Source organism: Rhyacophila brunnea, unplaced genomic scaffold (genome assembly GCF_057557595.1).
Source record: "Rhyacophila brunnea isolate RB1 unplaced genomic scaffold, BYU_Rbru_1.0 scaffold_8, whole genome shotgun sequence".
In the NCBI taxonomy this organism is placed as follows: domain Eukaryota; kingdom Metazoa; phylum Arthropoda; class Insecta; order Trichoptera; family Rhyacophilidae; genus Rhyacophila; species Rhyacophila brunnea.
In genome coordinates this window covers 5886836-5958924 of record NW_028233350.1, presented here as the reverse complement: position 1 = coordinate 5958924, position 72089 = coordinate 5886836, and the positions used below count along the sequence as shown (strand labels likewise).

The window sequence follows — 72089 nt, the reverse complement described above, 5'->3', positions numbered from 1 at the left end:
TAGATTTTGGCAATCGTGGCAGACGATCGGGCCAGACGCAATCTGCCAATGTAATTTGAGCATAATACTCTTGGTCATATGAATCGCTATATTTATCAAAATTGCTGATATTATATCTACCTATTCTTCATATCGTCATTATCATCATCAACCCGGATTAATCCACTGTTGGATGAAAGTTATCCCAACTTGATTCTACTCTTTTTGGTCATAAAAATTGGTCCATTTTTCAAAATTTGTGATTTTATATACCTACTCATTTATATCGTCATTATCATTATCAACCTGTGTCAATCCACTGCTGGATGAAGGCCTCTCTAAGCTGACCTTTAGGTCTTACATATTCATATTCTTATCAGAATTGTTCTATTCCTCTCAGATATGTGCATTGCTTCATTCAACATTTCTTTCGATATAAATGTCCCGCACCGGGAAACTATATTATTTAAGGCTAAAATTTTAATTCAAAATTTGATTGTTTTAATATTATTCTATGGCTGCAAGCACTTATTATTAATTATAGACAATGAAACAAAACAATGTTTAAATTTATTTTGTACACTGCTAACCTTCTTCGATTATCTAAATGGGACCCGTGGGCGATTAATATTTACGTTATATTAGATCGCTTTTTATGATAATCATAATGTATTATATTTCTTTATATTTGAACGATTGAGATGTATAATTGATCATATTTAAATGCACGTGATTTAACAAAACATTATACACATATTTATCAAAATATCAGTGGTAGCAATCTGCGATTGCCAGCTGTTTTGCTAGGACTAGCAGCCTGAGCTGGTATCAGACGATATTCTGAAGGCTAGACTCCAGATTAAACTACGCATATGACATCAAATTTATAGTGGCAGTGACGACTTGCAAATCATAAAACGATAAATCAGCGAAATGTCAAACTGTCTGAGGTGCATGAAAATCCATCCCAAAGGGAAAACTATAATTACACAATTTTATTAAAATCCAACACCATGTCATTATGACGAAAAGCTGTCTACAAGACCTAGCGAGAATGACTGACTAGTCAGCTGGCTCAGCTAGTATTAAATAAATTTCAAATATTTGTGAAGTTTATACCTATTTATATCTCTATATATATAAAAATCTCGTGTCACGGTGTTTGTGGTTGAACTCCTCCGAAATGGCTCGACCAATTTTTATGATTTTTTTATGTATGTTTGTTAGGTATGAGAATAAGTCAATAAGTATTTCATACCGCTAGGTGATTAGGGTATCTCTATCCAGAAAATTTTTCTTTTATTTTTTCGACAATTTTTTTTATTATTTGGCATAAAAAAATACCTATAACCCCAAATTTTCACCCTCCTACCCTTACCCTCCCATTTTTTAATCGCGATTTTATTATTTTTGTATGAACAAATTTAACCGTCGTTCGTATTTCAAACAGAACGAAATTATTTATGTTGTTGAATGACAGATAGTTCTACGTCCGAGAAGAATTCAAGTGAAGCGTCGCGTCATTTTGAAATCGCATGCAAAATAGTAGAGCAGAAAGAACAGACGAACAAATCCAACAAGATAACAAAAATTTGCGTGTAAGCATGCCGCAATTGCGTGCATCTCAATCACAAGAGGCACGAGCTGAACGAAATCAACAACGACAATTGGAATGGAGCCAAGCGCGCCGGTTCGTAGTTAACACACGCAGAGCAAATGACCGACAACGCCAACAAGTACATCGAACATTTACATCCGCTTCGTTCCTTCGTCTCGCATTCGAGTACGAGCCAGATATTGAATATTCCGCTCATCCGAAAGTGCTGATTTGTGCTATGGACAAAGAATGTCCCCATTGTCATGCGCTCAAATTCAAACATGAGTTAGCCGGGATGTGTTGCGCATCAGGAAAAGTGCAACTACCAGAAATTGAGATACCACCAGAACCATTGAACGGCTTGCTCATCGGCACGGTTCCAGATTCAAACCTGTTCCTGAAGTCCATTCGCACATTCAATTCATGCTTCCAAATGACTTCGTTCGGAGCAACAGAAATAGTTCACAATACTGCGGCAAATGGTCAACAATTCCATTCTACGTTCAAAATCAAAGGCCACGTATACCACAAAGTAGGCTCATTGCTGCCAATGCCAAACGAACCACATAATTTTTTACAAATCTACTTCATGGGCGGTGAGGACATCAATCATGAGGATGCACGTTGCGGCTACAATAGCCTCAATTCGCCTAATGCCAGGCGCATCGTCGGCGAACTGGACGCCATGTTGAATGAGCACAATGAATTATTGGAATTCTTCAAAGCACACATACACGAATTGCAAAGTGACAATCACGCTATTGTCATCAATCCTGATAAAACACCAGCTGGAGAGCACGTGTGTCGATTCAATGCGCCAGTTGTTGACGACATTGCTGGAATCATGGTTGGCGACCGCACATCGACGCGAGAAATAGTGATTCGAAGAAGAAACAATAATCTGGAGTTCATCGCTGACACACACCGTTCATACGACGCTCTCCAATATCCGCTAATTTTCTGGAAGGGACAAGACGGATATTGCATAAACATTAAACAACGAGATCCTGTCACAGGTAATTCATTCATTATGAACATCATTACTCATTTTGAATTGAGAAAATGAATGGTTGATGTTTTTTTGTTTTTATCGGCGGTCATCGTCTACAGCGTTCTATTTCTCTTTCTGTCATAGATCCCATCCCCACACACTTACGATACATTCGTTATTTTTTATTTAACAACCAAAATATTCACTAGAAATAATTTATATGGCAGAACAACGTTTGCCGGGTCAGCTAGTAATTTTATAAAATTATTATAACTAAAACGTTTCTCAAGATTTCAAAAAAGGAACATCAATCCTAATGTTAGCATTACATTTTTTTTCGTATGAAGGCATCTAATCGATAATAGTTTTTTTTTATTTAATTCCTCGATATAGGTATTTAGGTAATTAATGCTTGATATATTATTAAGTACGTAACATTCCAATACAATTGAATTTCGTTTAATAAATACAATATAAATAACTTATGATATCTGTACATCCACAGACCCAGTGTATCGTGTGTAAGCCCTTACACATTTGCGTTTATTAGATAGAATGCCTTATTTCCTATTTACATATTTGAAAAAAGGTAAGGCCACTTTTTGTGGGCCAGCGTTTGCGGTGCTTCTAAAATGTGTTTATACGTGACATAATAGAACTTGAAATTCTTAAAAAATTTCGAAAATCCATAGATACCAAGCGGTTGAAAAATCTTAAGGTTCAAATAGACTATATGACGATTGGGCACATATATGCTAAGAGCGTTTTAGTGTCTATGATCAAATCTATGCCCTTCCGACATTTATACATACATATTGTATGACAGATATGACATCGTATTTACACTCTGTGATACCCTGTGACACAGGACGCCAACATAAGAAACGGGTTTTTCTATGTCACGCTATGACAATTCCTATATGTCTATAGTAACATTTATGACAGTTCACCTACGTATCCTTAATTCATATTTATGGGCATTGATATAATAATAGTTTGTACCTATGTAAGCAACTGCAACCATTCACGTGTCGTTTAACGAATTAATTATTATCGATTATACCTAACATAATATTATATTGCACATTATTCCGCCATTTTCTAATATTTTAAAGCGTTTTCACATCGAAAAGCTTTTTATTTTACAGTATAAAATAACTTAGAATAAAAGAACGAAAGGGACCATCGCATAAGCGATCAGCGTTGTTTTTTAAGTTTTTGAAATAATAATTTCGAATCTTTCTCGTATACAATTATTTATTCTCAATATCAAAATGAATTCATTTGATTTACTATTTTCCGTTTTAGTCTCATTAAATTGAAATAATAATTTCTTACATACTGCATTCTGCAACTTAGAAGAGATATTTATTGAGCTACGTATTTTTTTCGACTTATGAAAAATGAGAACTCTGCCATGCTGTGCAGTGTTGACCTGTACGAACCTGATAAATATCTTAGAAATAGAGAGCATCAGTTGTTTATTCTCCCAAGGTGCAGAACCAACCTACCACTGGTAATGCCAATTGGGAGGGCGATAACTTTATTCAACCAAATTGCTTCGGGTGTTGATATATTCCACTTGCGAGTGGGTGAGTTTAGGTGGACGCTATTTTATAAATTCCTAAAATAGGGTCTCCTCAACAAACTCGGTGTACTTCTTTGAAGTTCTATAGATGTATAATTGTATTGTCAGTATTGTCACTGCTTTTGAATTGAAATTAAATTAACTTATTTCGTTAAATTATCCAATATATAATTATATATTAGCTTAGTTTCTTGATAAGACCTACTACAGACTACAATACTTATAGATATAATATCAAGAATTGTTATCAATAATAATATTATGTATGCAGAATAAAATTTGTTTAAATATTTCAAAATCCTTAAACAGCGTAATATAACATATATTATTATTTAAACTGCTTATCAGATATTTTTCACACATTCTTACTCTTATCATACAGTAAATTTGATAATGATTGATTTATGTTATAAATATGATACAAATTATATTATTAATTGAAGAGCTTAAAATTAGTTATTTACGAAGTCCAAAACCTTTGAAAAGAATATTAAATTTATTTGCAGCTATTAATGTATTATGTTAAAATTCATATTTATATGGCGATATTACATATTACAAATCGTATTAATAGGCATTTCCATGTAGGTATCAAATTATAGCTAACTTTGTAGATCAATGACCGCGACAATAATCTTGTTATATCTGTTCTCACTTAGTTAGTTAATAGCCTAATTATCACATAATTATAAGTTGATAATATAATAATCAGTGCATCATGATTGATAAAAAGAGAATTATTCGATTGTAAGTTTTCGACCGAAGCACATCGCTCTATGCTGTGATTCACGTGATTGTAACAATTGTACACATGTACTTATGCAATTTAAATAAACTCACGCCCTTCATAATCACGACAACGACTTCTCATCTCTCCTCGTCACAACTCCATTGGCCCTCACATCGACGACCCCCTACATTTATATACTTAACCAAAATCAATTATAATTAACTTTCTCTTTTCAAATAAAACGAAAAAAGCCAAACCACAGACAACTGGTATGGAAAAATTCTATAAGGTACGTACATTATCTAAAAAATATCTTTTCCAATACGTCCAACATTCTAAGTGAGGTTTAAAGTATTTTAATTTGTATAATATTCACCATATCGAAAAAATAAATGTGTGTGTTGTCGAATGTTTTCACACAAAAAAACACTGTTTTCTCCGTATTGATATTGCAGAGGTATGTTAAAAATATTTATACAAGAGTCGATTGTTAGCCGTACATTCAACCCTTTTCAGTAGACATATTAGGTACATCATGATTCACCCATGTCAAATTGAACCGATGTTTACATGATAGAACTTCATCAAATTTAATAGTGAATTAAAATATACGTTGATTTTACAGTTTTTCGAACTATAGAATAAATATGAATTGTATTTCTACCGATCAGGCTCGTCTACAATACGATTCAAGTCAGAATCTTCCGTAGGCAAGTCTAACACTCTGTAGATTTGTATTTAGAATTTCTTTGTGATATTCAGATACTTGATATTTCACATAATACAAAAAAAAATGAATTAAAAAAGATATTAATTGGAATGTGATATGACCACCTCCTTGCGGCTCCTGAGTCCTCGGGGGTCTCGTACTTTCCTTGGCCGCGGTACAGTGCCCCAAGATTCTTGAGGGTGGTCCTGACGGTGGGGCTGTTTACTTTGGCCTCCTTGTGTCATCCGCCGTACTAACCGTAGGGGGCGTTCTCTTTCTGAAGATGCTTGTTTTCTTTTCGCTCCTCCGCCACTTACCATATCGGCTTGTTGTCACCTATCGCATCAATGTTATATATTGTATCAAGTATGGCTACATGCTACAGGTATATATTTTCGATACAACAGCTTACGGTGCAATGTGATATGTTTAGATTTTTTTTTAAAAAAAGAAGAAGATAAATCATCAAGTTCAACTCGGTTATATCACTTTCCTGGAAGCATTCCAAGACCTCAGACCAAGAGGCATACTTATAAGTATATAGTATATGTGTATTTTGAAGTATACCTAATATAGATCACATATCAACTCTTTTAAGAGCAGTGCATCTGTCTTAACACCCGAGCCAAAAGTTAGTTTTAGGTAAGATAAAATTCTGCAGTCATTGATAAATAACCATTTTTACTTCAATAAAAAGTTCTACTATATTGTAAGATTAAGATTTTTAATCTTAGTTGCATCAAAATTTGGCTCCCTATTTTATATATATATATATATTTTTAATATGTTTAACTTGTTAACGAGGGCCCTACTCTGGCGAACACTTAGATCACTGGTAAATCAACCCTTTCAAAGCAGAGTATAACATTATTATACACAGGGCTGTCGCGTCCATATAGGCGAAATAGGCAACCGCCTAGGGCCCGTTGTCTGTCCGTTGGAATTATGTATCATAAGTAGTGATCGGATTCGGAATCTGGTGGCGTTCCATGACCAGCTTCTGGTATACAAATGATACAAACGGTACAAACGATAAAAATCCCGGGTTTTGTCACAACTCACAATCATCACTGTGTATTGCTATTTCATGCTATTTGTGTATTCTATTTCATTAAAAATGTCATACCGCCTAATATGTACATAAACACTATTTAAAAAAAAGTTAAATTAATCATTTACATTTACATGTACCTACCTATGTCTCATTTTATTATTAAAAACAAAAAAATAAAATTTTACACTTTTTATTTCATATTCTTATTCAGTACTCAGTTTAGAAGAAATTCACAAACAAAATATTCTAACTACAGTCTTAGCTTAATACACTTACAGGTAATTATATATTGCTTTAATTTATTCATGATAATAATAAAACTATCAATGTGTTTTCACTTCTGTGTATCCTTTTTCGATGCGATTTCATTGCTGATTGTGATTAAATCTCTTATTTAGTTCCAATTCTGGGATTTATCGCACCATAATTTGGTTCCTTTTGAGCACCACTGTTTCCATGGTTGATTTCGTGATCGTGATGATGATGGTGGTGATGATTTCCAGGATCCGTCAATTTTCCATCAGCTCCTCCATTGTAGTGACGGCCGCCGTGGTGATATTCATATGTATGTTTGATTCCTGGATAATAATGTTCACCAGGTTTCATCCACGGCTCACGGATCTCTCTCTTCATTATTGAACCATCCTTGTGAAGACGGACAGATTCTAATTCACCAAATGGATTTCCACATGAGAGTGTCAGCACCTGAATAACTAAAAATAATGACAAAACTAAAACTCGCCACGTATCCATTATTAACGTTAAGTTTCTTATTTTCCTTTTTACGTGCAGCTAAATGTGATTCCGAGAAATTATTCAGCGACAATACTAAACTGTCTATATTTATATAAATTACTTTATCTGTGGGTTCACCTCCAGAACCGCATCTAGTAACGGGTTTATGATTAAAAGGGTTCAGAAAAAGATACTTCTTTTCTTGAGACTGTATGAATATAATATGTCAGTGGCGAAGGGTAGGTAGGCTGTAGTAGATAACTTTTAAAAAGTCCTAAAATAGTACCTACTTGAATTTTATTAAAAGACAACAGGTAGGTACTAAAATAATTAATACTATAATAAAAGTAATACAAAAACAGCGATTCGAAGTCGGGCTAGAAAATTATGTTTAGACCACGAGACTGTTTCAATAACAGTCCAGTGCGCCGAACACTGTTTTTTTCAGAGCGTTGGAGTGGAGCTCGGAGCAGGAGCACGGAGCAGGAGCACAGAGCAGGAGCACAGAGCAGTGGAGCAAAGGGGTTTTACCCGGAGCAGGAGCGGAGCCGGTGCACCGAAAATTTGTAGTGCTCCACGCTCCGGATATTTTTTTATTGTTGTTAAATTTTCGTCCTAAAATCCAATGAAAATATTAAATTTGACACTTTGCAACACTTGAATTATTTGAAATGCGGCATAAATAATCTCACTTTTTTGACAGAAGAGGTAAATAATGAAAGACGATTTGCTGCCGATTTGATAATGAAAATAACAAAAATTTTGTTATTAGGTCCCGGAGCGGAGCAACTCAAAAAGGGTCCACCCCAACCCTCTGGTTTTTTTACATTTATAATATGTAGGTATTTATATTTTAAGAAAACTTCACACCAGTGTCTGCCAAGCTGTGTGCCGCAAGAAGTTTCAGGTGTGCCGCGAAGAAAGAAGTTTCCAAATTGCTCATGTTAAGTAATGCTTTTACATTTAAATTTTCTTCAATTTTAAATAAATAAATTCAACATCTACATATTTAAATAAATATTTGTCACTTCACTTTCACTGTGTAAAAATATAGATTCTTATTTTAAGTGTTTGCTGCTTCATACTGAAGTACTTTGGCTCTCAAAAGGAAAAGTACTATCACGATTAAAGTACTATCGCAAAGAGGCGAGCGGCAATAATTTCTTTCTTCGATGAGAATATGGGTTATGATTTTCTTCGCGAGGCCAATTTTATTAGTGGCTGGAAGTAATATTTCTTAATGATCTTTTTGAGAAATTAAACAATTTAAATTTAAGCCTGCAAGGGGCAAACGAAAATATTATTACAATTACAGTAAAATTAAAATCTTTCGCTGACAAGATAGACCTGTGGACCAGAAAAGTTAAAAACTCGCAGCTTCATTGCTTCCCAGGTGCAGAGGGTCTAGGACGATTTGGCACCGGAAAACTGGACGCCACGGAATTCGAAAATAAATAGACGTTAGGTACTTATAAGAACTTAAAAAAAATTCAATATTATTATTTATACTTCAATGATTATATTATGATTTAATAGTTGGTAAGAATGTAAACAATGATTTAATCGTGCATATGTTTAAGTTCCAACGAAAAAAGAGTTTTTTATTTTATATAAAGCCTTAGGCATGGTAATTCTCAATCCGCAATAAAGAATGCATTATGTTAAGAGTAAAATGAATTCAAACTACTGTAGATAGAAACTGATTAAAATACCTCGTCTACACGTGTCTACGACAGTGCGGCGTCCAATTGTCCGGAGGCCAGTCGTCCCATTCCCGGTGTAGACACTTCTTTAAACAAGCTTCAAACTCCTTTCTGCATCATTTTCCAAGTATTATCCATCACTTGATTATCAAATAATGTACCAGTGGGTCATAAAATCACTTTCGCAAGATTCGACGGTACACACCTGACAATAACAGAGGAGGAAATTTTATTAGATCTAAAAAATGACCCTGTGCACAAAGCCTCATTATCTGAGCTAGATCAATATCCTCGATTGGCTACAATAGCAAATCCCATTCACCAGTGTGCCGTGAAGTGATAAAGTTTGGCAGACACTGCTTTAGATAAAGCGAAAACATGTATTAACTTATCAATATCTTCTGAGTATTTTTATCGCCTTATCAATATTGAAATTACACATAAATAACATGAATATACTCAACAATAGAATTCTTATGTAATTTATATATAAGATTATATATTCTCCAACTCACGACTATGTATAACAGATGACGGCCTTCTACATAATATGTAGAAAGCCGTGACAGACTGTTCTAATTGTTTTCGTAAAAACTTTTTGTTTCATGTTTTTATTACCTACTCCGATGTTTTCAGTATCATCGAACATTTATCTTGTTGCACGTTTGTTCTTAAAATATATGAGATTATCCATAAAATCTTTTAGAAATTGTATGCATCCTTCTCTTTCAATATTTATGGTTTTGGCTTAATATTTTCTATTTTTCGGACCCTACTTCTACGCACACTCATGATACTGGTGAAACAGCCTTTCATGTAAAAATAATAGTTATAGATATATTTAACAAAATTAGTTTCTCAACTAGTCTTTGAAATCTCTTGAAAAAACAAACTTTACTTTGGAATGAATCTCAATTTTCTCCAAAAGACTTATTGACTCGTTTGATATGCACAATATGCGTCACCGTATATTATTATGTATGTTCTGTTATAACTTTTTTTCGGGTGTTTGTTACAAATAATAGTCAAGGTGTTTTTTTTTCTTCAATTTTATGACAGCTACCAAATTCACCGTACCAATACTCTGGAACTAAAAGGTATTCAAAATCTTAGCTCTACGAGTGTAAAAATAAAATAGGTTCTTATTATACATTTCACATAACAATTGAAGGATACACAATATGTAAGAGTCAGGTAATAATAAACGCAAGTTTTATTTTCTACATGGGCGAAGATCTACAATAATGCAAATTTGACACTGATCGCCCAAAGGATACTTATCAAAACGTAATAATAAAACAAGGTTATCACTTTTATGTTTGTTTAAACCCAGAGAAACAGTTAAATTATTTTTTTCATATGAATCAAAAATAAAATAAAAATTGTAATTTTAAGATTAATTATGAGAAAGTTTACCCATTTTATTCATTATATTATGCTCTTCTTCATTTGAGATGGAGCCTATACATATGAAAGAAAAACAAAAAGAAACGCAATTACTACTCTATTACATATCTTATACAAATTGAGCAAAGTGTTCGAGTAATTTGGAAATTTTTTACGTAGACACAGGGCATTTATGACAAACTAAAATTTGCTACACCGGTGTTCTATTTTATAGTGAATCTGTCATATGGGTGATTTCATCGGAGATGTGGAATCTGCAAACATACTTTATTTTTAGCTGCAAACATAAATAAATTATAAAACTAAATAAAAATATGAAATAATGTTCTTCTTCGGCCATTTCCGCACCTTAGTTGGAGCATATGGAAACCACGAGGCGCCTAAAAGAATACTTGTCGCTCGCCAGTTTTCTTGCGTCGTTCCATGTCAAACCAGCATCCCGTATTTAGCGGCCTTCCAGGACACCGGAATCCGGTTGACTGAAGAACAGCCAAGCACGGTTGAAATTATTTACGGGCATCCACAGCAAGTGACCGACCCAGGTCCAACGTCGATTCTTTACTCTCAGCGTGATGAGAGGCTGCTTGGTGAGCTCTCTTATCTCCTCGTTGCTTTTGAAGTCATACCACCGTACACCCAGTATCCGTCGCAAACATCTGTTTTCGAAGCTCAGTATATGGTTTCTCTGAGCCTTCATAAGGTGCCATGATTCGCTAACAGAATTAGAATTAGAAGCTATTCGAAAACAGCATCGTCAGAATGCAAGTGTCGAATAGGCGGCATTAAGATTTGACCGAGTACAATCGTGAGTCCCAGACGCTCCGCATTGAGTTGAATGTTGCTTCAGCCATTCCCATTCGGATAGCGAGCTCTCTCTGCAAAATGCCATCTCCCGTGATGTGTACCCCAGGTATCTGAAGCTGTCAACGCTCTCGATGCTTTTCCCCTCGCTAATCAGAGGGACATCTGGATCGGGACTGGTGCTGTTGCATAAAACGTTGGTTTTCTTCGCGTTGATTTTCAAACCAACGGGATACGAGTTGTCATGCAACCTGTCGATAGTCTCTTGAATGCCCTCGATTGACTTGTCGAATATCACAGCGTCATCGGCGTATTCCAGGTCGCATAGCTTCACCGTGGGGGTAACAGAATATATGCATCGATCAGGTGGTATCGACTTCCGTAGTATGAAGTTAAGTTCATACCTAAACCTTTATATACCTACATAGTAACTTCAAGTGAAAATACTAAAAATGATCACGTAATACTAAAATACTAAAAATGAACGATGAATTTGTTCGTTTTAAGCATTACTCGTTATATCGTTATATAACATTTTTCGCGCCATAGAACATAAAAAATCTGAAAACCATCGTAAAATCCCCGAAACAAGCATGGCATTCACAAACTACAAAATAAATTGTTCATCGTAGTGAAGTTCTGAGCCGCCGGCGCTGGTAGGTACATACTGACTTCACAAAGCTTGGATTTTTTACATGAAATTTCAACCATATGCGTCGATACTTTTTCAATGTTGTCGGCGAAAACCCCAATTAGGTACTTAGACACTTAACTAAAGTCATAAACGTAATCCGATCCCGGTGGCATCGGTCTAGTTAATAATATTCTTTCAGCCTTTTCTTAGTTTAAAACAATACATTTTTAAAGTGTGTTTTAAGATAAATAAAAATATCTTGAAATATTTATGAAAATATATCTACTGAAAATATTTCAGTAGGTTGATGGATAAATAATATGTAAAGTAACCTTCTTATAATAATTCATAATATTATTCTCTATTTGCTAGGTCATATATTTATAATAATACTTGTTTATTTGGTTGAAATTAAAAAAAAATTAGTGAATAAATCAATCCAAGGACCACTAATGCATTCACTGATTTAAAACGACAAAGCAAAGGCATTCATAAAAAAATTGGAGCTTAGGAAATCAAAATGACCAAAAAAATGTTCGCCACTTTTAAATATTTCTACGTCAGATATATTGAAGCAAACAAAAATCTACTTACTGAGTTCTTGGTTAGTTTGCTAATGCACTTTTCACATCATTATCTTATTAATAGCAAAAAAAAGTTTGTGGTTGAAAAATCCTCACCCGGGGGGTCCGCTTCGGGATGTGGGGTCCATGATAGAATCCATTTGTCAATGAACGAAGATGAATTTGGATTGACTACTGTTGAAATTGATTGTGCTAATAAAGAAGCACATTCGTCAAACGTGAATGTATGCGTCGCTAGATTTCAAAATCAGCCATGTCCATAATAGATGCATAGGAGAAAAACAGTTTTTGTTTTCTCAAATACACAGTCACAAGGGTGAAAGTTTATATTATTTCGAGTATAGAATATTTAAAATTAATAAATTCCACATTTTGATAATGCAGAAATGTTAGAAAGAAGTAGTTCTTCAGCAATTCACAAAAAGGTCAAAAATACCTAAGGGTGACTTAGCTGATTTTGAAATCTAGCGACACAAGTAATAAAACCATGTTTATTTTTTTTCATTTTTGTATTCGGAAGTAGGTACCTACATTGTTTATTTAAAAAGGTGTCTGTATTATTTAATGAAATAAAGGGGGGGGAAGGCGCCTATATTAGATTTTTTTTAAAGGGTGGCAGGGAGGGAGGGTAGTAACATAAATTTTGGAAACCACTGACTTAACATTTGAATGTTGTCTAAAAAAACAAGACGTTAATTACCCTTCATGGATATTTTGTCTAAAAAGAAACAAGACGTTAATTACTTACCCCACGTTTAATTTTTTGACAATGCAGAAAATTATTGGTCACTCAACGCGTAGGTACAATATTTTGCCGAAATACTATAATTTTGAAGGCTCTGTACTATAATTCCACTTTCAAAATATGGCAACACTGGCTGACAAATGACAGCGAGCGGTGTGGAGAACCAGTAAAAAGACCCAACTACAGGCATCGTGTCAAATCAACCAAAAATTATAATATGTAAGTATATAAAAAAATAATATTAATGATGAATTTTCTCAATTTATATACGATTTTCGTCTAGCCACAATATGTCGACATAAAAATTATAAAACATGTAACCGATTTGGAAAAGGTTAGGGCAAAAGTAATTGCTAAAAATCTTCGTTTTATAAATTAACTAAGTAGGTAGATACCTATTCATGAAGCATTATTTATAGATTGAAAACAAATGAATACGATAATTAAATTTATGTGTGCTTATGGACGACGAGCTAGGATTTAGCAGGTTGGATCTTCATGACCGTATCTTTCAACGAACGAAACAAATCAAACTAAACCATAGACAATATACGTACAAATTGTATGAGTAGAAAGAAAACCGGAAATGGTTTTAGATTTGACGTTTGGTTCAGTGTATCATTGAAAATCAAACCGTTCTCGGACCATCAGTGGGTCTATTCTATGCTTATCGACCGCTAAAGTGATAAAGTGAAAAATATTATCAAACTTAGGGTAGGTTTGTATCAAAATATTAGCACTTATTGTAACAATTACACGAAGCCGGTTTTTATTGTTGCAATAAGTGCTATATTTTAACAGCACCTATCTTGCTGCTGTTAAAATATCGCACTTATTGCAACAATAAAAACCGGCTTCGTGTAATTGTTACAATAAGTGCTAATATTTTAATACAAACCTACCCTAAGTTTGATACTATTTATCAATTTAGTGTTCGATAAGTATAGAATAGACCCACTGAAATGGTTTGACATGAAACGTCAAACCTATTCGGACGATCCATAGACTAATGACGATCTGTCAAAGTGATGATATGCATTATTCAGCATTTAAATATCGTGAGATGTTCATATTATTATTTTAGACATTTACACCATAGGAGTTCACTTGAATTATGTATATTATAGATTAATAATCAATACCTATTATTCATAACTAACCATACGCGAACAAGAAGCCGCTTTTGGTCTTGTTATCCCAAAATCTAGCCATATTTTCTATGCAAAGAGTTCGATTTAATATCATTACGTACTTATAATTTTATTTTATTATTATCATGTCAGACCAAGAATTTATTTTTATTTTATTTAATTAAGTACGTATTTATTTAGGTATATTTTGTAACGGAGATTCTAAAGTACAAACTGACTTAATAAATCAACCCGGAATGATCTGGTTCTATATTATTAGGTAGGTACCTAACGAATTTTATCAATTTAATAATAATAATTTATGTTCGATTCTCGTCTAACTCATAATATCATACTATCGACATGAATACAATCTAACAAGTGGGCAATTATGAAAAGCTTTAGGCAAAAGTAATTTATGTATTTATATATTAGTAACTAAATGGCTACCCATTCAGGAAGCATTATTTATATTTTGTACATTTAAAATAAATGAATACGACAGTTTGTTAATTTTGTTTTATTGTAGACGACGATATGTTAGAATTTCATAACAAGTCGACGTTTCAATAAATGTTTTTCTGTTTTAGAAACTATGTTATTGAATTAATTTTAAGTACTGGCAACACTAATTGGTCGTCAGAAAACCGTTTCCGTGGACATTTACCAAACGGTCACAAATCAACGGTCTCATTTCGTTTGTTTGATTCAGGTTGAATGATACAGACTTACAGTTGCTATTTTAGACAATTAAATTATTGAATTAATTATACATACTGGCAATACTAATACGTTGTTGAAAATCGCGTTCTCGGCTCTCGCTATGCTAAATTTCTGTCAGACCAATCGAATCTGACAAGTATCTTATCTATGAATCTGACCGATCGTTTGTTTTATTTGGTTGATTTGGTTCAGTTTGGCTTGAAATGCTGGAAAAAAGCTGTTATCTATGCATGCAATAATATGTAAGTAATTTGACTCTCGAACACGTAGGTAGAAACTGTTAAAATTTATTGAAATCACCATGAATCCTAAAATAAAATGTAAAGCATTGTTCTTATCTTATCGAATTTTATTTTTTCGTTATCTTCTATCATCCATTAAAGATATAATCTCATCTGTAATCCATTTTTGCTTCTTAGCTGTTCTTTAACATTCTAATTGAGAACACATTTTTTATCCTGTCCCACTTGTGTGTTATGTCTAAGGATGCTATGACTAGTTATTATTTTGTTGTATTTCTGTATTCAGACATTTAGTGCATTTTTCACTTGTTTGATTCAGTTGAATGTTTCAACGTTGGGTTGTGCGTGGTTCCCTTAGTAACCTTATTAATCTAATTTCAACTATAGCTACAACAGTATTGTAGATGAGATGTTGGTTTCTAATGATAAGTTTTAGTATAATATGGTACACTATTTTTGTGACGATCACGAATTAATAGTATAGTCAATTTGATTTCTTACAATGATTTTGCTATAATATTGTGGGGATTTCCATGTGTACAATCACATTGCTAGAAGTTTGAATAATTTGTAATAATAACTTAGAGCCATACCTACTCTGTTTATTTTAGAATTGTAGTAGTTAGTCTTTCTCCTCGAACATTTTTTTTGTCCTAGACCAAATTATACTAGATATTTCATCACTTATTTGCATTGAAATTTTGTATAATCAAGGTATCTTCATTATCTTTCGTCGATTTTAGAATTAGATTTATATTTTCATCAAATTCTTCAATACAGCCTTCATTTTTATCGGTAGTTGTATCGTACACCTGTTTTATATTATCGTTACCAATTCACGATGTCACAGCATTACTCTGCCAGAGTAGGGAACAAACTATTGACCGATCTGTTGATTTTACCGGTGACTGATATCCACACTATTTTGAAGGTGGCTATTATCATTTCCCGAGTAATATAAGGTAATATTGTCAGTTTTCATTCTGCCATTTCCTTTCCACTTTTCTTAGCTGATACCAAGGATATCTAATTTTAACATCATTCATTTCCAAAACGACGTTGTGCAATTTTTTACTTACATTAATTGCGCAGTCCAGGTCGCAATCTATATAGTCGGCCCGGGGATTTTTAGCACCCTCTGGCCATTTAAGGCCTACCGGAGACTGAGAGCCATGCAATTTGATTTTTCTGTCATGATTTCTAGGGATATAGTTAATGTGGTAGCTTTCCATTGCTTTCTACATCACAGTTTCAAAGCCATTAAAGTCGTTGCGACTATGTCTTCAGTGATTTAAATGTAAGCTATAATCTAGTAGTAAGACGTCTATCATCTCCATCTCACACATTGCTGCTGCCCAATACCAGGGATATTTATTGACTTCCCGCTTAAGATCCGCTGTGTTTTGCGATACCAGGGTTACCTTTAGAAAGATGTGGTTCTGGCACCACACACAGACAATCTCGTTAAGGGAAAGGCTAGTGATTTATTCTAAATTTATATTATGCGTCCACTTGACCTATTTTATGCAGACAGTGAGGACCAGTGTCTGGTTTACTCAGAGCAAAGATACTACGTCTACAGTGTCAAGTGCCACTTAACGTAATAATTAATAAACATATTTTTTCCCTTGTAATAAAAAATGGGTGATTTGAGAACATAATCTCATTAATTTTAGAAAGTTAAAAGGTATCTATATAAACTTTGCAATGACATTGATTTTGAAATCCATTTACTCAATCCGGTCACTGATACACATTCAATCCTCAGCACATTAATTTTAGGTACATATTTGAGTGATGGGATTTCCATTTTGACAAGATAACTGCAATCAATTTATTTCACCCTGTCAAGTCCCATTAAATAATAAAATACCTAAGGAGTACGTTTCCTCCAGTAGGTATTTAAAATGCATTATTATTAATTGCAGAGAATAAGAAAAATACAAAAGTGCTGATAATTTGCTGAACGGTGCTGTCAGCATTAGAGAGACGACCCTCGGAGAGAATCACCACGTTTTCGCTGCCACTCTCGACAACTTTGCTGTAGTTTATAACAGACACGGTATATAGCTGTTTCCTAATTAAATATTTTTATATTCAGAAAAGAAAAGAGTGGTTATATTTTAACAAAAAATATGTAAACGGAAAAAGAGAGTATTTATTATTATGATTTTAAACAGGAACAACGATTATTAATAAAAATAGGATTCTATATTATATTACGAAGCAAGGCAGTTCTTGGGTTATAGCTCGCTTAACAAGCTGGTAACATTTTAAACTACTATACACACAAATCTACTGTAGAGGCTTACTTAATCCTACAACTGACGCATTATTGTCTATAGATAATAATAAGAACAAATGACAACCAATAAATTAGTTGCATTCCGGTTCTTCAACGATATATTCAAATAATGCGCGCAACTCCGCATAACGTTCAACTTAAAATCAAATTCCAAATTACAATGTAAACGTGTCAACTCAACATAAAAACTAATGTGACAGTCCTGTATATTGCCGTGTGTATACAAACTTATTATCTACAATACAAAACCAAGAAATGCAACCACTTTGTATCATTCCTCACTACCCGAAGTACCATATCACGCACACTCAACGCAACCTTCCAGAACGGATATTAATAACATCGGGGCTACATCAGCAACTTTCATTAAGCCGGCTCGCACATCACAACTCGCCTTGTGTGCCTGACGGCCATAAATAAAAATTTCTGAGAATGCCGGAGAATGTTGCATGCTACAACCTCGCACATCTGCCTAGCGGCAAACGTCAAACGCGAAAAAGGAGAAGTCTCTCGTCTGCCATTTTTATTGTGTTGATTGTATGAACAAACGTCAAACGCGATGACCAGCGATGAGCGAGCAATTACAGTGTAGACAGAGACAGAAATGGCCGATGGCCGCAGGCTGTGCGCTTGCGCGGAGCCGACATTTTTCGAGATCGACATGCAGGCTTTGGCCAATGCAACTAGACGAATGTCGCAGGGTCGCAGAGTTGCAGTTGCATCGGCCAATCTGCGAAGCTCCATTTGATAACGTTTTTTTCTTGGTTTACGATGACGTCACATCGACGAATTCGTCGTAAGACGCATGCGGCGAGTTCTGATGTGCGAGCCCTCTTAGAGCATACATAAGCGAAAAGGCAAATAATTTTCAACTGTATGTGGAACGAAATAACGGCCGCGTTGCCATTCGGAGAGCGATAGTCGAAGTGTCTGCACGTCGATTCGTTTTGTCATGGCGTCGGATGAAAATATTCTTAAATCGTGTAAAGATGACTAAAAATTTTTACATATGTATTTAAAAAAGAAAACATGTCAATGAATATACTATTATTATTACGATTATAATAATAAACATAACATAAAAAGGACGCATGTTGAATTTTTATGACAAATTATATTTCGTTTGCCTCGCGTCATTGGCACCCGCGACCCGCAATCCGCGCATCGCCTAGTCACAATCTTTTTAGACCATGCCTCAGCTGAGCTTATAGCCTTAAGTCCTGATATATTACTTATTCTACAGCGCGTGAGCCACCTTTCAAGTAGGTTTCACCTACCTGGTAGGTTTACGTCATGATCGCCGTGCGAGTGTGGGAGCCCTGTCAGTTTCAGATCATGAGAGAGTAAACATGACAATTAATTAATGGCGGTGATCCTAATGAAATTAAATTTATTTGACAAAGGTATCCTTCAAACAATTAGAATACTGTGTATACGTATATGTATTTTAAATCATGTATCCTGTCCATTTCTATTGAAGGTTTTCAGCTATCTTTATTACATCGCGCACCCTTATGTTCCCATATCCAATTATTTCATATTTTATCATTACGCACTATGTCCAGCATACATACCTTTCCATATCACGCTGTGCTACTATAAAAACACCAGTTGTCTCTAGATGTAATTTATGTTTTTTTACAGGGAAATATAAAGAAGTGGATCCTTTATTTAAGCGAGCTCTGTCAATTCGCGAAACAGTCTTCGGAAAGGAACATACTGTTATAGCAAAACAGCTTAACAACCTCACAATGGCTTGGCAAAAGGTATTTACGACTATGTACATATCTATAATTATATGTACTTATATAGTAGGGGTGTCAACTAATTTTTACATAAGATCTACTTTGGAGAAGAAAAATCCTCCGCGATCTACTTTTTCTGAAATTAAGGATATATATAAGTACCTACATATCAAGGAGGTAAAAACCTTCTCGTTTTTTTGTACTTACATATTTGAACAATTTATTTTTTCGAATGGCATAAATTGTTATAAACGGTATATTTTCACAGATCATACGGTATATAAATGTTTATATTTTTCTTTTAATAACACATGGAGTTATTGGCATATAAAAAATTGGTACAAATACTGCACTTAGGAGCTTTCATCTCTTGTAATCATAGAATATTAAGTAGTCATAATATGGTTATTATTTTACTCTATTTTCACAAAATTTAAAAGGTAAACAGAAATTATAAATCAGATTATTATTTTTTAATTAGAATGGTATACAAAAAAGGAGGAAAGTAATGATTAAAACAATATTTTAATGCCTTCATGATTTTTTTTCTGCTAATATCAGTAGTGTGGAACAGAATCATAAAATGAGTGAGCATCGGCAGGAATTACTTTTTTAACTCTTGTAAATGGTTACATTTAGTATTTGTGATAGGATTTTTTTGGTAATGCAGGAATTTCTATCTTTCTATGTTTATATTTATACAGGTTAACCCCCCCCCCGTTCATCGCGAGGCATACGTTCTGGATATGGTCGCGATAAGCGAAATTTCGCGATCAACGGGGAGGGGGGGGGGAGCATTCCCGTGTTTGGCCTCTCTACTTTTACATATTGTGCAAAATTTGCGATTACTGTCAATAGTAATGCCTTACAGCCACGTTTTACAGCAGTCACTTGCTCGTAATCTTCGTCATTCTCTTCTAACAACTCCATGCATTGATTGTGAAGAGAAAGGGCCTTTTCAATGGTTTTAACTCTTAACTTTCGCACAGGAACAGGTTCAGAGACATCATTTTCTAGGGACGTATGGCAGTCCATTTCCTGTAGCTTTTCATTAGTTATGGGTTCGCCGTGTGATTTTAACAAAGTCTGAATATCTACAATCTACATCAACACCTTCGATGCCTCCGGATATGGCTATAAGACTAATCTCTTCGATGATATTTTTTGGAATATCATTTTCATTATTGCAGTGAACTTCAACAATTTCACTAAGCAACCTTTTCTAAACACCCTTCATACATGACTGGGTGACTTCATCCCACACTTCGTCGATATTTCTGATAGCTTTCATAATATTAAATTGTTTCCACCAAACCCGCATGGCATCTCTTTCACATCCATCAGTTTCTTCAATGAGTTGAAAGAAGAAGAGTTAGACGATCCTTGGATGCTTTAAATCCAGAAACAGTCTTCTCCTCTATGGAAATAAACGTATGTGTTTGCATTTGTTTCCAATAGAGTCCCGTCTCATCCACATTACATATTAAATTTGGTGGATAATTTCCCCTTTCAACAATTTCCAGTTTAAAAAAAAAATCGCAATATAACGAATCTGCACTCGCCGGGGTTGCGATGATCGTGGTGGGTGGGCGGGTTACCTGATATATATAGTACTAGCAGTAATGAAAAGGCTAACTTTAACTGCCTGCAAATCAGCTGTCAATACAATGCACCTCCATTGATATCTCTTCTTTTTCAGTCTCTTTCTCCTCCCTTGCCCTTTCTTCTTTGATGATACGATGTGCGTATTGCTCATGATTTATGCAATCAACAGAATGGCCAACGCATATGTTACACGTCATGTCTTTTGACGAGGACGAGTATGTCTCCGTTATGATTTTCCTGAGATGTATACATACCAAATGCGCTTTTTTCACCAAAGACTGCATCGTAAAACCCCCAAACCATGGGTATTTACAAACATGTTTCTGCGAACTGATGTATACCAGGTACATTAAGATGGTAGCATAGATACATCAGCCATGTTTGGGAGATTTTTCTTCGGCATAATGGCAGATCATATGATGGTGTTTCAGTAATGTTCGTTTCGAAAGATTGTGGCTCTGCAGATGGCGGATTGCATAATTGTTTTCCAGTTCCCATATTTTTATGGCCAAAAGATCCATGATTTTTTGGGTTTTGGTACTTCACATTTTTACCTGTAACCATAAAAAATACTTCATCATCAAACTAAAAGTACTAATCGCATTATAAAAGCAATATTGGTAACTCAAACTATATCTGTTTAATATGATGCAAATAGAAATAACTCACATCTTACAATACACACTATACAAAAGTTATTCAAGAGAGATAATTAAAAACCTCATATCTTCAAAAAGTTTTTAAATGATAAAAATAGTGTAATAAAGGGCATTTTCATGCAATATTTTTGCATAAAAATGTAACACATTAATGTATTCAATAAAAAAAATAGAAAAAACAAGCACAAATAACACCAAAATCAAATAAATACTCATTAAATAGAATGGTGACATCAGTTGCAAGATGTTCCCATACAAAATCAACTGAAAACGGAAGTTAGGAGATATTGTTTGCACTATTATGGTCTATGGAAGATAGTAGATATTTCCATCGTCGAAAAATGGATATTTAGAGCAAACATATATTTATGAGCTATTGCCACATGGTGTATTTCCAAGACGACCACAAGATGGCATTAAAAACACCATTTCAGAAAAAATGCTAGTTAGGAGGTGTTGGCGGTTCACGGTCGATATATACATCCGCATACATACATACAAATGTTTTATATCAACACCATATTATGCAATAATTATATTCGGTTGTATCCATACCTAACGATAGTCGCGGTAAGCGCGGTGAAAACCCAAAAATCTATTACGATAACAAACAACCGTGAAAGTCTAAAACATTATAAGTAGATACAGTTATGTTATCAAAATATCTTCGATGACAGCTGTAGTGATTTTGATATGCTTTGGGTATACTTTATGATTTTGATATACTTTCATTATCAATTTTTGAAAATATGCATATTTTGAAGAATTTGGTATAATGGTTAAATTATACCAAATTATGCTAAACAGATTAATAATAAATAAATGTGATAGCCAGTCGCCATATACCAAAAATTTAGGTTTATGACTAGGGCTTAAATAAACGGCTAACCGGTAATAACCGAAATATTTTTTTATATGTCGGTACGTTTATTTGTTAACCTGATAGCTGCCCGTAACGTAACGAATACGTCATGCCCGGCCGCGATTCAGGCGCCCGTAACGTACGATATATGTCATGCCGTTCTGCGCGCTTGTATGAGTCAAATATTTATTTATTCAATTTTAAAACGTGTAACTACATTTCTGATCAGACCTTGCAAGCAAAAAACATTTGTATGGCGCATACATCGCGAGAATAAGGGAATTTCCCGAGAGGCCAAATCATGGTTAGCTCAAAGTTCCCCTGTACACTGGGATTTCTACTACTAGGTATGATTCAATACTGATGCGATCGGCGTGTAGTTGGCGCCGAGTTATAAATTAGTAAAGTCGGAATGCTAATTTTCTTATTCAGATTTGCGTTATAATTTAACTGTTTTCAATGTTTCAATGTTGAGTGACCGAGTGTTTTTATTTATATTTCACATACAATTTGCATATAAAAAAGTGTTATATTTACGAGTTTTGTTTTAAATTGTACCTACTGAAGTTGAATGAAAAGAAAGATTTTCGATGTTTTTAGATAGAAATTGATGAAAGACGTTGTGACTATTTTTTATTTGTATTTCGGATTTAATTTACGTATAAGGAGTGTTTTATTTACGAGTTTAATTTTACAAATTTTATGATTCAATATGGATGAAATTGACGATTTTGGTGAAATCGATAACCTTATCGAAACAGTCGAATCTGAAGACGATGGAAGTGATGATTCGGATGTTGAACTTGAAGAAACTTTGGAAGTGGATGAAAGTCAACATACCACATCAGAATCCACTGAAAGACTGACATATGAGTGGAAATGGGATATGTTTGAGCCGCGCGCATTTTGTTTGTATGTTTTGAACCGTGCTTCGAAATTTTCCATACACAAGAAAATTTTTAGTGATTTTAATGTGTTTAGTGTAATTTAGTGCTGTCTGTATATATGTTGACATTTTACAAAAATACTATAAAATTTATTTTTAAAAATACTAAAATATAGCTTTATTAAATTTTTTAAAAACTATTTTTTGTAAATGCAGTGCAGTGATAGATAGCCCAACCATATCTGAAAATTTACAGACATTTTCACGAAATTGTGTATGAAAAACTTTTTTGCCGAACTTCAATTGAGGTCTCATAATATATTATGTAGGTGCATGAAATTTAACTTTTTACTGATATTTAAATTTTATTATAATAGATTTAATTCCTGAACCCTGGAGAGTATACCCAGTGCTTTCAGCTGGGCTTCTAAAAGGTTAAGTGAGTAAATGTACATCTTACGAAAACAATAATAAATTTTAAATATTAATAAAATGCACGAACAAAATAGGTAAAAATTGAATGTATTTAAAAATATTAGAATACACGATTCTACATAGATTATAAATAATATCTATATATATAAAACAAAGTCGGGTTAGTTACACCATTTATAACTCAAGAACGGCTGGACCAATTTTTATAATCTTTGATTTGTTGGATTTGTCTTCGTTCCGAATAGCAGAATAACTATTAAAACATTGGATAAATCACGGAAAAAATAAATTATGAAGAAAATTCATTTTCTCATACATTTTGTATGGAAAGGCTTTTGACTGACATCGATGAATTTGAATGATGAAAACCTCGCGCATTTGAAAATAAAAGAAAATCGCAAAAAAATTAAATCCGTATACAACGCCATCTCTGATACATGACAGAAACAATAAAGAAGAAACAAACAAACAAAAGAAAGAATGATAGTCGAAATGTCTAACTGTCAATGGTGTAGTGTGCCCAACATTTCGTGCTTCATGTCAACAGCTCAATTTGCTTGAAACGATACTCATTGGGATATGATAATCGCTGAAGCAATTGTTTCTGCATCTCCAAGTCAGATACGCACATTATTTGATATCATTATTTCGACATGCTTCCCATCGAATCCACCTGAACTGTGGAACAAGTGAAAGGATGACATGTCAGAAGACATTTTACATCGAATTTGTGTCAGTTCAGGGAATTCCGATCTCGAGGTGAATGAGGAAATACATAACCAGGCTTTGCTTTTGATCGAATACATGTGTTACCTCATGTGCGGCAGTTTTTAGTCAAGTTAGGAATGCCAACGCCACATCGTGGAATGAACGACGCTTTCAATCGAGAATTGGAATGTGATCGTGAATATGATCGAGATGCATTGAACCAATCAGTTCGAACGAATGTACCACTGTTGAACCATCAACAAAAGGAAGTGTATGGTACGTTAATGAAGGCAATTGATGATGGAAATGGTGGCTTATTTTTCCTCGACGCGCCCGATGGAACGGGGAAGATATTCCTCATGTCATTGATTTTGGCTACTGTTCGTGCGAGATCCGAAAATGCTGTAGCAGTTGCTTCTTCTAGGATAGCGGCCACGTTGTTAGAAGGATACCGAACGCCTCATTCAACGTTGAAATTGCCGACTGAAAAACCGACATGCAACATTGCGAAATACTCAACAATCTTGGCCAAAGTTTTGTTAGCAAGTGAAATCATCACCTGGGATGGATGCACAATGGCGCACAAACGCGCATTGAAAGCACTCAATCGAACTATGAAAGATCTGCGCTCAAAGAAGTTTTGGAGGCGCAATGATTCTACTATCTGGCCATTTTCGCCAAACACTACCAGTCATTCCAAGATCGACCGCTGCTGATGAAATAAATGCTTGCCTCAAATCATCGACTCGGTGGTACTATGTGAAGATACTTCAGCTGACGACAAACATGCGAGTTGCATTGCTAAACGATCCATCTGCCGAAGATTTCTCCAAGCAATTGCTGACTATCGGTAACGTCCGTGTTCCTGTCGATGAATCGAGCGGATTGATTTCGTTTCCGCTGAATTTTTCCAATTTCTTCTCAACTAAGGACGAACTCATCAACAAAGTGTTACCGAACATCATTGCTAATCACAAACATGACAATTTGTTGAGTGAACGAGCATTCTTGCGGTAAAGAACAAAGATGTGGATCACTTAAACTTCTCAATTCAAAACCAAATCGTTGGTCCACTGCATTCCGTCAAATCTATCGACTGTGTAACAAACGAAGACGAAGCAACCAACTATCCAACTGAATTTTGAACGACTGAAGGTTGGCTCGGTATTAATCATTGAATTGAAATTGAATTACAATATGTGAACTTACCAGACCCAGGATTCGAACATGGGACCCTCGACACTATAGACCGGCGCTTAATCCACGCGGTCATCGTGTGTGTACAGTGTGTACAGTTCAATATAATTAAAATACTTTTCATTTTGATTTGATTTTTGCACATTTATTGAACTTATTCATTTTGAGTATTCATTTTAACTTAATAAAAAACTGAATTTAATTCAGCTAATAAGTTAACACAAGATTATTGATTCTGAGGCGGTACGAAGTTTGCCGGGTCAGCTAGTATATAATAAAAAATATACATAAGTTGGCAAAAATATCAAATTACAAATACAATGGATTTTTTGACATTCTCACGTCATGTCATAGTGGATATATTATAGCGCATGTACATAATGCTGTAAAAAACAAAATATGTCCGAATAAATCAAACTTAGTACAAATGACATACTTAAGTACAATATATTCAATTTTAAAATGATATATTTTAAAAATACCAATGCATCTAGCGTTTCATGATTCATAGAATTTCGAATTTTCGTGCAAAAATAGTTTGCAACTGAAAACACTCGTTCACTAGCCGTTGACGTTGGTCGAACTGTCATCAAAGAACTATATTTTTTTTTCTAGGTTTGGAGTGCGTTTTCTCGTTGACTCTGATAATTTGAAATCTTTGTGCAACTCCAACAGTAAAGATCTTTATCAAAGCATTTTGCTTCTGGTATATATTTGAAAGATACGCTTTTATGCATTGCTACAAGTGACGAGTCTGTTGTATTCACGAAACAGATTAATAAATAGAATTCTGATAGGCTATATTCAATACACTACATTTTGATGCAGGCTTTTGAATGTGTAAGTGTCCTATGAAAATGAAACACGCATTGTGCACGTGTAATAGTGTGTGTAATACACCAATATTAAATGAGCGTTAATGCATAAACCGAGAACAGTTGTCAGTATTCGACGTATTATGTATTCTTGACACGTGTTTAAGTTTATCCTGGATTCTTCTTTACTCGAGATCGGTTGCCTGCTACTCCTTACCCGTTAAATATTTCAGTTCCCATTATTTCTGTGTTCCTTGGTTGTAGGTAGGTTTTCGTTTCAATTGTACTAGTCATGGCAATTTCTACAATTTGGTTCACATGTTTCGGTAATTTCATCTCCGCTTTCAGAATATTTTGGAAAAAGCCTTTTCGTCATTTCTTTTGCATATGATAGCAGAGAAAATTTTGACGGATAGATCTCTAGAATAGTTATGTAGGTAATTAATGTGTGATACTTTCTATTAATTCAAAAAAATATTATGTGTGTTCTAAGAAATATTAATTTAACATTACAAAAAAATAGAGGCCTAGCTGTCGTTTTCAAAATAAAATATAACTTATTTATTTTATTTACAGAAATTTTATAAAAACTCACCCTGAGAAAATAAAAAAAATGTAAAAAGTTTACCTGATATACACTGGTCGGCGGTTACTTTTACAAAACACTTGTTGAAATCCTTCTTGTAAAAACTGTTCTGTAATTTCTTCGTGACAATTAGGTACTAGAATATTTCTTTCACGAGCTGGTCAACAAACAATACTACAGAAGAAGGGCACAATGAAGCCGCACAACGATATCTAAGAATTAATTAATAATAACGTATACTTTGAGTTTTCCTATTTATGTAGATATTTTGAAGTTAGTTTATTAACAGTAGGTATATTTTATGAAGATAAAAATATGTATTCATAAGACACGTGCACTCAACTTAACCAAGGAAGTTGGGGATGCCTCCCCGGTCATCACTGGTTACAAATGGGTGATTCACAAGCATAGTGAACCAAGTCCATTCTGGTTATTTTTGAGTAAGCTAGGTTCAAACATAAAATTAGAGTATTTATTATCAGAGTATTATATTATTATTAGAGTATTATATAATTAGCTTACTCAAAAACAACCAGGATGGACTTGGTTCACTATCGTTGTGAACCACTCAAATGTAAATTGTACGTAAAACATTTCACTATGGCACAGTTCGCCGTGAGCTTTCTATCGGAAAGCGATGACCGTATACTATATTATGGTCTCCGATTTTATTAGATTCAATATGAACATTAATTCAATTTTCATAGCCGATTTTAGCAAAATTCATAAATTCAAGAATGAAAACCTAACCTTACCTAACCTAACAAATAATGAAATATATCGGCTATTTACAAAAAAAAAATTGGTGCTGGCTTCCTGTAAAGCGTAAACCGACAAGTAGGGGAGCGTGGGGTAATGGGAGCTTGCGGGTAATAGGAGCGACTGCAAAACAGGTACCATCTAACGCTAAAATGACTCGGAAATAACCAAAACATCTTCGTCAATCGTTAAACGATACGTTATCAAGTAATTTACGTAGGCGACGTTATTTAATTATCTTGGCGTGCCATTCCTGAAATAGCATTACAAATATTTTGGTTGTGTTTATCTCTTTGTTTCATAAACTTATGTATATACTAAGAAGAGCGGTCAACCGAATGAAATTAGCCGGTTATCAGTTAATTTAAAAACCCATTGTAACCCGGTTAGTTGGTTTCGGTTAAAACCGGTTAAGAAGCTCTATTTATGACTTAATGAGGGGGAAGCCATTTAAATCAAGATATACAATGTCCATGAATGTCTTCAAATATGACTAATAGTGAATACACGTGTCGCTTACGTGACAATCTTTAATTCATATTAAAGACTTTTCTTCTTTGTTACGACCTCATCGTGACCCGGATGATTTGACTTTTCAACGGGTTGGAACTACTCCTTTCAGCATTAAACGACACGCAAGGCCTGTGACCATAGATATATATATTTTCAAATGAAACCCCCCCCCCCAATAATTTTTCTGGGTTCGCACCTGATACATAAGACACGTAAAAAGACTGGCGAGCTACAGGGATTCTTGGAGGTGTCGTGCGGTGTCCATATGCTCAGCTAAGGGACGGACATAGCCGATGATGATATATTTGACGTCTATTCCAACTATGTTCATTGTGTCAGAATGTTACATTCTCAATTTTGGTGAATTATTAGTTGCATACTATTTTTTATTAATATTCTATATTTGCCATATATGCATTTTATGATGGTTTGATTGTTTATCTTTTTGTCTCAAAGTCCATTCTTTCTCATTTGATGTATTTAAAAATGGTACAATTAATATAATAAAAATGTTTTTAAATGACTTTCAGGGTAAATATAAAAAGGCAGACGCCGACACCCAATGCGATTTGGCCTCATCTTGCGTCATACAGGTACAAACAATTAATGTTCATTGAGCGTAGTTATGCAAAAAGCAGACAGTTCACAATTTGGGAAAAAATGAGTTATCGTGTTTAACACAAACTAACATGTTTGTTTTACCTTTGCATAAATCAGCCAGGCAGCCTGCATACAAAAATATTCTATAAATGCGTTACGAAAATTTCACAACGAAAAACACGCTAACGTTGATCTGCAGAAAGCAGCCACAATCACTATTTCTGCATTTAATTATTTTCACAAATAGTTGGTCTCCTAATTTAGCAGAAATCACTCTCGACATGACCTTGGTTACTGACCCTATCATTCTCTGCTACCCGCATTCTTATCTACGACCCGCATCCTGTCCGTCAGTCAAAAGCGTCCCTTAGCCGGCTCTCCGCTGAATTCTTTTTATTTTTCTTAAATTTATTTCGCCGATAGATCCTCCGATGCGGACCGTAGGATTTATAAAATTTTATTACAAGCTAACAGTAGCGGTGTTTGCGAATTTACAAGTCCAGTTGACTAATAGGCTAAAGGTCGAAGGTTAGGTCGTCTAGTGCTCCAGAGGAGTCGTCTGCTAAAGGCAGACAGTTTCAATTGGTGTTAGAATGAATGAATAAAAATGAGATATCAGTTGTTATTATTTAGCTATTGAGGTTTATCAAATTTTCATGTGACACTATTGATACAGTGTGTGCTTATTGTTCTTTATTTGTAAATCCTATTAGATTTTGACAACATGGCAAAGTGTAGTAATACGATATATATCATGCATCCAAAGTTTAGGCAATAAATGGATAAGGTACTCTTTTATTATATATTTTTAGAAATCTGTTAGTTACTTACCTAATAATTAATATTAAGATTAAGGTTCGCATGCATTGCTTCGGAGTGGCACATTTAACAAAATAAAAGAGTATAAAAAGAAGGGAGGAACTCGACTAATATAACTTTTCGGAATAGATTTTGTGTTACATTTTGTTATGTAGAATCTCCAATATAATTTTGTATATCTTATTGAAGATTTTAATACGATGCATTTGGAATCAAGTAAAAACTGCGTCGACGCACGAACATTGCAGTGTCGTGTGTCTGAGTCTCAACATTGTCATGAGGGGCAGTGTTAAAAAAACAATTTAATTTTGTATGTCTTATTAAAGATTGTAATAGGATGCATTTGGATCAAGTAAAACCTGCGTTGATGCACGCAAGTTGCAATGTCATGTGTCTGAGCCTAAACACAAACATGAGAGGCCATGTTAAACTCATCACTTCTGACAGTTCACATCCTGGGATAATTAACTGTCTGAATAGGATACAGCACGTTAATTAAATCATTTTATCGTTAAGAGGACGCTCTACAGAATCGGCCTTGAGAATTGAAAATATGATTTTTTTACATGTGGTCCATAATAACTGGTCTACTAGTTAATATAAAAAGGTTGCCGCCAATGTTTGTCTCAATAAACTCCCTACAAGTGAAGCTTGTGAAGTGAAGCTATGGGGTGACCAAAAAATAGTACTTTCTAATAAAATTTATTTTCTAATAAATTTACTAATAACATTTAATGTTACTAAATTCAATATGTTTATCAGTTCTTTGGTGGGAAGTATTGCAACTGATATGATGGATATGATAACTTTTTTGATTATGTGTTGGCCACGATATAAACTTAATAATATATTAATAACTTTTTAACCTGAAATTGTCCGACAACTAAACATACGAAGGATGTTGACATACATATCAACCTACATTTTTATTTCATGTGCTATCCAAAAAACATTACTAATGAATAGTGCTTATTTGTAATGTTTAGGACCTACATATTAAAAATAATAGGTATTGTTTAATTCTAATGCATATTTTTTAAAACGTAGAATTTACTGTCTGCCTATAAAAAGAAAGTGACTTTTTATTGCCTGCGCAACTTCACTTTTATACTAGTGAAACAAGTGGTAGGTAAAGCCAATGGGCGAAATTATATATTATATTAAGAGTGCCTAAAAATAATTATTAACATACAGTCACTAGACACATTATTTTTTTATTAATCCATCGGACTGGCGGGCATATAAAAAATGACTATAAAAAATGACTGTCGCTAGAAAAAGTGTCTGACAGGGCTGCCGACGCAATTAATTATATTGTACTTTTTAAATTTAATTTATAATATATTTTATTTAAGTTTTGTGCATCTAATGCCGGGTCCACACTGGCGCAAAACAATGTCGCGCGACAACCTCGATAAATTTTACGATAATTATCATAATGGCTTAAAAATTTTTACGATAATTATCATACTTATCGTAAAATTTAACGAGGTTGCCGGCAACATGTTGCCAATTTGGACCCGGCATAATATCCACTGTGGTTCACGTAGTGGCATGTACCTGTTTTTCTGGGGTCAACTAATTCAAAAAGTAAACACCCATAATAGAATTTTTCCAGTTTTGGTTGCATTATATTCCAACTCATTTCCGATATTATTAATGGAAATTTCTCGGTGTACATAGTAAACAAACCTACGAATAAAAAAAGACAGTAAGGAACACAGTGATTCATCGCAGTAAAAACTGGCAACCAAAATGGATTATATAATATATTCCATCGTATTATTTTCTCGAAATCATAAAGATACTATAATAGTATTTGAGTATCAACCTATGTTCAATTTGAATTGGGTTATAATAATAATATACCCGTAGATATATCAATAGTATGTTTGCCACGATATCCACCCAAGTTATCAGTATGTACTTGCACAGGTTTGATTAAAAACTATGATGAAATTAACATTTTACAAATATTATATTATTTTGACAGCCCTGTTTTCTGATCAGCGGACACGTGCAGGTGGTGTTTATCAAATAATAATGTAAGATTGTCCACAATAATAATAATGTAGAAGGTCGACAATAGTAATAATACTAATAATAATGTTTTTTTTTTAAATAAAATCTCCGATGATTAGTGATTTTTGCCAAAAGATCGATTTAAATTAATGTGCGTAAGACGCCGAGGTCGATTTCATACTAAATTATATTTGAATACGGAGCTCTTCAGCCGCCCCTTAAGTCCTTTCTTTCTCATTGAATGTCAAAAAAACTCTACAATTAATATAATAAAAATAATTTAAACTTCTTTCAGGGTAAATATGAAGACGCGGAACTACACTTTCGACAAGCACTAAAGATCTACGAAGTGAAATGGAAACCGGACGATCCAAAACTCGCCAAGATCAAATTTGATTTGGCCCTAACTTACCATAAACAGGTAATAACAATTGTACATTGGATCTTGGATTGTCGTAAAATAAAATAAGGATATTAGGAAACTTTTTTGTTCTCAATTGCTCGAGTTAGGTCTCACTTATTTCGGTCATATATGAATGACACTGTCTTTCCAATATTGTTGTGATTTTCCCACAAACTTGATATCCACTTTTCATGTCTGTGTGAGAGTTTCACCTAAAAATGAAATAATAGTCAATACAAAGTTTTTGTTTGTGATGTCACAGAGTGCCATGCAGAACCGTACTTAGAAGTGTTAGTCCTTAAAATAGGCATCCATATTCAGGTGGCGAATATCATTCTACAATGTGCAGAAAAAACAGGCGTAAAAAGCTCGGAAGTCACACCTCCCACGAAGCTTTCGAAGGCAACATTGAATCTTATGGAGCAGAGAAGGAAAACCAAGAGCAATAGGCAGGCACAAAACGATATGGAGTTTTCATCACTTTGCAAAACCGTTGGAAGGAAGATAATAGAAGACCTTCGTAAATTCAATGTAAACCTCATACAAGCAATTGTGAAGGCAGGCAGAAGTTTGAACAAAAACAAGCAATGCTTGTCGATAGGAAAACGTCAAATCATAGCACTAAAAGCAAAAGATGGTTCTATCATCAGAAATTGGGAACACTTGTTAAGCCGAGTTGAAGAGTTCTACAGCGATCTCTACAGTGATGACACTGACAATACGACTATAGACTTAGATCTTCAGAGAAATGGAAATTCGGAAGACCATACTCCCGAAATCACATCCTGGGAAGTAACCCATGCTTTAAATTACATGAAAAGTGGGAAAGCCCCGGGGGAATACGGTCTAACGATAGATATCCTCAAAAAAGCGGGAAAGGATGCAAATGAAGTGCTTGCACAATTGTTCACGGCCTGCGTACGCGAAGAGGATGTCCCAGAAGCATGGAAAAATGCCAGCATTGTCATTCTTCACAAAAAAGGTGACAGAGAAGACATAGCAAATTATCGTCCAATAAGTTTACTCCCTATTCTCTACAAGACGTTCACAAAAATCTCTCAAAACCGTCTGCAAAATGTACTAGACGAGAACCAACCGAGAAAACAAACCGGATTTAGAGGAGGATACAGCACTATGGATCATATCCAAGTCGTCAGATAAATCATAGAGCGGTGCCAGAAATACAAACTGCCACTATGGATGGGTTTTATAGACTATGAGAAGGCGTTCGATTCGATAAAGAAATGTTCAATACTCGACGCACTCAGAAAATAAGGAATCCCTGGGCGCTATATAAATATTTTCAATAATATATACAGTAGCGCAACAGCATCTGTCAATCTCCATAAACCATCGCGCAGATTTCCTATCAGCAAAGGAGTCCGACAAGGTGATACAATCTCACCTAAACTATTTACAGCTACCCTTGAAGACTTATTCAGGCAACTTGACTGGGATGACAAAGGGATCCCCCCAAATGGAGAATACCTGAGTCATCTGCGCTTTGCCGATGACATAGTAATTTTCTCGCAAGACTCAGAAGACCTCCAAAGCAGAATGCAGGAACTCGTTGAAGTAAGCAACAAAGTAGGTTTGAAAATAAATGTAACAGAGACGAAAGTCATGTTCAACTGCTTTGCGGGCCAAAAAGAGATCCTCATCAATGGCACTCAGCTCGAACAGGTGAAAAGCTACATCTATCTGGGACAACAAGTGTCTATAGATGGATGTATATTTGATGAAATTGTTCGCAGAGTAAAGCTAGGCTGGAGTGCTTTTGGCCGCCTGAATAATATCTTCAAAAGTGACCTTCCACTGTGCCTAAAGCGCAAAGTGTTCAACCAGTGTGTGCTTCCTGTGATCGCAAATGCGTGTGAAACATGGACCCTAAGTAAAAGAGAGATCCAGAAACTTAGAGTAGCACAATGTGGTATGGAGAGGTGCATACTGGGCATAACGCGAAAGGACAAAAAGAGAAATGAGTGGATAAGGAAGCAGACAAGGGTTTGCGATGTAATAGAGTTTATTAAAAGCCTTAAATGGAGATGGGCTGGACACATAGCTCGAAGAAGAGACAATCGTTGGACAAATCTAGTCATCCAGTAGTATCCAAGAAGTACAAAACGTCCGCATGGTAGACCTAGAGGCCGCTGGATTGATGAAATGATAAAGTTCTGCGGAAGTACGTGGCAACGCAATGCACAGGACGGAGAGAAGTGGAAGCAGCTTGAAGAGGCCTTCATCCAGCAGTGGATAGATTCAGGCTGATGATGATGATGATTCAGGTGGCGGCAATGTCAGATTGCGGTGATTTTTTTGTGTGTGCCTGATACATAATAATTTGTATGACGCAAGAACACTGGCGGACGACAGGAATTCTTAGAGGTGCTTCGAGGTGTCCATATATGGCCGATGAAGATATATTTGATATCTTTTCAATTTATGGTCATTGTGTCAGAATGTTACCTTCTCAATTTTGGTGAATTATTCGTTTAATAATAAAAAAAATCAGTTAATTATTCTATATTTGCCATGATTTATGTATTTTATAATAGTTTAATATATTATTGTCTCTAAGTCCATTCTTTCTCATTTAATGTATTCAAAAAATTCTACAGTTAACATAATCCAAATGTTTTAAACATCTTTAAGGGTAAATATGAAGAGGCGGTACGCTACAAACGACAAGCACTAGAGATCAACGAAGTGAAATTGAAACCAGACGATCCAAAACTCGCAGACATCAAACATAGTTTGGCCATAACTTACCATCAACAGGTATTAACAATTTATTGTGCATTGGTCCTAGATTGTCGTAAAATAAGGATATTAGGAAACTTTTTCATTCTCAATTGCTCGAGTTAGGTCTCACTAGTTGCGGACATATATGAATGACCCCGTCTTTGCAGTATTGTTATGATTTTCCCACAAAATTAATATCCACTTTTCACGTCTGTGTGAGAGTTTCACCTAAACATCCTAAATTTTTAAGGTCGAAATCTTGGCCATTTTGCAATAAACTATTGTCGTCGAAGGTGAAATCGAGAAGACTATCACATGTATCGCGTTCTATTTAGAGCCCTACTTGCAATAAGTGTGATCCTCGAAGCATATCAACTTCTTTATTTTATTCAATCCAACATGCATGTTGACGAAATCTCCTAAAATGCGGTCTTGTATGCAGCGCTCGAAATTTAAAGCGTGTAAAAATTAACGTAGTATACACCAGAGATTCTCAACTGGTTCGCGGAACCTTTAAATCCCTAAAAGTGAAAAACTACAATATTTTGAAATTTTAAGTAAGATTTTGCGTCATAGTTAATATTAATATAACAAAAGTTTTACGAGGGAGGAACATTTTTGTAGCAACAAGCGATTGACACTTTAAAACGCACTCTATAAAATGCACGCTATTGATACAGTGTGTGCTTATTGTTCTTTATTTGTAAAAAACATTAGATTTTGACAACATGGCAAAGTGTAGTAATACGATATACCATGCATCCAAAGTTTAGGTAATAAATGGATAAGGTACTCTTTTATTATATATTTTTAGAAATCTGTTAGTCACTTACCTAATAATTAATATTAAGATTAAGGTTCGCATGCATTGCTTCGGAGTGGCACATTTAACGAAATTAAAAGAGAATAAAATGACGGGAGGAACTCGACTAATATAACTTTTCGGTGAAGATTATCTGTTATCTTTTGTTATGAAGAATCTGCGATTTAATTTTGTGTAATCTTATTGAAGATTTTAATAGGATGCAGTGGGAATCAAGTAAGACCTGCGTCGACGCACGTAAATTGCAGTGTCATGTGTCTGAGCGTCAACACAGTCATGAGAGGCCGTATTGAAATCATCACTCCTGACGGTTCACATCCTGAGATAATTAACTGTTCGAATACGATACAGCACATTAATCATCACTTTTTGATTGGAGTTTAGTGATAGGTTAGAATAGTCCTGCTTTCTTAACATGTCTGTGTGAGAGTTTCACCTAAAAATGAAATAATAGTCAATACAAAGTTATTGTTTGTAATGTCACAGAGTGCCATGCAGAACCGTACTTAGAAGTGTTAGTCCTTAAAATAGGCATCCATATTCAGGTGGCGGCGATGTCAGAGATTGCGGTGATTTTTTTGTGTGTGCGCCTGATACATAATAATTTGTATGACGCAAGAACACTGGCGAGCGACAGGAATTCTTGGAGGTGCTGTGAGGTGTCCATATATGGCCGATGAAGATATGTTTGATATCTTTTCAAACTATGGCCATTGTGTCAGAATGTTAGATTTTCAATTTTGGTGAATTATTTGTTAAATAATAAAAAAATCAGTTAATCTATACTATTATTTCGAAAATATATTTGGATGTTTGTATGTACCGACACGTCAGTTTTTCTTTATACCAATCCACATTAGATCGGAATGCTTCACTCACGGACAATGAGTCGGATTTTGACAAAATTTGGATAGTAGACGGAGGCCAACGAGCCGGAGTGCGTGGTTGGGGTCTCGAATTTCAGATTTAACCCATCGCACCCCAGGGACAGTTTTACGGTTTTTGCGGAAAAAGGCCTTGAATCGCTTATACTATCGAATTATACTATATGTTAAAAATAAAATTCTCTAATATTATATTTTTTTACTTTTTTAAATTCAATCCTTTGGCACTCTACCTGTTAAATTTAGAATTTTTATTTTCAAATATTAAACTCCTGGGCAGCGCCGAGTGATCCGGCTAGTTATTCTATATTTGCCATGATTTATGTATTTTTTACTGTTTAATACATTGACTGCTGACCAGATACTTACTTTTTAATTACCACATTTAAATATCATATTAATTAATATATCTAATGACCAAGTACTCCAAACCAGGCGCGTGGTTAGCACTGAAAGAGTTTTAATATAATATTATTGTCTCAAGGTCCATTCTTTTTCATTTATTGTATTCAAAGAATTCTACAATTAATATAAGGTGAGTTAGGGTAAGTGCGTCTACGGGGTAAGAGCGTCTATAGTCAATAACTTTTTACTGTTTTAAATATAAGTTGTGACATCTGTGGGTATCTATTACACATGTAAATACACACACACCATCCAAAGATAGCAGTATAATAGCATTGTTTAAGGTCAGTATGACATTTCAAATATTGTCAGTTATTTGAAGTCAACGGCCGAGATCGACACGTTTTTTTAATCGATCTGTATCTCGACAATCTTTCGTCCTAAACAAGTGATTTTTGGTAAGTACCTTTATCTTAAATGATATTTTGTTGTCTAAATTTAATATTTGCGATTATTGCCAATGGTTATGTTTTATTATACTAGACACACTTCCCTCGCCAAAAAATATCATTGGGTTAAGAGCGTCCGACGCTCTTCCCCCATGCACTGTTATATTTTTGGATGGATAAGTTTTAGCTAGTGATGTGCCATGCAATCATAAAATATCAATTTTTGTAACTAATGTGTAGCATTTTTTCACAACTTCTAATTTGAGGCGTAGAGTTACTAAACCCGCTCCAGAGACTTTTTTGAGTTTTGAGTAAATCACGAAAAACTGTTTTGGGGATATTAATAAGCGGCGTTCGACGCGGAATTTTTTTAAAAAGAGCGCTGTTTGGTGCACAATGGTACATTGTCAACAGGAGATGATAGTTCAGTAGAGGTCTGAGGGTGGAAGGAGTCCGCAGACCAGTGAAATGTGTAAATAGCAGTTAAGACAGTTAAGAAAACCTAAAGATTACAACATTTTAATAATCACAATATTTTAATATTTTATTTAATGTTTTAATAATCAGCAAAACACGGCCGTGCGAACTGATATATGATCGTCTTCCACCGGCCGAAGAAATACTCACGTGTCGGATGTCATTTGTCGCACCACAGGAATGAACCAGTAAACAGTGCATTCCTGTCTTTGTGTCGTGAGAAATCCATTGTTGGATTGATAACGTTTGTACCAGTGGCGAAGGGTGGAGGTAGGCTGTTAAGATTCGCTATAAATGGTGCACACTAAGCTATGTTAGTCATATGTATTTGTTTTTATTGAATTAAGACTACAATTTACAGATGGTGTTAGTTAATTTTTAAAAATCAATCAAGCCCTGCCTAAACGAAACCATAATAGATTTGGTCTAATTTGGGCAATACGACATAATTGTGCACAATTTTTCAATCTTAGTTATTTGTTTTCGTTGGATTAAAACTACATGTTACACATATTGTTGGGTCATTTTTTTAATTCATTAAGCCCTGCGTAAACCAAACTATAATAAATAAAAAATATTATTGTATCTATAAAATACTCAAAGTTATGTATGATTTAATTGCATAATTTAAGATATTTTATAGATATACATGTATTTTTTGGCTATTATCTATTATGGCTTGGTTTCTCGGGGTTTAATTGAATTTTAAAATCTAACCAACATTATCTGTAAATTGTAGTCTTATTTCAATGAAAACAAATATGTATGTCTGAAAAAGTTTAATGTGCACTATTTATGGCGGATCTTAACAGCCTACCTCCACCCTTCGCCACTGGTTTGTACCTTAATCAAATTTCGCAGACAAAATTCCAGGAAGCGATCCGCAGTGTGGGAACGAAAACAGCAATAACTTACCCACGCCACGGATAGCATTTCCTTTGTCTACTTTCAATATAAAAACAGACGTGGCAATCCAACAAGAACTCAGTACCTTAAATTCGCTCGTCTTAATAACACGCTTCTCGCTTCAACGTTAAAATAACTTTTATCACAAACACTATCGTCGTAATCTAATTTATAAACTTTGTATTATTCAAGCTGTAAATTGAATTTGTAATTTGTGTTAAGGGATAATAAATTTGGGGAATTACTTTTATACGCATCAAAACCTTCTGATTTTATTCATCACCTACCCCTCATCACACCATCCCGTGCAACAGGTCCGTATTTATTTTAATTAAGTACCTATGTAATATATTTTAGAATTTACTTTATCTAGAAAATATTTTGTAGCCATTCTTACCTACTGGCAGCTGTATAATTTTCACATTGCACCTACATATTTAGCTGTTATATTGAAATGTAATATTTTTTAAAAATAGTGGTAGGTATGTACTTTTCTTGGAAATAAAATGCTTTGTGTTGATACAAAGCATTATTATTTATTTAGAATAACAATAACACATTTAATAATATCAATAGCATAAATGAAAAAACCCAGAGGAATTAAGTACCTGCCTTTAAATAACTAATCACCCCATTACATGTCACTCAAATTCCATGAATGTGGGAAACCTACCTTACTTACCAACCTATTTATTAAATGTAAAAATAAAATGATAATATTTTGAAGCAATATTATTTAAAATCTACTTAGGTATATTAGTTATTTTATAGTATTAAATTCAGAAAACCAAATACGACAAATAAAAGTCTACTTTTTATATACAAATAGGTAATAGTGGGATTTTTTAAATTTATTGTAAAAATGTATTATAAAAATAATGGAATTTCTACAAGATAGCACAGCATTGTTAACTATGTATCGTTATTACTAGTAAGTTATTACAAGTACGATATATTAATAAACATAGGTAATTGAATTAAAATTCATTGTCATTCATATTAACGAATGATACAATTTTAAAACTATTTTTTTTAAATGGCCCAGAGCGGGTTTTGTAACTCTACGCCTCATTTTATTTAGTACTTATTATTTATTTCAAATTCTAGCCTATACCTACGTACAATACTATAAGTAATAACGTACATAACCGATTTCAGTGGTAATATACATTTTATTTATTTATTTTGTGGGGCGGAGATATTTTTTATCACATTGATTTCCTCGACATGTAATAAATTAATTTAATTTCGCATATAGTCACTATATTTTATATTGACAAATTCACTTTTATCAATATTTTAGTTAAATTGGAGAATAATTTGTTTCAGATTCCAAAATGCCAAGAAATTATGTTCGGAAGACAAACAGGGCTGCTTCTTATACAAAGGACGAACTCTTTGAAGCAGTTGAAGAAGTAAAAAGTGGTCGTATAAGTGGTTACCAAGCTTCCAAACAATATAAAATACCGAGGATGACCATTATGTCTCAGGTAATTGGGAGGCGAGGTGAAAAGTCAAAAACTATGGGACGAACAACAGCTCTATCACATGAAATTGAAGGAAAAATTGCAGAGAATTTACACGTTATGGAGAAATATGGATTTGCTTTAACGAAAAAAGAAGTTATTGAACTAGTTTCGCAATATGTTGTAAAAAATAATTTGAAAACACCATTCAAAAATGGAATTCCCGGCCAAGATTGGTACAGAGCATTTTGTAAAAGACACAAATTTTCCATAAAAAAGCCTCAAGCCGTCGAATATGCAAGGAAGAAAATTTGTGATCCCTTTATTATCAACGAATACTATGATCTACTTGAAGACATACTTACAAACCTGTGCCTTCAAAATAGACCAGAAAATATATATAATATTGATGAAACTAGTTTTTCAAAAGACCCAAGTAGAACCAAAGTTCTGGGTGAAATTGGATTTCCTTCCACAAGGACGATCAGTTCTGCAGGAAAAGAGAATACGACAGTATTATTAGGATGCAATGCGAAAGGCGATAAAATTTCCCCCTTGATCGTATTTAAGGGGAAGTATGTATGGGATGAATGGACTGATAAAACCCAAAATTCTGGCACAAGATATGCTGCAACCAAAAATGGATGGATGGAGTCTGCAGTTTTTGAAAATTATTTCAAAAATCATTTTGTAAAAGGAATAGATACATCTATAATAGATACGTTGTTGATTTTTGATGGTCACAAATCTCATGAAAAATGAATTTTCGAAAATTATTAGGGAAACCTGGACAAAAGTTGACTCTGAAGTTATAAGAAATGGTTTCAAAAAGGGAGGGATTCATCCTTTTAACCGAAATGTAATAAGTAACGATAAATTTGACCCATTAACCTTACAACGTTGGGAAACTCACCGAAAGAAAAATGAGAGCACAAATAATTCAGCGGCACCAATAGATTATGAGCAATCTATCGATCAGACCTTTGCCATGAACCAATCTTCGGAAACACTTGCATCTACTTCTCAAGAATTAATTAAGTCCACCAAATTAATAAAAATTTTGGACTGTAAAATAATAAAACCTCCAACAGGAAATATCAACATAGAGGGACATTCCTTTGAAAAACTATTGTTACAGACTATAAAACGTGACGAACCTATAAAATTAAAGAAATCAAAGATGGCCCATGGAGCTGAAGTAATAACTTATGATGATGTGTTAACCCGGCCGGCGCCGATGTCACACACCTTGTACAAATCGGCCAAATTCGCAATGCGCATGTGTATAAATCGATGCCACCGCGTCCATATTTATCATACGGGACTGATTTTTTCACGTAAATTTGGCCTGATTTGTCCTTCTCCTGCCACCTATGACATATTTTAAAAGCATTGGTTCTAAATATAAAATAATCACCAAAGTTTCGAACCAATTCGTACGGCCAAGTTTTGCCGGTCGACAGAAATCAGTTTGAACTGCGCGCCGCGTCTGCGCAGTATACGACAGACTTTCAACCGAGCGGGCCATTGCGCGGGATTGTATTTATCGCATACAAGTTGAATATTTACCGCAATCGTTGATAAATACTTTTTTTGCTGTCTGGTGTACTTATCACATTAAAACTGGCATGATTAACTATTGAACGTATGATTTTATTTTATCGCGATTTTTAAAATACTTTTTGTACTGTCTACCGTGTCCCATTTTAGTGAATGTGAAAATTAATACTGATATCAATAACTATGGTGTGTGAGTTTAATGGTTTCTGTGATTTGGCGTTTCTTAATACTGTAGTTAAACATTTTAAAAACATTTCATAGTTTTATAGTGCGTAAATATGGAGGAAGAAAATGTGCGTACTAATGAGGAATTGGACTCAGATTATGACATGTCGGAAGAGGAATTGGAACAACATGAGACTGATCATGATGTTGACGATACGGACTCTGACGAGCCAATTGAATTTTTGCGGTCATGGAGAACTGGTCCGTATATTCCAATAGTTCACGAATTCAATGATTGTCGATCTGGCGTGACATCGAACGACTTGGACGAATCCTCTCCCGAATGTCTTTTCTTTGAACATTTTTTGAATAAAAATATAATGTCGGAAATAGTGAACCAAACGAATACATTTTTTAACCATTCGTACAGTGCGGGAGACCTCGGACCGAAATCGCGGTCACACAATTGGACAGACACGTCAGTGCCGGAGTTGTATACATTTTTTGCCGTATCAATGCTGATGACTCGAAATAAGCACACGTCGATAGAGGAACATTGGAGTACCGATCCTTACCTGCATGCAGACATTTTTGGGAAAATAATGGCTAGAAATCGATACCAACTTATTTTACAAATGCTTCATTTTTCTGATCCTAGTGTGACCGCCTCAAATGATAGACTAGCTAAAATTAGATTACTGTTAGAACACACAAGAACAATTTTTAGGGAAACGATGATACCGTATCAGAATCTTTGCATAGATGAGAGCATAATCGTGTTTAAGGGTAGATTAATTTTTAAACAATTCATTCCTTCCAAAAGACATCGATTTGGAATAAAAATGTTTGTGATGTGTGACGTAATGACAGGATATATTATTGACTTTATAATTTATTGTGGGGAAGGGACTGACATACAAGACAATGAAAATCTCGGTATTTCCGGTGCGTTAGTGACAACGCTAATGAAAGACTATATCGGGAAAGGTCACACCTTATGGTGTGATAACTGGTATTCGAGTCCGGCGCTCTTTAAATACCTTCACTCTCACAAAACGAATGCTTGCGGTACAGTGAGAAAAAATCGTAAAGATATGCCAGAGTTCAGCAAACTGAAAAAGGGAGATACCGAGGCTAAGTACAATAGTCCACTTTTGGCTCTGAAATGGCACGATAGGAGGGATGTTCACATGCTATCCACCCTCCACGATGCATCATTTGGACCAACGGGAAAAGTGAACTATAGAACTGGCGAAAACATTGAAAAACCAAAATGTGTTATAGATTATAACAAAAATATGGGTACGGTAGATAAGTCCGACATGATGCTTAGCAACTTGTCGTGTATGAGAAAATCGATCAAGTGGTATAAAAAGGTCGCATTCCACATGATCGACTTATATTTATTAAATGCTTTTTATTTATATAAATTTATTAAATCTGACAAAAAAACATTGGGCGATTTTCAACTCTGTGTAATAAAACAACTAGCGGACAAATATTGTGTGAGAATTTCAAATGCACCCCTGCCAAAGCCGACAGCGTCAACTAGCGATAATCCCGTACGATTATTGCCCAAAAGTGCAACGGGACATTTGCCAGAATACATTTTACCGACACAAAATACCGATAAGCCTAGAAGAAGATGTTTCGTATGCGGGAATTCTAAAAAAAATCCGAAAAAAACAAAACTCTCTCGCTATATGTGCCCAACGTGTGATGTTGCGTTATGTCTGTCACCTTGCTTTAAAATATATCACACATCTAAAGAATTTTAAAATAGGTTTATTATTGTATTTGTTTTTTTTTTTAATATGTGAGTTCGTGTTAATTTATCAATAATATTCAATAAGTGAAGTGTTTGTGTAGTTTAAATATATTAAAAGGGTCCCCTTTATATTTGTTTACGACTCAACCCGAAGACATTAATATGTGATTTATCGATATGCACTTGAAAATTAGTAACGCTCGATTCGTGGGAACGTATGCACAAGTGTCGAAATATTACACACCGCGCAGAGCTCTAACTATTTGCTACAAAATGGCGACTTCGGTAAGTTCTTTCAAATTTGGATAGCATTCGTTTGTTCGAGTGTTTCTGATATTATAACTGATTTATTACGGTTTTTTAGTGTGTCGAAATTATCTTAATGGCTTTGGGTTCTCGACTGGAGCTGTGACATATTTTTTATTGCTTTTTTTAGTATAGAACAAAGACGATAATGAAATTCATGCGTAGTTATGGTGCGTCATACGATTTTTGAGGCAGGTGCCGGGTTAAATCGTCCAAAAACAAACAATGTTCGAAAACAGCAAACAAAAAACAAACCTAAGAAGAATGAAAAAAATACAGTTTCAGAAACACAAAAAAACATCCAATGACCAGTGAATCAGATGACAGTGAATCTGAATGGAAATCCTCTTCTGTGGATGAAAACGTTGAAGATTTTTATAAAGGTATTCTTTTTGAAGATTTGGATGAAGATAACTATAATTTTGAAATGATAGAGGATGAAGTTACTGATATATTATGCAATGCTGATTTTCAATTAAATTCCACTACTACTAGTGAGTTACGTATGTCACAAGAAATAGTAAATTTAAACCAAAAAGAAATTGGTAAATGGGTATTGGTTAAATTTCTTGCGAAAAAGAGCGTCAAGCATTTTATCGGACAAATTATAAAATTCGATGAAAATAATTCGACAATCAAATTTGTAAGAAAGTCACGTGGAAATGGTCATATTTTTTCATACCCCAAAGTAGAAGACATTTATGAAATAGGTGACGAAGATATAATTTCAGTACTGCCAACTCCTACAACTGGACGTAGGGGAGAAATTATATTTAAAATGAACTTTAATACTTTAAACATTCAGTGATGTAAAAAAAACAAAGTATATATTAAGTAAAATATAAAAGTCATCATTATACTTAGGTACAAATAATTCTTAAGTTACTAATTCAAATCTTTGACATGTGATTAAAAAAAAAATATCGATTATTATAATTTTATATGTGTTCCTATTACAATTAATGAATAAGTAACTGTTAACGATTTTTCGTTGTATGTAACTTATTCAAATCTTTGACATGTAATTTTTCAAAACTATTTTTATCGATTTTGCTAAATTTTATGTGTTCCTATTACAATTAATGAATAAGTAACTGTTAACGATTTTTCGTTGTATGTAACTTATTCAAATCTTTGACATGTAATTTTTCAAAACTATTTTTATCGATTTTGCTAAATTTTATATGTGTTCCTATTACAATTAATGAATAAGTAACTGTTAACGATTTTTCGTTGTATGTAACTTATTCAAATCTTTGACATGTAATTTTTCAAAACTATTTTTATCGATTTTGCTAAATTTTATATGTGTTCCTATTACAATTAATGAATAAGTAACTGTTAACGATTTTTCGTTGTATGTAACTTATTCAAATCTTTGACATGTAATTTTTCAAAACTATTTTTATCGATTTTGCTAAATTTTATATGTGTTCCTATTACAATTAATGAATAAGTAACTGTTAACGATTTTTCGTTGTATGTAACTTATTCAAATCTTTGACATGTAATTTTTCAAAACTATTTTTATCGATTTTGCTAAATTTTATATGTGTTCCTATTACAATTAATGAATAAGTAACTGTTAACGATTTTTCGTTGTATGTAACTTATTCAAATCTTTGACATGTAATTTTTCAAAACTATTTTTATCGATTTTGCTAAATTTTATATGTGTTCCTATTACAATTAATGAATAAGTAACGGTTAACGATTTTTCGTTGTATGTAACTTATTCAAATCTTTGACATGTAATTTTTCAAAACTATTTTTATCGATTTTGCTAAATTTTATATGTGTTCCTATTACAATTAATGAATAAGTAACTGTTAACGATTTTACGTTGTATTTAACTTATTCAAATTTTTGACATGTGATTTTTCAAAACTATTTTTATCGATTTTGGTAAATTTTATATGTGTTCCTATTACAATTAATGAATAAGTAACTGTTAACGATTTTACGTTGTATGTAACTAATTCAAATCTTTGACATGTGATTTTTCAAACCTATTTTTATCGATTTTGGTAAATTTTATGTGTTCCTATTACAATTAATGAATAAGTAACTGTTAACAATTTTACGTTGTATGTAACTAATTCAAATCTTTGACATGTGATTTTTCAAACATATTTTTATCAATTTTCGTAAATTTTATATGTGTTCCTATTACAATTAATGAATAAGGAGGCAACTTTTAACAATTTTACGTTGTATGTAACTTATTCAAATTTTTGACATGTGATTTTTCAAAACTATTTTTATCGATTTTGGTAAATTTTATATGTGTTCCTATTACAATTAATGAATAAGTAACTGTTAACGATTTTACGTTGTATTTAACTTATTAAAATTTTTGACATGTGATTTTTCAAAACTATTTTTTTCGATTTTGGTAAATTTTATATGTGTTCCTATTACAATTAATGAATAAGTAACTGTTAAAAATGTTACGTTGTATGTAACTACTTCAAATCTTTGACATGTGATTTTTCAAACCTATTTTTATCAATTTTGGTAAATTTTATATGTGTTCCTATTACAATTAATGAATAAGAAGGTAACTTTTAACAATTTTACGTTGTATGTAACTTATGCAAATCTTTGACATGTGATTTTTCAAAACTATTTTTATCGATTTTGGTAAATTTTATACGAAGTGTTTTCGTATTACAATTAAGGAATAATCAACTTATAAGAATTTTATGTTGTACCTACACATAAAACGTTCCGGCAAATAAAATATCAAAAAAAATATTTGTTCTTTTTATTTTACCACAGTCACATCCCTAGCACTAAGTATGCCGCACTTACCCAACTTTTTTGATTTCATTAAATATATTATATTTCTTAATGAAATTTACATGCATGAACTATCAAAATGTTGTACTTCAAACATTCGATAATACTTGTGTTATCATATTTCGTTTATTGATAATATTTTGAGAGATAATGCAACTAGACGCTCTTACCCCAACTGGGGGGGTAAGAGCGTCTATTCGCCTTGTTACATGAGAACGTTTGAATTATGATTAACCATTAAATATTTTAATGTTATGATTATAGTGATTGAAAAAGGGATAAATTGTTTAGAAGTCAACAAACATTTCAAAGAGATATTACAATCCGTTAAGAATCACCATCCACTCAAAGTTCATCTAATCGATTTCTATGCCGCACTTACCCTAACTCACCTTAATATAAATATTTTATATATCTTTCAGGGTAAATATGAAGAGGCGGAAGATCACTATCGTCAAGCGCTAGAGATCTACGAAGTGAAATTGAAACCACACGATCCAAAACTTGCCAAGATCAAACGTAGTTTGGCCATAATTCACTTTAAACAGGTACTAAAAATTGTACATTGATTTTAGATTGTCGTCAAATAAAATAAGGATATTAGGAAACTTTTTTGTTCTCAATTGCTCGAGTTAGGTCTCACTATTTGCGGTAATAAATAGATGTGAATGTCACTGTCTTTCCAGTATTGTTGTGATTTTCCCACAAACTTAATATCCACTTTTCATGTCTGTGAGAGTGTCACCTAAACGTCCTAAATTTTTATGGTTGACGTTTTGGCCATTTTGCAATAAATTATTGTCGTCGAAGGTAAATTCGAAAAGATTATCACATGTATCGCGTTCTATTTAGAGCTCTACTTGCAATAATTAGTGTGATCCTCGAAGTATATCAACTTCTTTATTTTATTCATGGTTTTAGTTAATTCAACACGCATGTTGATTAAATCCCCTAAAATGCGTTGTCTTGTATGCAGCGCTCGAAATTTAAAGCGTGTACAAATTAACGTAGTATACACCAGAGATTCTCAACTGGTTCGCTTAACCCTGAAATCCCTAAAAGTGAAAAACTACAATATTTTGAAATTTTAAGTGAGATATTGCGTCATAGTTAATATTAATATAACGAAAGTTTTACAAGGAGGAACATTTTTGTAGCAACAAGGATTTGGCACTATAAAATGCACTCACCAGGTGGCCACAAACTTAATGTTTGAGAAGGGTCCAGGAATTAAACTCGCAATTTCCTCTTTAATGTTCATGTATATTTTCACATTATACACTTTTTCACTTCTTTATACATTGTTCACTCTTATACAAAGGAATCTATTACTAATAATTACAACTTAATCCATTTCACTACGCCGTAACTTTTATTCGCCACGAGTGTCTTGGGCTTTCCATTCATCGTCTCAAAGGGCACTGCTTGAATAACGAATACCTCGGAATTAGGGGCTGCTACCCGAGCCGGCCAAATTTCTAGAACCCCGGCCACTCAGCCTCTTCACCATGGCCTTGGTTACTGACCCTATCATTTTCTGCTATCCGCATTCTTATCTACGATCCGCATCCTATCCGTCGGTCAAAAGCGTCCCTTAACCGGCTCTCGGCTGAATTCTTTTTATTTATCTTAAATTTATTTCGCCGAAACATCCTCCGATGCGGTCTGCCTCTAACAGGAGCCTCTAACGGTGATGCCTCTAACAGGAGCGGTGTTTGCGAATTTACAATTCCAGTTGACTAATAGGCTGAAGGTTGGAGGTTAGGTCGTCTAGAGCTCCAGAGGAGTCGTCTGAAGGCAGACAGTTTTAATTGGTGTTAGAATGGATGAAAAAAATGAGATATCAGTTGTTATTATTTAACTATTGAAGTTTATCAAATTGTCATGTGACGCTATTGATACAGTCTGTGCTTATTGTTCTTTATTCGTAAATCCCATTAGATTTTGACAACATGGCAAAGTGTAGTAATACAATACATCATGCATCCAAAGTTTAGGCAATAAATGGATAAGGTACTCTTTTATTATATATTTTTAGAAATCTGTTAGTTCTTCTTCTTCCACCCTGTCACGACCCAATATTGATGTTTGTAACGCGGTCGTACCAATCTAAGACTTCTAATCATGTACAGGAGAATCTGCGCTAACACCTTCCCGGGAACGCTGAGGAGAGTGATACCTCTGTAATTATTACAGTCTTTTGGGTCACCCTTTTTGTACAGATGTCTGGCGATGTATATTTGTGGATGGTCTTTTTTTATATTTTTAGAGATTTTACGATTTTTAGAGATTTTACATTTTTAGAGATCCTTGTCTTAAATCCTTCTAATTTATCAGAGCACTTCAATATATGTTCATTCTGACCTTGCATTGTTTTATTAAGTCCATGCAGGTCCTCAAATATATTATCATCCATTAACGCAAATTTGGCTATTAAGTAAGAATTGTATAATATACAAAATTATTTCTGTTTTTTTTTGGAAGCAATGCACCGCGGCACACCTAGCATCGTCTCGCGGCACACCGGTTGCGCAGCACTGGTTTAAAACGTTTGCAGTGAAGACACCTTTGACTAAGTCGAGCTAAATAAATTATCAAATCTGGGTGATGTTTATTGCGAAGTGTGACTAACTAAGTTAATCTTGAATCTAAATGTTTCAAATGCTAACTTATTGTCAATACTTTTACATTTACTGACAATAAATTAGCATTTGAACAATTTAGATTCAAGATTAAGTACATGGTCATTTATTACTATCTTCAATATGCATGCGGTGTAACCATATAGATAGCGTATTGGACTTGTACAGGTGCGATTTAAGTTTAAATTCACTCTAGTGTATGATTTACATAGGATTATGTTCATCGCCCGAATAACTGTCGTAAAAACTGTGGCCACTTGAAAACCCGTGGCACTCATAAAGTGGTGCAAATATCTGGGGCAGTCAATGCTTGCTTTAATATTTTGGTGCAGCATGTCTAAAAGACAAGACAACATGGATGGGGAATGGGACAACTGGACGCCAGGACAATTGGACGCCGCACTGTCATAGACAGAACGTAGACGAGGAATTTTAATCAGTTTGTATCTACTACTTAGTAGTTTTAATTCATTTTACTCTTAACATAATGTTTTTTTTATTGCGTATTGAGAATTACCATGCCTAAGGCTTTATATAAAATAAAAAACTCTTTTTTCGATGCACGATTAAATCATTATTTACGTATGCATATTTAAATTTTCACCAACTATTAAATCATAATATAATCAATAATATTAATTTTTTTTTTTAAGTACCTATAAGTACCTAACGTCTATTTAATTTCGAATTGCGTGGCGTCCAGTTGTCCCGGCGCCAAATCGTCCTAGACCCACGTGTATGACATAAATGGACACTATCGACTGTTGTGCTATGCGCATTCGATAGACACTGTAGATGCGACAGTTCGCAATTACACGTAGGTGAACACGTTATACCTGCAGGCAAGTGTTTATCGCTTGACTGAAAGTGTGGAGTCTCTGGACATGATGAATGTACCTGTAAAAGTGCGAGAGTCTACGGTAGAAGCGATGAGAAAACCCCGTTTTTCTCGCTCTTGAATACTCTTTGTCTTCACTCACGTTCCTGGTGTCCTGCAAACGGTTTTAGTATATGAGAATTTGCAGAAAAATTAAGCATTGACCTTTCAAACTCTTTCGCGAATCTGCATTTCAAAAAAACACCATCTGATTTGCGGTCTCAATTCCTGAGTATCCGACATAATATACAGAAATAAAGTTATAGCTTGCATATCTGATTGTACTCTTGTAAATAATTGTAAAATTATTCAGTTCCACTGAACTTTGGAGATTATACCATAAAGTGGTTCTCATCCATATTGTCTATTCCCGAGATATATATTGGGAAATTCCAATTTTTTTTATTCGAATTCAAATTTATTTATTTTATATATAATGAACATGAGAAATTATAAATTAACCACTTCCCAGTTATATTTTGGTGAGAAAGAGTGTCTAAAAATTGTCAGATATTTTTTAAACATTTTTTAAACAATTTATTAAAAATTTTATTTTTATGTTTGTTTTACTTTTTTTCACATTAAGTTAAACACTTTTTTACAATATTTAAAATTTTATGAAAAATGTCAAATTTTTTGAATGTTTTTCTACATTTTATCACAACAGATATGTAGGTTTATGTTTTAAATTTTACGGAAATAATTTTAATAAGTCTTTTTGTTATGGTAAATTTTTAAAAATTCAATACACAACCCTCTCGTCTCAACACAATCTCGTCTCCTTCCGTATTCGTTTGTCGTTTTCATTCATATGTGAGCAGCATACTTTGCACGTCTAGTAGGCCTTTCTTTATTCGCCGTAGATGGTATTGGTTGGTAACTAAAATGAAGCTAATAAGTATAGATAATATATACTCATTTTTTACAAACTTACTTCTAAAATGTGCTCAAAAATAACAAAAGTAACTAAATTCAAATTACAATAACATGCGACATACCTAACACAAAAATAACTATGAATGAACAATGAAGTCCTTGACTAATCAGGCCCGCTCTGCCCGGCAGTAAATAAAGCTTTTATTATGTCATATGGCTGATATATCACTCAAATACCAGTCAAAACAAATAATAAACTGTGTGACAAGTTGAAATACGATCTTCCCGAATGTAGCTTGTGATAAACATTCCTGTCAAGGTGATAAAAAAAGCGCCCGACTGAGACTCGGGCTAGTCAGTGTGCGAAGTAAACGCGTGCCCGAGTCACACTCGGGATAAACAGTCAAGTGGTTAAAAGCATTCACGCCATGGCATACGAAATAAGTCTTAACAATATTGAAATAAAAATACAAGCTAATATGAGTGAATAATAAAATGAATAAAAATACACGTACATGGAAGCACACAGACTGAAATAGATTGATAGACCCTATCTTAAAAACTGATAACACAACGTCCACCTAAGTCACCCTTACGTAAGTGGAATATATCAATATTAGAAGCGATTTGATAATATTTGATTAAACATTGTTATTGTTCTCCCAATTGGCACTTGACGAGTTAGCTTTGCACCTTGGGAGAACAAACACCAGATGCTCTCGATTTTTAAGATAATTATCAGACACACAAGTCAATCCTACCAAGAATGGCTGAGTTTCCATTTACGCCGCGTATAAGTCGAAAAAATACGTAGCTAAATAAAGATCCCTTCTAAACTTCAGGCTACAGTGTGTAAGCAGGGCCGGCGCGTCCATATATGTGAGATAGGCAATTGCCTAGGGCACACAACGTAAGGGGGCGCATAAATGGAGAACTCAAATTAATTTCCATATTTTAATAATTTCAAATAATACGTTTTATTTTATTTTGATGTTTTTATCTGTTCATTGTAATTATTTTCTGCAATATACTACAAGAGGTTACTGCCCATTGGTGAAGAAATATGTATACTGTTCATGGTTGATATATTCAATTAAGAAAGATGCGGTCTTTTGTTTTTGCTGCAAGTTATTTAATGATAAAAACTTTTCGTGTCTACAAACAATAGGTTTAAAAGACTGGAAAAACATTGGAACTCGCTCTCTTCGCATTGAAGGAATAGTTTTCATTTGGAAAACTATCAAACCTGGAAAGGACTTAATTTTCGTTTGTAGAAAGGCGCAACAATTATTGATGATTTAAACCAACAAATCAAAGAAAAAGAGCAATATTGGCGACAAATATTGGAACGTTTAATTGCTGTGATCAGAGTACTTGGCACACAAAATCTGGCATTACGTGGAACAAATGAAAAGTTGTATACTACCAATAATGGTAATTTCTTGAAGTTTGTTGAATATCTAGCTCTCTTCGACCCTCTAATGAGAGTCAAAAATCAAGAAATACTGAAAAGATACCCAAAATTAACTGATCCAGATCTTAGCAGGAGCTATAAAAATGAAAATTGTGTCATCAGTGAAATGTCTTATGTGTGTGGGTGTATTTGCGTGTTTTATAATAATTTATTTAATATAATTTTTTGGAAGATACTAAAATTATTTTATTAATAAGTGTCTATTATTATATGTCTAATAATCCCTAAATGTTTTTTTATTGGCGCTGTATGTAAGCATATATAAGAGAAAGTCAGTCGGACAAAGTCACGCATAAAATCTTAATTATTATAATAGTAGTTGCTTTCCAACCACAGTATATACAGTGTATATTCCTTGTTTCAAAATGTAGTAGGTTGGGTCGATTTTGATTCTTGGTTCCATTCCTCTCTATATTATGTACTGGAAAAATGTGGGAAACTTACCCACCGTCGAGATTGAACTATAAATAATTAAAAACCTAATACAATTTGTTATTCACCCTTCACATTTTAAATATCCACCAAGTGACACATGTTAATAATTGTAATTTATAGAAAATAATGTTGACATTGCAGTCTCCATATATAATAAGAAATGAAAATATAATTAATATTAAATTCTACAGGTTTTTAAAAGGTTTTGTCGATACCTATTTAAAAACCTGTAGAATTTAATATTTATAATATTTTCATTTCTTGTAAAATGGAATTCTACCAAGTAAATGCTAACTCAATTAATCCATATATAATATATTATTATGACATCTAATCTGCTTTGATTAAAATTAATTTGATACCAAAATGTAATTGTTTTAGGGTTGTAGCTCAGGCAGCATTAGCGACGTTGGGATGGAGGGGGCAGGTGTGACGAGCAAATTAAACATTCAACAAACGAGTGACGATCCTCCTGAGGAATCTCCTGATGAGAAACTTCTTCAGGATGGGCCTCGTCTAGAGGCACTGATGACTTATTTGCAACTGCAGCCCAGAGAAAAGGTAAGGACAGCTGAATATCTAAACGGACGTCGAGATAAAAAGTTTCAGTGATTAGGTATTCACAATCGTGAAATGTGCATTTTAAGACAGAAAACTATTGGCGCAAGCGTGACGAATACGACAATTTTGGTGATCAAGTAGTCCACCAAATTTTCACTGGAATATCACATATTATCTAATTACTTCATATTATTGATGTACCTATGTTTATGTAATATTAAATTGATTGGTGTAAAACATCGACATTTCATAATTTTAGCATTTGTAATAATAGGGATTCTATGAATTTAATAAAATTATAGCAGTAGGTACAGGTAGAAATACGTGATTTTCTTTGATTTTTTTAAACACATTTTTAAGTATTGATTACCTATATCACCTTCAAACTCAACCTACTCTTGTTATTTATCTTGTATTTTTTTGACAATGTCCGATCCTAATAATATGGGGCTCTGCAGAGTGGAGGTTTAAATTAACAGATCATTGTATTATTTAATCATATAAATTGTTATATTACTTATGTACTTTCATCTTTTTATGTACCAAATATTAATTGTTCTGAAACCAAAAAATACTAAATAGTCATTCTGATTCTTAATATTTTGTTACTGATGCTAATTTTCATAAAATACCCGATCCTAAATATAATTGTATGCGTGTGCCTACCTATTTAATATTCTTGTGTTGTATTATTATTTTTATCAAAATAAAGATGTTAGTAAGGAACATCCAAAACGTCGCAAGATCTGGATATCTGATGAAACATGGGAGGCCATATAAACAAGAGCCGATCTTAGGAATAAGAGACTTAATTCAACTATAGAACATGCAAGGTACTCTGAACAAAACAAGTTGTTCAGCGACTCTGTCGACGTGACAAGAATCTTTTCCTCAGAAATAAATGTGAAGACATCGAAACCCATGCTATCAGAGTAGAAACTCGGGATCTTTTCCAAAAAGTCAAAGAAATCACAGATTACAAGAAAATGAACTGGGCTATCGAGGAAGAGAACGGCACACTGCTTATGTAGTTGGGTTACTGGAAGGTGGAAAACATATTGTGAAGCCCTATACAGAGATACAGAAAAGGATGATGAGGCAAATGGATTAACATCAGGCAACTAATTGAAAAATGCAGAGAGTTTAATACCCCTATGATATTATGCTTCATTGACTATCAGAAGACATTCGACTGCGTAAGATGGAACTGTATGTGGAAGGTACTTCTGGAAATGGGAGTTCCATCATACTGTACCTGTCTTATCAAAAGATATAAGAAGAGCCCTAGATCATTGGCAAGGCGGAATAACAATTAATGGCCAGAAAATTAACAACTTAAGATTCGCAGATGATATCACACTAATCGCTGCTGAAGAAAGAGAACTCACAGAGCTGCTACACCGGGTTGAAGAAGAGAGTCGCAAATACGGCCTCCTTATTAACCCAATGCTTACGAGCCGCACAAAATTGTGTTTTTGCTAATTGCTTTTCTAATGCAAATTAACACGTTAATTAAAAAATTAATGAAAAGAGCCCGTAAACATTGGGTTAATAGGAATAAGTCCAAGTTAATGGTTGTCGATCGGGCTAACCTTCTACCAACAGCAAGTACACTCCAAAACCTAGAAACAGTCGACGAGTTTGTATATCTGGGATTGACCATCAGCGGAAAGGGCGGATGTGAAGCGGAAATAAGAAGGCGCACACAGATTGCAAAAAATGCGAAGGCACGTCTTATATATGGAAGGATCGGGGAATTTCGATTGCCACAAAAATGATGCTTGTGCAAACATTAGTGTTCTCGATATTTCTATACGGAGTCGAGTCGTGGACCCCGAAGGCAAGGGAACGGAAGGCAATTGATGCCTTTGAGATATGGTGTTGGCGCCGAATGCTTCGCATTTCTTGGACGGAGCACAGAACGAACCATTCAATCATCCAGAGACTGAAGATAAAGGAACGGCTCTCGACGATATGTCTGAGAAGAATTCTGCAGTTTTTTGGACATATTGTCAGGCGCCGACCGGACAACCTGGAGAGACTAGTGGTTTTAGGTGGCCTCCAAGAAAGGCAAAGCTGAGGAAGAGCGTCTGCGCGCTGGAGCGACCAAGTGAAAAGCTGACTGGGGGCACCATTCATTCTGCCCTGAGAAAAGCGGAAGATCGAAAAGAATGGAAAGTCTTCGTCGCTCAAAGGATGATGAAATTCAAATGTGGCCACGATCCTCAACCATGAGTGTACGACCAAGAAGAAAAAGAGGTTATTACTTACTCTGATGTATTCTTGTAATCCAACGATCAAAACTGCACAAACTTCTGGAACATTGTGAGCAATTGAAGAGTCAGACACTCTGAATAAGTACGAGGGTTGTTCATGAATTAAAGACCTTTATTATTTTAAATATCATGAAAATTTTATTTTTATAAAAAAAGGATACAATTTTAGGTACATATCCCCACTATTTTTCGACGTCCCTGTTACGATTGATGAACTTGGTGAGCAATGACATTAGGTTCTTGATTCCCTTGTCGTAGAGCTACGGCGCCACCTTCCTCAAAAATGTTCTCACCTTTCCTCCACGTCCTCGTCGGTCTCGAAGCGTTTGCCGGCCAAATGTTGATTCTTAAAGTAAAGAAAAAAAAATAGAAATAACTCCAGTGGCTCCAAATTGCACCAGGTCGGGGCTATGAGTAGGATAACGGAGAACATCCCATTTGAATGAGTCCAAAAGGTTTAAAAAGACCTAAGCGCTTTTCATACGATTTTGTTTATGAGTTTCCATCAGCATTTTGGGCATCCAACGAGCACACCTTTGTATACCCCAATTTTCCCCTCAAAATCGTATGTATGGTAGACTTACTGACGTCTAGGATCAAAATTGGGAGCTCACGGACTGTCAGACGGCGATCTTCATGAACTTTATCATTTATTTTCTTCAACAAAACGTCACCAATTGAAGACCTTCCTCTCCCCTCCACATCATGAACACTCGTTCTACCACTCGAAAACTCAGTACACCACTTCCTGACATTACGCTGGTTCATCACATTACCATAATTGGATGTAAGACGATGATGGATTTCAACAGGGTGGACTCCCTCCTGGTTGAGAAACCGAATGATTGAACGCACTTCGAAGGCGGCGGGATTTGACACCAGAGCGTCCAACTCAAACGGATGCAAAGGTCACACTGAAGTAGCTACCGAGTCAGCTCACCACTTGATCTGGAGAGGGAAGTCTACACTACACGCCAGTGCTGCCATCTTTTGAGAAATTACATCCATGTCGCCAAAAATGAATAAAGGTCTTTAATTCTTGGACAACCCTTGAAGAAAAAAGAAGCCAAAAGTCGAAGAGTGATTGCCAGTAATCGGTATTGCTTTTCTCATAGCGGTGTCTACTTTCTTTATCTAATTTTTTAATTTATATAATATAATAAATAATTATCAAGAACTAATTCCTGGCTTATATTAGTTATTGTTGTACGTTTGTTTCGTAGGGCCGGATCCACATCCTTATTTTCTTTTTTGATTTGGTAATGTAATTATTTAAGACGGTATATGCTGCAGAAACAAGAACGATTTCACTGTCTCTCCCCGGCACTTTGCATTAGAAAGTAACTTCTTTAAACTCAGTCAGAGCTCACTTTGAGCGTAGCAACCTTAGTCCTGGGTATCTTCTCCTAGGGCATTCCCGTCCTAAAACTGAACTAGATGCTTCACATCGCCAATGTAGGGCCACGTGATACGCTCGATTAAGACCGGGTGTGGTGCGTGGCGGGTTTTGGTTTGGAGGGATTAACTTCAATGTCGTATTATTAGTTTGAATTAATTTAGCCATTGCTGGATGTTTTGGACTTGAAAGAAATGAAATTCGGGATTTTTTTTATATTAAAAAATGTTTCCACGGACTGAGTGGGATGACAAACAGTTACATAAGAAATAGGCCGTACCGGACGATTAGCAAACCTACTCGTGGCCACTGTATCCTTTCTAATACTAAACAATGTCCGTCAACTTTGTCTGATATATGTACTCAATTAATTATATTTTTTCAGGAAAATACCAACAATGATTCTGTGGATGAGACTGTGAATCTTCCTTCCGGGTTAGCTGTTCAACCACCACCAGATGATGACAATATCCTAGAAAATCCAGCTGGTGAAACGCCCGTGTATACTGAATTACAGCCATTCACTCCTACATCACCTACATTAGTTCCATTCACTTCCATCTCTAATGCAACAGCGATACACGATGATGGTGCTGGTCCATCAAATATGGGTTCGGGAAAATCTACCGAACCAGTATTACCGTTTCATGGAATTAACACATACGATCGTGCTGGCCCATCGACCTCGATGTTGGATAGATCTACAGTACAACTACAGTCAAACCAGAAACGATCTTCAAGGGGTCGTCGAAAGTGTAAGGCAACATTAAACAATCAATATTTAGATTACCCATCTGATGATGAAACTTTGTTAGCGAGTGTCTTTGGTGAAGATGACGCTGACTCAGATGTATGGACTGAAAATTCAGAATTGGAAACTGATGATGACGGGGAGAATTTGTCGAAAAATATATCACTGAAAAGGAAGAAGATTGTACAAAAAACAACAGGTAAACCGGAAGAAGACGGCGTTGTTGGAGAAGCCGGTATTAAAGTAAAACAAAAGAATAAAAGAGTTGAAAGAAAGAAATTGAAGAATACTGGTCAGGGATATTCAAAAAGTAATGGAGATAACGTGGCTTCTAAAAAAGTTCAACCCAATCCATGTCATGGTAAAAAATGTGGCAATGACTGTAGTTCAATTACCGAAGAAAGGAGAAAGCTCATATTCGGACATTATTGGACACTTCCAACAGAGCAGCAGCGTAAAGACTGGCTTGTATCTTTGAGTCAAAAAACAGCCATAAAACGAAAGCGCTCCAGTGAGTCACAGAAGCGTAATGTTACTTATAAATACTTCATTAATGAAGGCGAAGGTAAGAGGTCGGTTTGTCTTCAGTTTTTGATCTCAACAATTGATGTTTCACACAAGTTCATTTACTACACAGTGAGCAACGCTGTCCTCGGAACCGCCAAAGAAGATTTACGTGGCAAATGCGAACCACTTAATAAAACAAAAGAATCCACAAAGATCATCGTGAGTAATTTTATTAAAAGTCTCCCAGCCGTACCATCTCACTATTGTCGAAAGGACTCTAGTCGAGTTTACCTTCCGCAGGAATTCAAAAACTTATCCAACTTGTATGACATATTGAACAACGTATCGATGTTGTAAGTGAAAGAGTGTTTCAAAATATGTTTAAAAAAAACTTTAACATTGCATTTCATGTTCCAAAAAAGGATAAATGCTTCAAATGTTTGAAATTTGAACAATTGCGCGAAAGCAATCCAATGCTTGAAGCAGAGAAAATAGAACATGAAACAGAAAAAAGTCAATCATATGCTCGGTTCAAAGCTCACCAGAATATTCATAAGACTGACCCCAGTACTTTGTGCGTAAGTTTTGATTTAGAAAAAGTACTTAATACTCCTCACGGAAATAGCATGTTTTTCTACTACTCTCGCAAACTTGCAGTATATAACCTATGTTTTTATGAAAGTAGCACACGTAAGGTTTATTGTTTTTATTGGAATGAAGTCAACGGTAAACGTGGAGCTAACGAAATCGCAACCATATTAAATAAATACATCAATATCGTTGATGAACGAGGAACAGTAAAAAAATTGCTGTTATACTGTGACTGCCACCCTGGCCAAAACCGTAATTTGGTAGTTCTGGCAATGATTCATTCAACCCTTAAAATTTGCAAAAACATCGAGACTATTCAAATAATTTTTTTGCTGACGGGCCACACCTATATGCCAGTGAGAAGAATCTAAATAACTGCATCATTTATGCCCCCTCACAGTGGTATACCGTATTTTCAATAGCAAGACAAGATCCAATGCCGTACACTGTTGAATTGATGACACACAGGGACTTTCTAAGGTGGAACGTTGCGAGTGAAAAATACTTCAAAGGAAGCCTTACGGGTAAAATTAGTAAAATACGGGTGGCCACATTTAAGACAAAGGATGACTCGAAAATTACCATAAAATACTCTATGAATGAAGCTGAAGAATCTTTCTCTGTCGAAGTTCAATCGAAAACCAAAATTGCACCAGCTATTTGTTACAAAAGTTTGCTGCCTATATCAAAGGCTAAGTATGACAACCTTAACAAACTTTGCAAAGACAAAGTAATACCCACGGTTTTTCATCAGGAATATTTGAACATTCCAACTGCCACTACTGTAAAAGACACACTTCCAGATACAGACGTAGAAGACGATGATTTAGAATAAGTGTTCCATTTTTTCAATATTGATGTATTTGTGTTACCTACCTACTTCGAAGTTTTGGCCATTTCGCTGTATGAATATTGGTTTGTACTATCTGTAATTAATTTCCAAATGAAAATGAATTTTACATAAATCTTATATAAATCTCATTTTCATTTCGAATTTAATTACAGATAGTACAAAACAACTCGGCTTATAGTAATAGGGAATGACTCTACCTATGCTATAGCCGGTTCCAAGTCCAAATAAAGAAGGAGGGTTCGTCGTAGGGCTATCACCCAACACGGTAAAAAACCCTGATTACGAACACCAAAACAACTGTCTTGGACCCGGAATCCCCATAAACCAACGACCCAAGCAAAGAAAACCAACGACCCAAGCAAAGAATTAAAGACAAACGATTATATGTACAATGTGGCGCATGGAACGTACGCACTATGTTGCAGCCAGGCAAGATGGAGGAGGTTGCAATTGAATTGCAACCTCCTCCATCCTTGCATAAGTACAAAATGGACGTGACTGCATTGCAGGAAATAAGATGGGAGGGCGCAGGTTTCATAAACAAGAGAAACTACGCTTTGTATTACAGTGGATCTGCAGGTACGCAGGGGCAGGGTTGCTATGGAACTGGGTTCCTAATCAACTCTGATATCCGCAGGGCGGTACTAGGATTTGAGCCAATTAGTGAGTGATTATGTAAACTTGAACTGAAAGGTACACTTTTCAATATTACATTCATCAACGTTTATGCCCCAACCGACGATGTGACCGAGGAAATTAAGGATAGATTATATGAAGATCTGCAGAGAGCCTGCGAAAAAGTCTCCCCACATGATGCTCTAATTATCTTGGGAGACTTCAATGCAAAAATTGGAAAAGAGGAACTGGTGAGAGCAAAATTAAAACAAAAATCTCCTTAATACTGAAAAAAGAAAGACAAAGAATGGGAATTGAATGAAAAATTGAGGGATGAAGGAATTTTGGATAAATACCAGGAATCTATCGACACAAACTTAAAAATGACTTTAATAACCGATGATGTGAATGTGGACTGGGAAAATACAAAAAACTGTATTATCACGAGTGCCACAGAAATTCTGGGGAAAATAAAGCAAACATAGATGCAGGATGGTTAAATGATGATTGCAGGTAAGCACTGTTAGGAAAAAAATGAAGCAAGGAAGAAATGCCTACAAAGGGAAACGCGCCAAAATTACGAAACTTATAAAGGGGGTTAAGTTGGACTGCAGAGGTAGTACCTTTGTTCTGAGTAAACCAGATACTGGTCCTCGCTGTCCTACAAGGCAAGTGGATGCGTAATATAGATCTAAAACAGATCATTAGCCTCTCCCTTACCGAGACCGTCTGTGCGTGGTGCCAGCACCACATCCTCCTAGAGGTGACCCTGGTATCGCAGAACACAGCGAATCTACACTGGGAAGTCAATAAATATCCCTGGTATTGGGCAGCAGCAATTACCAGTACTGATGTAAGGTGGAGAGGATAGACTTCGGTACTGCTTACATTTAGATAACTGAAGGCATGGTCGCAACGGCTTTAATGGCTTTGACACTGCGATATGGAAAGCAACGGGAAACTACCACATTAACTATATCCCTAGTAATCATCATGGCTGGAAAATCAAATTGCATGGCCCTTAGTCCCCGGCAGGCTTTAAAGGTCAGAGGGTGCTAAGAATCTCCGGGCCGGCTATGAAGATTACGACCTGGAATGTGCGATCAGTGTTTAAAAGTGGAAAATTGCAAAATTTTATTATGGAAATGAATCAGTTAAAATTAGATATCCTTCGTATCAGCCAAGTGAAGTGGAAGGGAAACGGCAGATTTAAAACTGACAACGGCATCTTGTATTACTCGGGAAATGATGATAACCACCATCGAAATGGAGTGGGTGTCATAGTGTCCGATAAAATTAACAGATCGGTATATAGGGTTGTTCCCTACTCTATTAGTAATATAGAGTAATGCTATTACAACTCAAATCGTGGATGAGTAATGTTAATATAATACAGGTGTACGCTCCAACTGCCGACAAAGATGACGATGTTATAGAAGAATTCTATGAACAGATATGTGAAATTCTAAAATCGACGAAAGATAATGAAGTTACCTTGATTATAGGAGATTTCAACGCAAAGATTGGTAATAGTAAAAGTGGAGAGTTAGTAGGAGAATTTGGTCTAGGACAAAGAAATGATCGAGGAGAAAGATTATTACAATTTTGCCAGGAACAGAGTATGGTTGTTTGTAACACATTATTCAAACTTCCAGCAAGGCGATTGTATACATGGAAATCCCCACAAGATGATGGCAATAATATTGTAAAAAATCAAATAGCCTATATTATATTAATTCGCAATGGTTACAGAAATAGCATAACATCTACTAAAACTTATCCAGGTACTGACATTTCACCTGACCACAATCCTGTTGTAGCTACAGTAAAAATTAGACTAAAAAGATTACTGAGGGAACCACGCGCAACCCTACGTGTTGACATTAATCAACTGAAAGATCCCGAAGTCAAACAACAAGTAAAAAGTGCACTGCACACAGAAATAGAACAAATAAAAATTTCAGTCATTACATCCTCTGGCATAACAGACAAGTGGGACAGAATAAATATATAGGTAGGTACTTTTAATGAATGTGAACAAGCCCCATGCATAAATAGGGTAGAAATAATAAACGCAATACGAAATTCTAAAAATGGTAAAGCGGTCCTGATAATATTTACAACAAAATGATAAAATTGTTAGAAGAAGATCAATTAGAAATTCTCGTTGAAAATTTACGAAACGGGCATAATTCCCGATGATTGAAAAATGTTTAAAAATGAACCTCAAGAAAACAAAACTATTACTAGTATCAAAAATAGCGACACCAGACGCCAACACAAATTTTGTCATTAACAGTGAACCAATCGAACGTGTGACCCATTATAAATATTTAGGTACATGGGTCAATGAGAAATGGGACCAGTCTCAGGAAATAAAAACTAGAATTGAGATCGCAAGGAGCGCCTTTCTCAAAATGAGACGCCTCCTTAGCAATCGAGATCTTAACCAAGGTCTGAGACTGCGTATGGTACGTTGTTATGTTCTCTCAATTCTTTTCTATGGTATGGAAGTATGGACGCTAAACCAAGAGATGTCACGGAGACTTGAAGCTTTCGAGATGTGGCTGTATAGACGCATCCTCAAAATTCCTTGGACTGACCGGGTGACAAATGTTGAAGTTCTCAATCGAATGGGGAAGGACCAAGAAGTTCTACGTAGTATCAAAGCCAGGAAACTACAGTACCTCGGCCACATTAAAAGAGGACAAAAATACAGTATTCCCCAACTTGTCGTTCAAGGAAAGATCAATGGGAAGCATAACAGAGGACGGCGCCGCATTTCGTGGCTTAAGAACCTCCGTGATTGGTACGAGTGCAGCTCCATTAAACTGTTCCGGGTAGCAGACGACAAAGATAAGATCGCCTGGATGGTGGCCGACTTCCGCTGGGGGATGGCACAATAAGAAGAAGATAAAGAAATAGAAAAACTGCAACAAAGCTCTGTCGATAGAAAAAGCGAATGATGCTCAAGTGAATACTCCAAACATGGAATATCAAAGAAGAAACAATGATCCCAGAAAATTTTACAAGACTCTTTGAAATCCAACGAAATCCTATCAACCCAGATTACGCTCCTGTAAGGATAGTAAAGGAAAAGTGCTGATCGAAAAGGAGGACATTATGGAAATATGGAAAGGCTATTTCACAACACTTTTAAATCAGACTTACAGTAATGATCACGAGGAAACGGAAGAAGTATTGTACCACACTGCTGAGGAATTTATTGAGCCTACTCTGCTTGAAGTAAAAAGAGCATTTAGAACGCTGAAAAATAATAAAGCACCTGGAACTGACAGGATAACAGCCGAGCTGATAAAGAGTGGTGTCCCAACACTGGAAGCAAATATCGACCAGATAATTCTCAATATTTGGAAAAAGGAAAATTTACCTGAGATGGAAGATGGGTATAATTGTGCCTATTCTGAAAAAGGGAGACAAAACAATGTGCGTAAACTACGGAGGGATCACAATTCTATATGCAGCTTATAACGTTTTCTCATCTGTACTGTATATCAGGTTAATGATCTATGGTGAGGAAATCCTGGGAGAATACCAATGCGGCTTCCAACCAAATAGATCCACCATAGATCACATTCATCTCATGAGGCAAAGTATGGAGAAAGCGCACAAATACAACCTGATACTCCACCACCTGTTAATTGATTTTAAGCAAGCTTTCGACAGCGTGAATAGGAATAAGACGCTACAAAGCCTAAAAATATTAGGAATTCCCTTAAAACTAGTAAGGCTAATAAAGACCACACTGACAGATACTCAAGCAGTTGTCAGTGTGCAAAATGAGTAAACTGAAACCTTCGAAATCGAATCAGGTGTGAGACAAGGGGATGCGGTATCCACTATGGTCTATAACATTGTGGAATCTATAGCTCGTGAAACCAACATAAGAAGATGGGTAGATAATAGTACAACACAGATGTGCGCTTATGCTGACGACATAGTAATTACAAGTAGATCCAAACAGAGGATGATCGACCATGGTGGCACTATGAAAATAAAAGCAGAAAACGCTGGGCTGCAAATAAACCAGTCAAAAACTAAGTATATGGTCAGCACACGCGATCAAGTATCGCTGCAGAATATAGACATAGGACAGCATGTATATGAAGGGGGGTGGACAAGTTCACGTATCTCGGATCCAGCCTAAATACCTAAAATAAGACAGCAGAGATAAAAATCCGCCTTATCTCCGGGAATAAATGCTGGCATGCCTGCAAGCGACTGGTGGGGTCGAAAATTCTAGGCCGAAGAAGTAAACTTCTAATATGTAAAACAATTATAAGGCCAGTGGTCACTTGTGGCTGTGAAACTTGGTGCTTAACTCAAAACGAGGAAAATAAATTAGCTGTCTTCGAGCGTAAAATACTCTGAAAAAATTTTGGAACCACGTTGGAAAATGGGAACTACAGAATAAAAATGAACCACAAGATGGAAGAGCTGATTGAACAACAAACAATCATAAGATACTGTAAGTCCCAAAGACTACAATGGGCGGGACATGTGGAGAGAATCCCTGAAGTTAGAGCGCCAAGGATCATGACGAAGTGGCTACCCCAACGGAAGAGACCCAGAGGCTGACCAAGAAGGAGGTGGGCTGATGCCGTAGAAGAGGACTGGCTTCATATAAGAAGACCCGGTAACTGGAGAAGTGTGGCGAGAGACCGGAGTGAGTAGAGAGCGGTTGTGGAGGAGGCCAAATCCCACCCCAGGATGTATCGCCGTGGAAGAAGAAGTACAAACCAATATTCTAAAGTATATATAGTACTAACGAGTACCCGGCATGCGTTGCAATGCCACTCAAAGAAAGAAAGTGTTTGTGTTTTAATTCTGTTTATACAAGTGCTTTTGGATACACAAAATTTTTTGTTTTTCGGTCTGGTGCGTACACGAATAAATCAGAAGGTTTTCCAACGCGTGAGCAGGTCACATACAGCTGTCCATGTAAGAAGCATGGATTTTCAAAATTTGGTAAAGGAACGCATTAGAATAGAAGAAGAAGAAAAAAAGATGGTTGCACAATTTAAAAACCTTCGCGGGCGTGCGCACAAACACTCACAAAAGTTTCATTGCAATCGGAATAATGGTAATATAGGAATGCAACAAATATATGAAATAGAATAGGAGAAGAAGAAGGTGGTTGTACTAATTCAGAAACCTTCGCAGGTGTGCACAACACAACTTCCCAAAGTTCCATCGTAATCGGATGAATGGTATAGGAACGCATACAAATAAAGAAGATAGAATGAAGAAGGAGATGGTTTTCCTAATTCAGAAACCTATGCGGGTATGCGCACAACAACTGACCAAAGTTTCATTGCAATCGGATTAATGGTATAGGAACGCATACAAATAGAAGAAGACAGAATAGAAGAAGAAGAAAAAAAGATGGTTGTACAATTCAGTGGGTATGCGCACAACAACTCACAAAAGTTTCATTGCAATCGGAATAATGGTATAGGAATGTAACAAATAGATGACATAGAATAGGAGAAGAAGAAAGTAGTTGTACTAATTCAGAAACCTTCGCAGGTGTGCACAACACAACTTCCCAAAGTTTCATCGCAGTCGGATGAATGGTATAGGAACGCATACGAATAGAAGAAGAAGAAAAGAAGATAGTTGTATAATTCAAAAACCTTCGCGGGCGTGCGCACAATAACTCACAAAAGTTTCATTGCAATCGGAATAATGGTATAGGAAAGAAATAGAATAGGAAAAAAAGAAAGTGGTTGTACTAATTCAGAAACCTTCGCAGGCGTGCGCACAAAAACTTCCCAATGTTTCATCGCAGTCGGATGAATGGTATAAGAACGCATACAAATAAAGAAGATAGAGTGAAGAAGAAGAAGAAGAGGAAGATGGTTTTCCTAATTCAGAAACCTTTGCGGGTATGCGCAAAATAACGGACGAAAGTTTCATCGCAATCGGATGAATGGTATAGGAACGCATACAAATAAAGAAGATAGAATGAAGAAGAAGAAGATGGTTTTCCTAATTCAGAAACCTTCGCAGGCGTGCGCACAAAAACTTCCCAATGTTTCATCGCAGTGAATAGAGAGAAATATTATTAGCAATAAGCGGACGTAGCTTTGTTTGAAAAATTAATATCGACTTACTACGAAAATAAATACATCTACGCACGAAACAGGTGCGCACGATGAACAAAAAAAAAATCAGTACTGATCACCTAAGAACAAATTTCTCTCGCCACGCTTAGTGTGTCATACAAAGTTAGTTAGGCTCTGGTCCTCGCGAGATAATCTCGCATCTAGACTGAAATGGCCCGTGCCCAAATTTGTCGAAAACGGGGAGCGAAAATGGACCAATAGGGTGAATATGACAGAAAGGGCCAACTTTAGGAGATGGTGAGAGAGATGGGGATGAATTTTAGACAACTCCCCGACGCGGCACGTGGATGAAATCGAGCGCCAAGCGAGATGACAGAAGAGAGATTTTAAGGGATGTTAGAGGGGGCTATAGATTTCAGCATCACTTTAGAGACGCCGCGCTCAAAATGCGGCCTATACAGATCGCGAAAAGCAAGTACCCTTGTTACATGCAGTCGTTCGCGAGAGAGATAAAACTTATCGTGACAAGAAAGGTCGAGCCCGCAGCTGCTAGCGATTATTTCACGACGATAGCTAAGACGCAACTTCTTTAAATGAAGATCGGAGTTTTGTCCTGTACGAATGAACACAAAAATCCAGTAAATAGCTATTCTAGCGTAATTAGATATAATTAATCATAAGTACTACACTAGAATTAGATGGTATATGTCACGGGCCACCTAGTGCTCTATTTTTCTTGATGGGGAACGTTAAAATAAAAATCACAGGGTAAAACAGCTTGACGCAGGGGTAGGCGTACGATTAGACAGCGTATGCTACGTCTTAAAAAACGAACAATACAAAGTAGAATAATCAATACAAATAATATAAGAGCGGGCGCTCTGTGATGCAGGCTTCCGTAGCATCCTTGAGCGGTTTAGCCGGGTAAACTATCATAAACTGGAAGTGATTCCGGTGGGCTGGAAATATAATTCGGTAGGTGAGATAATTCCTCACCTTGTTCGTTAAAACAGCTATGACATGACTAGAAAGATAACGCTGACAGAGGCGGCTGGTGTTTACGCCCTATTGGAGAAATATAAAAGGGCAAAGCGCGAAATCTAGCCAAATTCCGTGATTTGGACCCCGGTTGAGAGGTCAAATCCACAACTATTCTCGCCGAGATTTCTCATACAAACTTTGAACTTGGCAAGTCTGCTTGTCTTTCATAATAGGTAACGCTCTGCGAGAGTAGATACCTACCGACGATCATCCTGAAATTTACTTACGCATACCTAACCGCGTCACGATTATACTATCGGTTCGCAAACTTTTTTCGTCATGGCTGGCACTCCCCTTTTGGAATTTTAATAAGAATACAGGACCGTACTTCGGATTAAAAATATTTTATTATTTTTTTTTGAATTTCAAGTTTTTCTTTGCGAAATATTGTGACTTCCGACATCGTCCGTAGTACTACAGTGCTCCTCCAACTGTGGAATTATTTTTCGAATAAACTTATGAACTTTTCTTTACTAATTAATGCTACTACGGAAATATACTTTGTGAATTTCGAACAATTCGTCGACGTCTGAAAATACAGTGTTAACTTTTAATAATTGTTCGGACTAATTTTCTACCTTTGACTTTTGAATAAAGTCGGTGACCATAATTCAAGACAATTAATTATTTTAATTTTTAACGAACTTTAATAAGTGACCAAGTTTCTTGAACTATAATTGAGCTCTGTTTTATTGAGCCTAATTTTAATCTGATTTTGTGAACTTTACTGCGAGTGTATAATTTTGTGAACTTTTATTGACAATAAATACTCAGGACCTTAGTGTCTCTTCACTGAGTGTTTCATTTTGTTTACCATCCATCATCATCAACACATCTACACACATATCTACGATCATATACCCAACTGTCAAATATTCGGTGCACACTGACGTGCTCTACCAACCGAAACGCAGCTTCTGTTGACTGCCCTTGAATTTGAACATCTCCTGAGCTAGTCCGAAGGGTGGGAGCTGGTCGTGTATACCACCATCTGATACGCGTATAGATCAACGGCGCAACACCAACAGCGCTACCTGATGTCTGGTATACCGGTGTACTGTGAGTGGGTAACTGTTAAGTGCCACTCCACTTGACTTTCCCAATACCCAGAAACTCTGGGTGTCAGTATAGTATTATGTGCCTTTGTAAAAGTCTAAAGACTGTTGATTTTAGTGCTTAAGGTTGTCTTTTAGTAGTTACAAGCATTGATTATTGCAATGATAGTTTATAGTCTTGACGTACTAATGATTTTGTATAAATAAGCCAATGGCAATTAATGTGACCAAATGATTAGATTTACAGAGGTTAATAAAGACGGCTGATTTTCTATACATTTTACATAGTAATATTTGCTATTACTACCGACTGTTGTCTAGTGCTATTAATATAATACTTGGTAAAGATGAAACTATTATATTTCCCTCTTCTAACAAGATCTCTCATAGGTAGTAGAGCGAGTTTAACCATGCATCCTAACTTAAGCAGCTGGAAACTGTCGGTTGTATCTTTTTTAGCCACTAGTAAATTATGATATAATTTTTAGTAACCGCCTTTTTCCTGATTTTGTTTTCGTAAAAAAATTGAGTAAGCTCTTTATCGCAATGAATTTTATTTAAATTTTTTATTGAGACCCCTTTTCGTTATTTTGTTTTCTTTACAAAATTTACTTAGTTCTTTCTATCCCAATGGATATATCATATTATAATTTTTAGTAAGACCCCTTTTCCTGATTCTATTTTTCTGACCAAATTGCATAAGCGACACTTATTCTTAAACTGAGTAATATTTTGAAAAAGTATCAATACCACCACTTAGACGTAATCGTCAGGACATTATAAAAGAGCAAATTTTAAAAATCGAACCAATAGGTGACTTAGAAAGTTTTTTTCCAAAATTAACTCTGTTATGCTCTCCTGAACAATTTGTATTTTGTCAGTTATTCCCTATTGCCTTTCAAACGCCGATATAGAAATCCATTTGGTGAATAAGAATCTGTCCATCTTCACAAGGATGGTTCAACAATGAAGAGAGAGATCCATGAGCCGTGAGTGGATGAAAACTGGTGAACATTATTATCTAGGAATCAAACATATATATGAGTATCACCACGGCGGCCGTCACTGCAATGGAGGAGCAGATGGATAATTGACGAATGCTGAAAATCATCACGATCACGAAGTTAACCATGAAAACAGTTATAATCACAAGGAACTAAATTGTGGTGCGATAAATTCCAAAATTGGAAATAAATAATAGATTCAATAACAATCAACGACACATCGAAAAAGAATACACAGAAGTGAAAATACATTGATAGTTTTATTATTAAAGTGTATTAAGCTAAGGCTGTAGTTAGAATATTTTGTTTGTAAATTTCTTCTAAATTACTGTGATTATGTGCACGTACTGAATATGAAATAAAAAGTGTAAAAATTAGTTTTTTGTTTTTAACAATAAAATGAGACATAGGTACATGTAAATAATTAATTGTTTTTTTCTAATAGTGTTTATGTACATATTAGGTGGTATGACTTTTAATGAAATAGCATTTATTTAATTGTATAAGTATATTCTTTTGGTATGCATATGGGATAGTAGAAATACTTATTACAAATTTTGGAGTGAGAGCCAAAGGGGCAGTTTCTCTGGGCCTCACGATGGTTTTTCTGTTTATTCATAATTAGACAGTATAACATTCAAATATTAAAATAAATATGTACCTACATGATTAAGGCTATTGTATTACATGTATTTTGTTCCTTTGACCTTCATAATTATGGTGAGAGGGACTTCTTATAACACATTGTTTAAGCAATAGATATTCGGACATTATGTATATATTTTTTTATTGTTTCTTGTGTTTTTAATTAAATGTATTAAATATTTTTAGAAGAATCTCAAAATACAATAGAAGTTGAAAATGTACTCATTGACAAGGATGTTGTGATTGAAGAACTGTATGAGCATGCTGCATCATCTCAGGATCGTCATACTTATGGTGAGAGGGACTTCTTATAACACATTGTTTAAGCAATAGATATTCGGACATTATGTATATATTTTTTTATTGTTTCTTGTGTTTTTAATTAAATGTATTAAATATTTTTAGAAGAATCTCAAAATACAATAGAAGTTGAAAATGTACTCATTGACAAGGATGTTGTGATTGAAGAACTGTATGAGCATGCTGCATCATCTCAGGATCGTCATACTTATGGTGAGAGGGACTTCTTATAACACATTGTTTAAGCAATAGATATTCGGACATTATGTATATATTTTTTTATTGTTTCTTGTGTTTTTAATTAAATGTATTAAATATTTTTAGAAGAATCTCAAAATACAATAGAAGTTGAAAATGTACTCATTGACAAGGATGTTGTGATTGAAGAACTGTATGAGCATGCTGCATCATCTCAGGATCGTCATACTTATGGTGAGAGGGACTTCTTATAACACATTGTTTAAGCAATAGATGTTCGGATATTATGTATATTTTTTTTTTATTCTTTCTTGTGTTTTTAATTAAATGTATTAAATATTTTTAGAAGAATCTCAAAATACAATAGAAGTTGAAAATGTACTCATTGACAAGGATGTTGTGATTGAAGAACTGTATGAGCATGCTGCATCATCTCAGGATCGTCATACTTATGGTGAGAGGGACTTCTTATAACACATTGTTTAAGCAATAGATGTTCGGATATTATGTATATTTTTTTTTTATTCTTTCTTGTGTTTTTAATTAAATGTATTAAATATTTTTAGAAGAATCTCAAAATACAATAGAAGTTGAAAACGTACTCATTGACAAGGATGTAGTGATTGAAAAACTATATGAGCATGCTGCATCATCTCAGGACCTTCATAACTATGGTGGGAGGGACTTCTTATACCATATTGTTTAAGCAATATATGTTCGGACATTATGTATATTTTAGCATTGTTTGTAATTTTCAGAAGTTGCCGATATTTCTTCACCTTTTTGTAATCTATCAAAAGATCCTTTTGATAACAGCGATGATGACATTTTGGATCCAGATTTTCTACCGGTTTCACACGTACGCGAAAAAATTTCAAGCGAATCTTGGGATGATAATAACAGTAATTCTATTGCGACCGAAAATGCAGCATCTCGTAA

The 72089-nt window shown here is 34.9% G+C and overlaps 1 protein-coding gene across 4 annotated transcripts; it reads left to right on the top strand.

The window, feature by feature from the left end:
* The first annotated feature begins 15222 nt into the window (after positions 1-15222).
* Positions 15223-60686, top strand: LOC147063849 (uncharacterized). 4 transcript variants are annotated; one of them, XM_085958941.1, is made up of 9 exons: positions 15223-15352; positions 17281-17414; positions 19302-19423; positions 28958-29020; positions 32164-32289; positions 34924-35049; positions 47387-47512; positions 53650-53829; positions 57887-60686. In XM_085958941.1, the coding sequence occupies exons 3-9, from the start codon at positions 19409-19411 to the stop codon at positions 59114-59116; spliced, it is 1866 nt and encodes a 621-aa protein (XP_085815067.1). In that variant the 5' UTR covers positions 15223-15352; positions 17281-17414; positions 19302-19408; the 3' UTR covers positions 59117-60686. The 4 variants fall into 4 exon arrangements, with proteins under 4 accessions (XP_085815067.1, XP_085815065.1, XP_085815068.1 ...); XM_085958939.1 differs by lacking the exon at positions 17281-17414; XM_085958942.1 differs by lacking the exon at positions 28958-29020.
* The last annotated feature ends 11403 nt before the right edge of the window (positions 60687-72089 follow it).

What these genes read in the sequence shown, in the direction of transcription:
- LOC147063849 (XM_085958939.1), top strand. An exon ending in CCATAACTTACCATCAACAG is followed by an intron (nt 35,050 to 47,386) that starts GTATTAACAATT and finishes TATATCTTTCAG; the next exon opens with GGTAAATATGAAGAGGCGGA. An exon ending in AACTGCAGCCCAGAGAAAAG is followed by an intron (nt 53,830 to 57,886) that starts GTAAGGACAGCT and finishes ATATTTTTTCAG; the next exon opens with GAAAATACCAACAATGATTC.